The sequence below is a fragment of the Pelodiscus sinensis genome, chromosome 2, assembly GCF_052426305.1.
Source record: "Pelodiscus sinensis isolate ZL-2025 chromosome 2, ASM5242630v1, whole genome shotgun sequence".
NCBI lineage: Eukaryota > Metazoa > Chordata > Testudines > Trionychidae > Pelodiscus > Pelodiscus sinensis.
Window position 1 is genome coordinate 236,773,230 of NC_143053.1, and position 72,089 is coordinate 236,845,318.

A 72,089-nucleotide genomic window follows, 5' to 3' on the forward strand; every position below is an offset into this window, starting at 1 on the left:
GTGCTCTGCCAGCGATTTAAAGGGCTCTGGGCTCTGGCTGCCACCCCCACTGCTACAGTAGCAGGGGTGGCAGCTGGGAACCCCAGGTCTCTTTGAATCATCAGTGGGCCTGTTACCAAATGACATGCATACTTTACTGGAACTCTACAGCTAATAACAAGACTGGCACCTACCAATACTGCCAAGATTCCTTCAGTTCTGAGCATTTCTTCTTTCTACTGTTGTTTCCACTAGTGTTGCCAATATTGTTTAGCCTTCATTTTCATCACATTTCCTTAAAGAGCTCTGAACAAGAGTCATTTCCCATATGACTTTTGTTATCGTTCTAGTTAAAACAACACTTATAGAGTAAACTTCAGCATAAATCTACAGAGAAAGAGGCTACCTCTGTCTCACAGCGGTAGTGAGACACATTTTTCGGCTCTGAGAACACCTCAGAGAACTTTGAACAAATCTACTAACTTCAAAGCAAGGTAATATCTTCTCAATGACATCATCTTCCCCTTCCTTGGAACTGAGAACTCACTGTTCTCTGAACTAGAGTCAGGAGGGTTTATGTGCCAAAGGTATTATACCACAGTTTCACTTAGGTGTGCTCAGATTTTTAAATCATCCATGGCTGACCTGCTGGATAGAGTATAATTTGCTAATGATAAAACTCTTCCCTTTCTACATGTCAGCATTCAAGGGTTACTCACGTCAAACTGGAAGGCTTATTTTAAGATGGTCCTAAGAGGCTGGTGTTTGCATTAACATTAAATACTGTCTTTAAAAAAATGATTTTTAATACTCAGTTGGAATATAAGGCTCAATTATATTATCAGATGTACTCAGGGGGGAATCAGAGAGAATAAAGAAAACTGCCCTTAGCAAAATGTTCAAGGTATGCCTCAGCATAACCTTGTAAGAAATGAATCTTTAGAAGGCAATGACAGCCTAAATGTTTGACATATATTCTGAAGACAGAGAGGATCTGAAGCAATTATAAAGCCATTCCATACATAGGCTGGAAAACTACCTATGCAAGTTACAGCCAACATTTGTTTGCATATAAGTAAACACCAGTAATTTTCCATTCCTGAAAGAATGGAATAATACATAACGGCTGCCATGCACTGTTGAATTCCTGACAGTGATCTCAACAGCTACTTACAAACCAACCTCAGCATTTACAACTTTTTAATTACAGAAACCCAGAGACTTGCAACACATCTTGCTTTCATGACCTAAACAGTATAATCAGTGACTTTACCCAGGACCACACAATAATGTTCCTGTTCACTGGAGCATAGAGCATAGCAATTTATACACAGCAGCACCTTCCTACACACTCCACAAATATCAGCCTAGGTCTTCTGCTTTTACCAATGCCAAATGGCAAAAAGAAAGGAAGGGAAAATAAATTTATTTAAAAATGCAGAAGGAAGAAAAATTTCAGTAGCATCTTATTCCCTAAGCAGTGCCATTAAAGTTGTTAGGGTTTCACACAAACAAAGAAACCAGGATATAGGAGATTGAGACCTCAGTTATGTGGCTGTGGGCTGCAATTAGCGAAGATGACTCTGAGAGAATGAGACTGAACACAGACAATAGATACAGCAAATGTAAAACGAAGGAAAGTGCTATTTTTGATTCCTCAGAAAATATATTTTCTACTATGTTGCCATTTACTAAAGGATCTCAATATGCTTAACAAGATATTATGTGCTTTTCCCCAAAGGAGTGATAAAGGCATAGAGTGCACCAGTATAGAGAGCGTCTATACTGCACCATTATTTTGAGATAATTAGCATTATTTTGAAATAACAATGCGAGTGTTTACACAGCAATTCTGTTATTTCAGAATAATATTAAAATAACGGACGTCTTATTCTGACTTCTGTAAGCCTCATTCCACGAGGAATAACGCCTATTCTGAAATAACTATTTCAAAATAAGGCGCGTGTAGACTTTTCCACTTAGCTCCAGTTCTGCTATTTCGAAATAGCCCTGCAACAGGGGCAGTGCCTCCCAGGGTTCTAAATGGAGATAGCAGGTCTACATTAGGGAAGCCTGCCTCGGACTAATTTTGAGGCTTCTCTGCAGTGTAGATGTGCTATTTTGAAATAAACTATTTCCGAATAACTATTCCAGAATAGCTTATTTCAAAATAGTGTGCAGTGTAGATGTACCCAGGGGCTGTGTCTACACTGGCCTCCCTTCCGGAAAAGGGATGCTAATGTAGCACTTTGGAATAGGCAAATCCGCGGGGGATTTAAATATCCCCCGTGGTATTTGCATTAACATGGCTGCCGCTTTTTTCCGGCTAGGAGATAAGCCGGAGAAAAGCACCAGTCTAGACGTGATTCTCCAGAAAATAAAGCCTTTTCCGGAGGATCTCTTATTCCTACTTTCAAGTTGCATCACTTTCAAGTAGGAATAAGAGATCCTCCGGAAAAGGCTTTATTTTCCGGAGAATCACGTCTAGACTGGCGCTTTTCTCTGGCTTATCTCCAAGCCGGAAAAAAGCGGCAGCCATGTTAACGCAAATACCGCGGGGGATATTTAAATCCCCCATGGATTTGTCTATTCCAAAGTGCTACATTAGCATCCCTTTTCTGAAAGGGAGGCCAGTGTAGACACAGCTATAGAGAATATATAGCCTGTTTTCAACTATCCACTTATTTGAAGAGCCTAATTTGAGACACTTGGGGCCTAATTTTCAGAGGTGTTGAACACTCACAATGCCAGCTAAAATCCATCCGAATTCTGGGCACTCATGCCTCTGCAGATCAGGACTTAGGTATCTGAAGATGAGCACCTACAAATTGATGCAGGAAAAATAAGTGGATACTTTTCAAAAGTACACTTTTCAAAAGTACCTCAGGTGACCCAGTTACAGGACAGAGGCACAGAACTGATGGATTGGAATAGATTATATATGGGACTGGACTAGATGACCTGTCAAGGTCCCTTTTGTTCCTACATTCCTATGATTCAATCTTGAATCCCAGTCCCATGATCCAACCACCCGACATGCTGCTCCCAAATGTTAGCACTGGAAGCTGGGGAAAACAATTGATGTTGTAATAGTAGCATCAAAGCTGCTAAGAACTGGATTGGCTCTTATCTGCCTTAAATTTGAGGTAATGGCTTTTGCAAAATTTACTTTTTTTCAAAGACAAAAACTCTAGTGCCTTATGTACATCTGAATTCATTCCTATTCTTTGTGGATTAACGTGGCGGTGTAACTAGGATACTGAATTGTTCAATTGTTCTCACCAGTCTATCTGTAGTTGCTTCTGCGGTGAGCTGAATGCAGTGCACAATGCCATCCTTAAGGAGGTTTGGGGCCTGGGATAGACTCCCCACCTACTGTGCCATCCTTTTCTGGTCCTTGCCCTGCTCTCAATCCATACTTTCCCACAACACCTGCCTCCACCTTCCTCTTAACCACTCCATAAAAGCCAGCTCCTGCCTGCCCCTGCCCCCACGCTGCTGCCTCTGTATAAGAGGCAGCAGTGCTGGGGGCAGGGGAGGGAAGTGCTGAATGTAACTATACAATTAACCAATGAGCCCACATTTACATTATCAGTCACATCCCTCTTACTCCTCGTACAATGAGGGCTTCAGGAATCGGAGTAAGAAGTCCTCCAGCTTGACAGTATTTCAACATTATTTTGAAATAACTGCCTGCAGGATAGAAGTGGACTAATAATGCTAGTTATTTCAAAATAATGTTGCTGTGTAGATGTACCCTTGCAGAATAATGTATTTAAGCTCCCAGGCTCAACTTTTTGAAAGTGTTGTTTAGGTTTCCTTTGGGTATGAGGACTCATAGGTCAGATACAGAGAAACAGGCATTTTCCATATCTTATTTCTGAGAATAAAATACAACTGAAAGTAAGGCTGAAAATTCCACATGGGAGAGCTGTGACAGTATCAGTCCATTCTGATGTGTCCAGAATTCTTTGAAGGAATTACAACGCTATTATTTGCACTTTGGGGTATAATTTTCTTTATATTAAAAAAAGTCATAGTATGTAAGGCGAGCAATAAAGACTTAAATTGACCACTAATGCCTTTTAAAACAGAGATGATGATTCCGAATTTAGTACTGTATATTTTTCAACATTAACATTCTAGCAACATGCACAAATAAAGCCATACACATACCAACAAACTGTATGCTAGCTAGAAAAGTTTAGCTGATGACAGTCTTGTTATTGTAACAGGAAATGACTCAGCCCTGGCAACTAGAGATCAGATATTTTATTCAGTAGCATTAGGTCACTTCTTTTTTTTTTTTTTCTCCTAATCAACCGTTTCAAAAAGGCAACTGGTTTTGTTTGAAAATAAATATCCATTTTAAAATCTATTTCAGGGAGGGAGAAGTTACACATTTACAGTTTTAAATAAACACTTGGTTTAATCCACAACATCTGGAAATCTCTTGTTCCTTTTAACTCTGTTCTCTGTACTTCAGCCTTGCAAAATTCCACTCCTTCAGGCAAGAATTCTCCCCCACTGGTAAGTAAAGTATCATCACTTTATTTCATTATCATTATCATGCTACTGAAGATGAGCGAGTAGATTTTGTTCCCGGAGGGGATAACTTTCCAAGACAATTCTGCAACGTTGATGTCATCAGTATAGCTAAACGAGAACTACTTCATAGACATTACAGTTGAATCAAATATGTGCTTCATCGTAACAGTACCTTAAATGATTTTGTACCAGTTATTTATATGACCTTTTACTGGTTCTCTTAAAACCCAGGCAAAATTCATTCTACTATTTGAAATTCAATCCTACATTGTGCATTATTTTTTATACATGCATGAACTTTTGCTTATTTTGTTCATCTCTCTCTATATATATAATAACTAAACACAGAGAATGAACAAGGTAACAAAAGAATCAGTATTACTCTTTGCTTCAAACAGCTATACAGAAAGGAACTTATTGCTCAAGTTAATTTAAAACTCTACTTCTAATGACAAACAGCAAAAAGATCCCCAGCAGCAGCACCTCTAAAAAGAACAGGATTTCATCGTTTTCTGAGCATGTTCCTGGTGCAGTTGTCAGAAGTTGTCAGTTTTGTAAATACCAAGGAAACATAACACTCCATATCATCACAATGACTCAGATATACCCTGCATATGTGTATATAAATAACAATGCTAACATTTTATCTAGTCTGGAGGGAGAGAAAGAAAGTTGCAGTGGGTATCTTTGAAAACTCTGTAGAAACTGAATTTATCAGTTGCTTCCATGCTGAGCAAAGCCTAAATTTAGGTATAAAAAATAATAATACTCTAGACAACATCCTACATTGGTCAGTGCAGGAAGACAGCCTCCAGCATTCTTCTTTGGCACCAAAACAAATTATTTTTGTAAATGTGTGAAAAGTGCTTCTTTGAAAACTCACTGCAGTGAAATGAATTTACAATTCAGCATTAAACGAAATATATCTTGAGAAGCCTCCATGCCCTACATTGTTTAGTTGTCATCTTTGTGACACAAGCAGTATTTTATAATTCTAGCTCACTAAAACAGTAGATGACATAAATTTGCTGTTAAAGCAGTGTGGTTTTTTGTGCTCTATCATATAGCAATTTACCCTTAAGCAGGGGAAAAGATAGCAAGCTATCTTGTTCTTCCATCTGCCAAAAACTACTTAACTTGGGGTAGTGCTTCTGTGATTTCAAATTGCACAGACTTAAAGAACTCCAGTGTTATACCTATTAAATATATTGACAGTCTTACCTTCATATTTTCACAGTACAGTGCCATGTTATTTTAGAAATGCATTTCTGTTATAATATTCGAGTTTAATTGCTAACAAGGAGTATATTTTAGCAAGTTAACTGTGTAAAATATTAGAGCGGTAGCTGTGTTAGGTTATGTCTAGACTGCAGGCTTCTTTTGGAAGAAGCTTTTCCGAAAGAGATCTTTTGGAAAAACTTCTTCTGAAAGAGAGCGTCCACACTGCAAAAGCACATTGAAAAAGCAATCTGCTTTTTTCTAAAGGTAGCTATCTACATTGAATGGATGCTCTCTCGCATGTAAGCTGTGATTATGATGGACAGAGTGGGCAGCAGGGCACCTATCCTTTTTCCTCTTCTTTCAAAAGAACTCCTTCTTCCCCATCCACATACGCCTTTTTCTGAAATATCTCTTTTGGAAAAAGGCTTCTTCCTCGTAGAATGAGGATTACCAATTTCAGAAAAAAAACTCTGTTCTTTTGATTTTCTTCAGGAGAACGCAAGTGCGGTGTGGACATAATTTAATTTTTTTTAGAAAAATGACTGTTTTTCCGAAAAAATTCAGTAGTGTAGACATACCCTTAGCCTGTACCCTCTTTCTTTTGTTGTCCTTATATATACCCATGTCTCTGTAAACTCCACTCCAGGCTTATACCCTAATAAATCTGTTAGTCTCTAAGGTGCCACAGGAATCCTCATTATTTTCATGTATTTACTTGTAACATTATTTTAACCAAGAAATAGCCTTTCAACGCTGGGCAGAGGCTTACTATTTATTCACACTCTAACATTACACCTTAAAATCATTCTTGCACCTTTGCTTTGCTGTATGTAGCGATTAACCACAATATCCTTACCGTGTCTTCATCAATGCTGCCAACTCTTGCAATTTTATTGCAGGGCTCACAATGTTTCATGCTCTTGCTTGAATCAGGTTACCGTGTGAGAAACTAAGCTTTCTTTTTTTTTAAGTTCTAAGTTCTCATATCTGCAGATAAAAGTGTGACAATGTGAACATTAAATATTCCAGAACCAAAGGGCAAATAAAAAGAACCCAAAGTTTATTATTTTCTAACCCTCAGGATATTAATCCATTTTCATTAGTTGCTAGAGCTTGACTCACAGGTTTTGAATGCATTTTGCAATGATGCCTCATACAAAGCACACTCTAACATATACACACTAACTGTAGTGGACAGTTTGTCATTACAAATCTCCCAATCACACATGTGCTTTCAAAGGTGAGTGCAAATTTTAGTGGGCTTCTCTGATATCTGAAACTCCAAACTTAGAATGTGTTATATTACATTTCAACGCTGATGTATTTGTTTCCCTATTGAGGCAGAGAGCAGAGGGCACATTTAAATGACTTTAATCAGAAGTAGCAATTGGCAAAACAGATAAAGCTTAGCTGCCCGAGTGCTCTGCACAATCCTCAGCCTCACCTGAGGGGCAGACTGACTCAGGGATATAGAAAACCTCTTGGTTTGTCAGGAATTGCCAGCGGTGAAAGTAACTTAAAATTTTTACTGCAACCCAGGTCCCTGCCATCTTTTTAAATAGTTCCCTGCTACTTTCTGCAGCAGCTCAGCCAGCTCTTGACAGAACTGTGCACTAGAGTGCACCCACTTACATTCACTTCTGAGTATTGGCTTAATTTTTATGCCTTGAGGGATCGGGGATCACTGTGCATTATAGCAGCACGAGACCACAAAACATAGTACAAGTTGGACTTCCCTGATCCGGCACCCTCAGGACCTGACTGGTACCAGATGAGGGACTGTGCTGGAGCAGGGGAGGTCATTTCTGATTCCTCTGTTGCCAGTCCCACCGGCTGCCCTGCTGCCCCCCCAGCAGCCCAGCTAAGCCACGTGCTGGGCATCCTAGTTCCCCCAGCAGCCCAGCTAAGCCATGCACCGGGCTTCCTGGCTTCCCTCTCCCCCACCTCCCAGCCTAGCTGAGCCACACACTGGGCTTCCCAGCTCCCATCCCCCACTCCGCAGACCAGCTGAATCACAAACTGGGCTCCCCGGCTCCCCCGGGCAGCCCAGTTGGGTTGTGCGCACCGGGCTTCAACCCCTTTCCACCCCGCACAGCCCAACTGGTCAGCATGCGGGGTTCCCAGTTCCTCCTTCCCCAGCCCAGCTGGGGAGAGTGTGTTGGACTGAGATTATACCCTAACTGGATGTAGACAAACAATGCTATCCCAAAAAGTATTCATTACATCTAGAAGCATTGACTTAAATTGCATGTTTACAGAGCCAGCAAAGATGCAATACCAGATATTTTTCCAAGAAGGCATGTTCTTTATCTAATCATTTGCACAATCAAGTAATAATGATGTCTTTTGTTTTCTCTCATACTTTAACATTTGTGTACATAAAACTTACCTTACTGCCCAGGGCTATTCAAAGTCCCTCCACAGCACTTAAGTACCTCATAGACCCTGCAGGCACTTTGCACAGGGGTGACTTTCATCTTTTTTTAAACACCAGGTTGTTCTCTGACTTTATCAGTGTAGAGCACAGTTGGGAGGGAAGGGGAATCTGTTTTTCATCTCATGAGAATTTCCAAGAAGAGAAAATATTTCACAGCCTGAACAGGTACAAAAAGTTGAAATTTCAAAAATTTACACAAACTGAAAAATAAAACAAAATAACAAAAAACAACCTAATTCCCTCTCCCGCCAAAAAACAGATCAGGTCACCTGCCATTTTGTTTCAATAATTTAAAAATATTTTGTTCTGATTTGATTTTTTTTTTACTATTTTTAATGTGAATTAGCTTAAATTTCAAAACAAAAAATTTTGACCCAAGAAAAGGAACATTTTAAATTAGAAAGTTTCCAAACAGAACATATCAACAACTTCAAAACTTTTTAAATCAAAATAGGAAATTTGTTGAAACTGACCCTTTCCTGTGAATAGATTTGGTTTATAAAATCAACATTTCCCAGGGAAAATGTTACATTGAAAAATTTCCAACCAGCACTGGTCCTGAGCTCCAGTCAACCACCATCTTGCATTCACAACAGAAACTTCCATGGCCAAATATGGCCTGATTCAATGGCCGTTGAAGCAAACAGGCAGTTTTCTCTTAACTTTGATGGGAATTTGATCAGAGCCTTAAGGATTAGTGAGTCATCTCTGCAGCACCCCCAATGCAAGACGCTGTTCGAGTTGTATGATAAATCCCAGAATGGCTAAATTTAAAAGAAAGACACACATACACAGACACACACACATACACTACAAGTAGCCTTGAAAGGGTTTTCGTTCAAGGGATACATTTAGTAACTCTTTGAATTTATGCATGGTGCTTAATCCAGGTTCATGGGAGAGGCCAGAGGAGAGTGATGCAGAGCAGCTCTTTTTTGGGGGTAGGGGCCATAGCTGGACAGATTCTGACAAAAAGGGTATGTGGGATTCTTACAGAATCCAATGGGGATGGGGTAAGATTTTGGCTGAACTCAGAAGGGGCCTGAAAAACACAGACAAAAAGGGGTCTGAGACCACAGAGCTGACTGAGAGTCTCAGGCCTGTATGTTTAAGAGGCTCAGGTTGTGCATTAGCTGTGGGAGTGGATCTGAGGGGCACAGTTAGTATGTCTATACTGCAATTGAGACCATGCCTCCCAGCCTGCCTAGTCGGACATGTGCTAGCTCTAAAAATAGCAGTGGTCACTGTAGCACTGGTGGCAGCTTTGGCTTGGCTGTCCCAGATAGGGTTGCCAACCCTCCAGGATTGGCTTGGAGTCTCCTGGAATGGGCATCCATCTCTCAGTGACTATTGAAAGCAACTCTGGATATTCTAAGAAAAGGACATTGCGTCATGTAGGAAAAGAAAATCTCCCGGAGTATTTCAGTCAGAGTTGGCAACCCTAGTGCTGGTAAACACTTGCCTGACCCTCTGGGTCAGGAACTGTCATACTGCTATTTTTAGTGTGATAGTTCTCCTTGAAGTAGCACTTGTCTGCCTACCTAAGCTAAGAGGCACAAACCTAGCTACATTGTAGACATACCCATGCTGACTGACTCCAGGCAGCTCAAAGGGAGGCTCAGGCCTGTGTATTTAGGAGGGTCCTGTTACGGGTTTGCTACTCAAATTAACTTAGATGATTTTAGGTTTTGTTCATGAACTACATGCAACTTTTACTTTAAAAAAACGTATTTCAGTCTGACCTACTAATCCGTCTCTTTTCTTGATTATTGATGTGAATTCATTTTAATTTGTGGCTAAGTGCTGCACACCCAGGAAGAGGTAACTACCAGCTCTTCCAAATATAGCTGAGAGCAGAACAAACTGCAACTATTTATCAAGGGGAGCAGAGCTTAGGAAGGGGAGTCCCACAGGTCTAAAGCCTATGGTGGTATATCAGGTAAGTAACCTTCCTTGTGTTCTGAGAAAGAAATACTGAGGCCAAAATGTTCAAACATGGTACATTAAGTGGAAATCAGTGGGACATGTGGGAATTCAAAATCTATGAAAATCAGGCCTACAGTATGGGCAACAGCAGTTCAATGTGCCTTATACTGTAGCACCAATATGCTTCAATTCTGACCACCTCTGTAGAAAGATGTTAGTTTATTGCTCATGTTCTTTTAACCTTTGCAATGTCCTGAGATTCCCAAGGTGGATTTCAGATAGAGTGGAAGTTCTGCAACATGGACTCCTAGCCAGTATAAACTGGACTGAGATCACCAATTCATTCCATGCAGGCCAACAAAAGACATCAGAAATTAGCAACTTTCATTTACTGCCAAACAGGGCTGGATTATAGAACATGCACTTGGAGCTTCTCTTTTGAACCACTCATTCATTAGTCTGCACTTTATACACATTTTCTATCAGAGCAATATTTATGGTGAAAGGGCAATATCCTGTACAGCTTTTAATGACAATATGCGTTCACTATTGAAAAGCGAAAGAGAGAAGTCCACATTTTATCACTTTAGGAACAGTGAAATTTACATTATGATTCAGTAATAAATACTGTTGCTGTCAATGGCATTGCAACCGAGGATCCTAGGCTATTTGCAAGAGTGAAACTGAACAACTTTTCAGGCCATTTATCAGTATATTTATGGAAAGTGAAACAGCAGTACAAAGAAGGTGAAGCTGCATTCAGAAAATGTAACTAAATGAAATGATGAATGAAAAGGAAACCAATCCAGACTGCTGAATCTTGGGGAGGTTCTTAAGATACATTTCACTTGGACTAAATGCAGTAAGAGCCAGATTAATGTTCCAATAATAGGAGATTCATAGGTGGAAATCCTGAAATTTACCACATGACATAGGGTGCCAGGAGATATAGGACAGGTGCTGTCATAATGCCATTGAGGATTCAGAATAGTGTCTTCTGAAATACCAGAGCATCCTGATGTAACAGTGATTCCTGCCAAAGAGACCTCTGCTATGCCATTTGGAAAGAGTATGCATCCACTCCCACAATGTAACCTTCCAGATACTTCATGGTGTGTGGGAGGGGGGACTAATGCTAGCCACATCCCCACTCAGGTGCTCAGCATTGCCAAGAAGCCTTGCTCTCTGCATGTAGCTATTGTGTGTAGCCAAGTTATGGCTGCCATTGGTAAAGTGGAACTGGAATGAGGATGTGCTCCCTGTCTTCTCTGACATATACTGGAGAAGTGTGATGGAAGTCATAACTAGGTCCTAAATCTTTCAGAGTGCTGAGATAAAGAACTGTGCTAACAACTCTAGTCAAGTGGTCATTTTCAAGAGGCACGAATCAACTGAATATAATATACCCTATTGCAAGTCTAAACTACATCTGCTTTGTCACTTAGAAAGTGAACATAGATAGATTAGTTTTTCCCTTTTCCTTTGACCCATTTACATTTTAAAAAGCAATGGTTTAAAAGACCTTACAGAACTAGAAAATTAGTTTATTTGATACCTAAACTTAACACCATGTTATCAACAAGGAGGATATATCCTAAAGTTAAAATAGACATCTGGTACTGGGTTTTCATTACCTCACCACATCATTTCAGCATGGGCAGACCTTTGCATCTGCTTAGAGCCACAATGACTTCAACAGGCCCCTGATATGTACTGGGTGCCGACTGCAGAATGGGGCCTTATGCTGTTTGGGTTTGATCTGAAAAAGACACCCATTGTCTTCAGTGTATGTAGAATGGAGTCCCATGGCATTATTATTTTTTAAATTGATAAATACAACAAACTTTCTATTGCCCTTTGATTGCTGCCATGGAGCTGGAGCTGCCCCAGAGCATGTCCTGGCCCCACATGGCCATGCTTGATTATGTGCTGCACATAATATATGGTGCCATGCTGTTACTCCAGGAGCGTGACCATGACAATACTGCAGAGTCCCTCTCTCGGGGTGCTGCAGCTTCACAGCTGGACCTGCAGCCCACCATGGAGAGGCAATTCTGGAGGCTGGACACCAGTTCCAACTGGTGGGACCAGCAGGTAATGGAGCTCTGAGATGACCAGCAGTGGCTCTACAACTTCAGAATGAGGAAGGACACCTTTTTGGAGCTGTGTGCCTGGCTCACCCCCACCCTCTGGAGACAAGACACCCACCTGCAGCCAAGCATCCCCCTGCAGAAGAGGGTCGCTATTGCCCTCTGGAAGCTTGCCACCCCGGACAGTTACCGGTCGATGGGCAACCTCTGTTGGGGCTGTCCTCATGCATGTAGGGCCCTCTGGGGCTGCAGTCCCTGCACGGGGTGGGAGGAGGGGGTCAGTCCTGGCTGTGGGGGCGGAGCGGGGGTGGGGGAAGACCCATCCCCCGGGGGATTGTGCCACCCCACCCTCACACAGCCCTGCTGCTGGGGGGAGAGCAGACTGGGGTGGAGGGGGCTCCTGGGAGGTTTGAGGTAGAGAGTACGGGAGGAGGCAGGAATCTCACAAGGGCTCATGCTCCCCCTCCTTCTTAACCTCTGTTTTCTGTATTTCTCCGTGTCCTTCTGCAGGTGGTGAGAGCCATCAACTCCCTCCTGCTGAAGAGGGTCATCCAGATGGGAGACCTGGATGCCACCATGGCCAGATTCACTGTCCTGGGGTTCCCCAACTGTGGGGGAGCCATCGATGGGACACACATCCCCGTGTAAGCACCTGACCATCGAGCGGCCCACTTCATCAACAGAAAGGGCTACTTTTCCATGGTGCTACAGGCCCTGGTCGACCACCATAGACATTTTATAGACGTGTTTGTAGGGTGGTCAGGCAGGGCACACGACACCCACATCTTTAGAAACTCCAGCCTGTCCCACAAGCTAGAAGCGGGCACATTCTTCCCCCACTGGGAATTCACCATCAGGAATGTGCAGATGCCACTGTGCATCATGGGGGACGTGGCCTACCCCATCATGCCATGGCTTATGAAGCCATACACCAGACACAGGGACCCCCGCAGGGAACAATTTAATGCCCACCTGAACCAGACCAGGAACCAGGTGGAGTGTGCCTTTGGCGGTTTCGTTGTCTTTTACCCCTTCCCTCAATTCCCAATAAAGAAGCCTATGCTGAAATGAAACAAAGCATCTTGGTCTCCTTGCTGGCCTGCATGTAGGTGAGACGGAGTTCTTTCACCGTACTCCGGACATGCTCAGAGGACCGGAGTGGGTGGCCATGGTCGGCCAAGGCCTCCGCCATTCGGCCGAAGATCTCAGTGTTTCTCTGCCTGGCCCAGGGATCCTGCAGGGCCTCCTCTTGTCCCCACAGCTCCGAAAGGGCCTCGATCTCATGATCAGATCAGGCGGGTGCATGCCTCTTGGTGCCCCTGGATGGGTCCTTTGACTCCTGGGGCTGCTCCCCATGAGGACCAGAAGAGTCGCGGGGGGCAGACATGCTTTGTGCTGGCTGTAGCAGGGAGAGCCGCATGGAGATAGCTGCTGCTTCGGAAAAAGCTTTCTACCATGGGGCTTCTGCAGGGGGCCTGCACCTTTAAGAGGGGCCAGCAGACAGAAACTATAGAGCTGTGATGAGTTTTTAGGAGCGTCCAGCAGAGCACGTGTGCTTTTCCCCAGAGTCTAGTTCTTGCGTAACCACCCCCTGCGGAGCCTCCACACTATTCTTTTTGCACAAGAGCTCTTGTGCAAAAAGGCTTATTCCTCATGGGAAGAAGAATAACTCTTGTGCAAAAAGCCCTCTCTTCTGACAATCTACTGTAAACTTTCTTGCGCAAGAATGGGCTTGTACTATGGACGCTCTGCAAAAACAGCTGTTCTTGCGCAAGAAGCCGGCAGCGTAGACATAGCCTAAGTGTGTGAGTTACACCAGCTGAGGCTTTTGTTTGCCAATTATTTGTATTTAGGAATTTTCTATTTTTGTCTCATTTTAAGCCACGTGTATAAATCTCACAAAAGACATAAACAAAGGAGGCAGGAAAATCACTTACACAAACACCATGGCTACGTCTACACTGGCCACAATTTCCGGAAAAGGGATGCAAATCAGGTAAGTCAGGATAGGGAAATCCGCGGGGGATTTAAATATCCCCCGCGGATTTAAATAAACACGTCCGCCGCTTTTTTTCTGGCTTGGGGAAAAGCCGGAAAAAAAGCATCTAGACTGGCTGTACCAGGTAGGAATAAGAGATCCTCTGGAAAAGGGCTTTATTCCGGAGGATCGCGCCAGTCTAGACGCTTTTTTTTCCGGCTTTTCTCCAAGCCGGAAAAAAAGCGGCGGACATGTTTATTTAAATCCGCGGGGGATATTTAAATCCCCGCGCGGATTTCCCTATCCTGACTTACCTGATTTGCATCCCTTTTCTGGAAATTGTGGCCAGGGTAGACGTAGCCCATTAGTTTATTGATCTCTGTAATCATTAACTCTCCTATTGCTTGTTCTAATTTTATCCTTTAAGTATATATTGTAGATGATGTTAAGATCCTCTTATGAAAAATACTTATATCCTCCATGTTTCTTAGGTACATGTATTTCTGGGGTATATCTTTTGGTTAAAATACTGGACTGGGGACTTAAGAGTTCTGGATTCAGTTCCAAGCTTGGCCATTGATCACCTAGGAGATGTCCTTGAGAAAGTAACTCAATTTCTTGGTATTTGAGATCCCCATCTATAACATGAGCGTAACAGTATTTCCTTTCCCCTGCTTTTTGTCTGCTTTGTTGAGTTAAAATACAAGACTTGTCAGTGAAGGGACTGTCCTCTAGTAACATATGTTTATAGTGCCTAACACAATAGCCTTCCCTGTCAATTGAGAACTCTTGGTCTAGATTCGCCTGTAATAAAAACTAAATAGTATAAACTAGCTGCTGTATATACTTTAAGGAAACATTTATAAAACTAAGACATACATAAGTTAATATTTTGGACCTTTAAATGTTTAATAGCAGCAATATATCCTACAAAACCAACTTAGCCCTAACTAATGCAAAGTGTAACATAAGCCTTTTGGGTTAGGGACTGTTGATTATTATATGTTCATACAGCGCCCAACACAATGGGCGCCAACATAATGTGGCCTATTGATGCTAACATAATATAAACTTTAAGCAAACACTTAGCTCCTCTGGAAGTACTCACAAATCAAGTTACTTGCATGTGTAATGAGCGTTTTCAGGACTTCTCTTTAGTCTTATTTTATATGTGAAATGTTTGCGATCAGATAACTTCTTCTGTAATTTTGATGGAGTCTTGGCTCAGGTGGTGATTACACAAGATAAAATCTTCAAACAAAAACACTGTTTTTCTGAAAATATTTCTAATAGTAAAAATGTACCAAAATGCAGATGGAGCTACAGCATATAGGCAAAATTATTTCCAAATAGCATGTTTTTCCAATAGCCATCAGCAGCCTTTCAGAACAGAAGTGTGATTTAGCTACTGTATATTAAATCAGATGACACTAGAAAAACATCAGCTGGTTAAAGATTTTTTTTCTGAATCTAAAGCAACAAGGCAATGTATTTATGCTTCAAAGAATCTCATTTTCTATTTCCATCGTGCTTCTTAAATCCATGATTTCTAAATTAAGGCCAAGTGACATTAAAACATACTTCCACATGAATCATTTTCATAAGGCCAGAGAGAAAAAGATAGATTTAGGCTTTTATATATGAATATTAAATTAATTGTTTGCCTCTTGAAAATAATCACTTGCCTGGTATATTTCCTCCAGTGTTTACTCTCAACAAATGCTTAAAATGCAGTGACTTTCCACCTGTCAAAAACCATCTAGAAATTGTTTCTTCTAACAAAGAAGGGGAAGGCGGGAAGCATATACCCAGTGGAGGATGGTGACAGCTGAAAGTGGGCAGGCAAAATTGACATGTAAAGTTACTGTACGCTCACAGCCAATTTACAGCAGCAGGTGAAGATCACATAGCATCTGACTCAAAGGAAGGAAGGCAATGCTTTCCCTGAGGATCCTCTAATGAACCCTTGCTCTTCTCAGAAATTATATACAGGGGAAAGGACACAATTTTATGAAGGTTCATGAAATTGCCAGCTAGGAAATGAAAAAGATTGCCATAAATAAAGGCTCTATGAGGCTGTAGATTCAAATGAACAAGGTTAGTAGTCTGATTGCATTCTAAAGCCAGTTAAGGTGGTTTTATGATTAAGACACTCGACTAGGAGTCAGGAGATCTGATTCATTTATTGCCTATGCCTTAGACTTCGGTGTGAACTTGAGTCAGTTGCTTAATATCTCTTTGCCTCATTTCCCCATTTATACAATTAGGATAATAATCATTCCTTTCTCCATCCTCCCCTTTAAATAATGAATCATAAACTCTCTCACACACATGCACACACCCCTGCAGAAGGTAAACTCTTTAGAGAAGAAACCGTCTCTTAGGCTTTCTCTGCACTTAACAGTTTAAAGTGCAACTGCGGCAGCGCTGCTATGGCAGCACTTTAAACTAAATGTGTGGTCATGGCACAAGCACTGACAGAGAGAGATCTCAATGCTGTATGTAAACCTTCTCTGCAAGGGAAGTAGCTTCCTGCGCTGGAAGCGTGGGTTCCAGACCTGTAGCCTCTTTCACACTAGGGATGTAAAAGGTTCACCAGCAAACTGGTAAGCCTCACCCTGAATGTGGCTGGAGTGGCTCCCCACCTGCTCTAGCTAGGGATGTTAGCTATCAGGTACTTGAATAGTCATGTAACTGCATGAAATCTTTGCAGTTACACAGCTATTCAATACTCCCCGAGAGAAGGGCTGGCAGCCAGTGTGCTCCCGGCCCCACTCCCAGGAAACCCCCTGCCACTGCACGCTGCTGCCACTGAGCAGCCTCTGTTTGCAGCGAGCCATGGTACAAAGGCTCTCCCCATGCCCTCGCCCCATGCCCTCCCTCCCCCCTCCGCGGACAGGGACTGCTGCCAGGGACCAAGAGGAGGGAGGCAGCACTGCGGAGCCAGCACTAGGGGGGAAATGTGAGTAGTCAACAAGATTAACCAATAAGCCTAGGCTTACCTGTTAATTGGATAGTTAACTACTCATCGACATCCCTAGCCCTAGCATTGCAGGGCCCACTGCAGGCAGGGGCTGCTCTGGCCGGCCGGCTGGAACAAACCATACCCATGGCAGACCTGGCCTGTCCCCCACCACAGGTTATAGGCTGACTCCTGGAGAGCTACAAGCAAAGCCTGCAGTGAAGCCTACTGGGAGTTGGGCCAGCTGCTCCCAGGGAAGCAACTCCCCAGGATCCAGCAGCTGATGTATCCCATGTATCCATTAAGATTTTCATCGGTTACAGGGTTACATTTTTAACCCACTTTTACATCTCTAGTTCACACTGGCGCTTTACAAAACTGTAACTTGCTGTGCTTGGGAGGAGTGTTTTTTTCAAACCCCTGGGCCAGAAAGTTCCAGCACTTTAAAGTGCCACTGTAGATTTGGCACATCAAGTATCTGTTGGTATATCATCTAACACAATGGGGCCTCAAAATCAGATGAGGACTCTAAGTGCTATTTTAATCATATACATTATATTATTATATTTTATATATATGCACATATACACACATTCATACATACTTCATTCGAATCATTGTTCTGGGGTGGGGCTGGGGACGAGAGGTTCAGTATGCAGGCTGCCCCAGCGAGAGAGGACTACTTCCACCTTCTCTCATCACAGCAGATTGGGGTCAGGGGGAAACACCTTTCCACGGCTGCTGCAGCTCCAGTGAGCACAGTTCAGGGAGGGGTGCATGTCTCCTGGCTGGAGCAGGTCCAAGTTCATCTGCCCTTGTGCTCCCCAGCCAAAGTGAAGAATGCAGCAAACTGTGCACTTTCCCCATGCTCCCAGGCAAGGGAGAAAAGACAGCAATGTTCCTGTATTATTTAGAAGGAGAAGCTTCAGTCCTGTCCTCCCAGTGCCTTTCAAAGGTTTCTAGGAGGTGGGAGGCTTGGGGCTGGGGCAGTCCTGGATCAAGGGGAGATGCACCCCCTGCCAGCCCCTTTCACCTGCCTGGCAATTCTCTTTTCTATATGGTTTTATGAGAAGCAATCTCATTCCAGGCACATCCCATTTTCCTGGCATAACCAAAACATAACCAAACCCTTACCTTGATAAGAGGAATTGGCATACCCAATTAGGTGGGCCTCGCTCTTACCATTTCAAAGGTGTTCTTGAAGAGATAGACAGACACAGGCAAAGTCTCTCAAATTATATACAGAGAGAGAGAGAGATCTCAGGTATTTGTGAAGCATAGAAGCACATCATAATAGCATTAATTAATACAACAATTGAGATTTTAATATCAATTGGGGCATCTAGGCATTACCATACATACAATTCTTTACTCAGAGTAACCATTACCTGAAATTCCAAATAATTCTACCAAGTCACTCCCTTTCCATGACTTTTTCCCCCTCAAGCTTTTGAAGCCAATGGAGTTGCTCTGCATTTAAACCAGTGTACATGAGATCAAAAGCATGAGATCAATTATTTAATGACAACTATGTTCTTTATAGCCCACAGAATGGAATGTAACTAAAAGGAGACATTTTATTGTGCATATAACCTAGAATTTGTATCTAATTGTACATCCTTTGTTGAGAAGGGAAAAGCCAAAGCTGCTGCACACTTTGCATAATGAGGGAGACACAGCTCAAATGTCGAAACGCCCTGTGCTGCACTGTCATGCAAAAGCCACAAGTAAAATTGTGAGGGAAGAGGAGGACATCTCATGCCTCATAAATGTGAAGCCTCCCTATTGCTACAGTAGCAGTTTTTCAGCATTATGAAAAGATGTATTGTGTCATAAGGAATGCACGCAAAATTACAGTCCTCATCCTGTGGGGTCATAGTCATAGATACAGAATTGTAAAAGATCTCTTGGGTCACTTAGTTCATGCCCTGTGTAGAACTAAGTGACTCTAATCAGAGATGTCCAAAGAGTCTTCAAGTCTCACAAGAACAGCTGTGTTAGTTTGTAACTTTAAAATGAGTAGTCCTTTAGCACCTTAGGATGTGTCTAGACTACGTGGCTCTGTTGCCAGAGCCATGTAGATTAGTTTACTAGACATACCCAAATGAAGCGGTGATTTAAATAATCGCCGCTTCATTTAAATTAAAATGGCTGCCATGCTGAGCCGATCAGCTGTTTGTTGGCTCAGCGCACTAGTCTGGACACTCTGTGGTCGACATCAGAGGCATTTGTCGACTACCCCATTATGCCTCATGGGATGAGGTTTACTGGGGTAGTTGACAAATGCCTTTGATGTTGACCGCAGAGCGTCCAGACTAGCGCACTGAGCCGACAAACTGCTGATCGGCTCAGCACGGCAGCCATTTTAATGTAAATGAAGCGGCGATTATTTAAATCGCCGCTTCATTTGGATATGTCTAGTAAAATAATCTACATGGCTCTGGCAACAGAGCCATGTAGTCTAGACATACCCCCAGAGACTAACAAAAATAGAAAGAGTCTTCATTACTCCCCTGTCTAGTCTTGCACCTTACCTCCTTTCCTGTAATGGCAATTTCACAATCACCCTGAGCAAGTAATTCCATTTGTCTAATTGGCACCACTGGCATGAAATATTTCTTTATATTCTTCTTTTGGTGATCAAGGCTATAGTCTGACTCAATGGGCTTTAACTGGGCTACCCTAGCACAACAAACTAGTGAGATCGTCCAGGTGTCCTTAGCTCCCAGTAGCCTTCCAGTTTCATACAGCCTAGCAAAACAATCAACCTGACTTCTGGCTCCCTCACTCACTGTGCGCAGAATTTTCATGAATTTTCATTCTAGTTTAGCTGTTTTAAGTAGGGGGCATTAATAACTAATTATTAGAGATATCATTAATATCTCTAGCTTTCAAGGGCATAAAGGGAAAAGCAGCTGCACTAAAATTCAATAAATACTCCATATGGGTGAGGAGCCCATGCAAATACAGGGTCTCTATTCCTCTGTGTGAGGCCAATCTTTTCAACCCTCATTTTGCAGTGGTTCCAAGTGCTCCTGAAAGCATGTGAGAGGACTTTATTAACATCTGTGACTTGGCATCAGGATGGTTCTAGCAGCATTCATTCTATATTTCTTTAAGGGATGTTCACCAATCTTGAGGCTAAGGTCACTTTTAGAGGAGATAAGCAAAGAAAGTTTCTTTTCTTTTCTCTTTTTAATTCATTGCTGTATTCAGAAATCTGAAAGTCTCCTGTGACCCATTGCCACTGAAAACTATTTTTACATTAGAAATGTAGGTCTTGTCTACACTGAAATACTCTAGGGATAACTGGAGAATTAATGGGGTTATGAAATCGCAAATACCAAGGAATTAGAAGTTTATCAATTTAAAGAGGATATTATTTTTAGTGATGTTGTTTAAATCTTTAAAATAATTTGTGAGCCAACCACTGAAGCTCATTGTTCTGTTTTAGAAGTGGGCAGTAACCAGCCAGAGCAGCAGCTATATATATGCAGTTACACTTCACATATTTGTATTTATTTAGGGATATTGGTATTTATGTAGTGTTATTTGAGATCCAACCATGCCCATGTGGTTTCCTCATATTAACCATGTTGTGTAAAAGGAAAAAGACACAACAGGTTTGTTTTTGTTAACGTCTATTTCATTCCACACTTAGATGAAATTCTCTCATTGTTAAGTAATCAACACCCTAACCTTTCAATTAACCTCCTATACCACATTTCTGAGTCATTTAAAAGAGACCTACAGAAAAACAACTAAGATGTGATTTGACATACCTGAGATTTCAAAGAAAAATACACAGAACCCTCATCTCCATGTAAATAAAATACTGGACTTTTCAGGTCATCTTTAGCCATAATAAAGTACTAAAACAGCACATCCTCTTTTTTTCCTTTTCCCTTTCATGTCATGTCACTTTCAAAGCAAAACTGCATTTTTTTCTCTGTTCTGACTAACCCAAATCCTCCTACCAACCACACAGACAGACCACACGTATGAATACTTCAATTCTGGCCCGGTGCTGCTTTCATTCAGACTGGAACCTGCCCACTTTGCATGCAAAAATCACTTGTGCTAGTAGTCCTCTCATGACCTTCCAGCAATCCCGGCAGAAGGACTGACAAATTCTCACACAACTGATGGAGAAAGAATCCTAGAGAATCTCAGTACCAAGAATCATATGAGAGGCTCCTGGGCATACACAGGCAAGAGTGAAAAGGGACACAATAAAAGGGTATGGCTTTGTCATGGGAACACTTGGATCTTGACTAGCAGAGCTGAATTAAGTTTTCGAGCCAGAGCAATTGGGGGGAGCATTTCCCCACCTCTTCCACCTGTGACCCCATTCCCATTCTACCCCATTCATGTGCAGCTGCGCCCAAAGCTCCATCCCCATTTACACCTTCCACAGAGTCCCTTACTTCCCACACTTCCTTGTGCTCTTTCCACTTCCCGTCCCTTCGCCCCCCCCCCCCCCAACTGCAGCCTCAAGACCAGAGCTCTGGGTCAAGCATGGCACATGGGGCTTCCTATACTGCACCATGGCTTATGCCAGGGAAGAGATGGGGTCAGGACTGCTGAAGAGGCTCCCCCCATCTCACAGCTCTTGCCAGGGACAGACACCAACTGGGGGAAGAGGAGCGGTTTCTGTAGTCTCATGACTCCTTCCAAGGATGGAGTCAGAGGCCTGGGTGGGGACTTCCTCAGTTCTGCAACTTCTGCCAGGAATGGGGACAGAGGCCTTTGGGGAAGAAGGATGGGCTTGCCCAGTCTCATGACTCCAGCAGGGAATGGGGCTGAGGTCTGCTGTTGAGGGGCTATCCCCATCCTGCGGCTGGGTCCAGAGGCTGCTTGGGGGGGGACGTTCCTCAAGCAGTGCTGTTGCAGCAGAGTTCAGCCTGAGCAGGAGGGCTTTGCCGGCCCACTCACTCAGTGGCCAGAGATCCTGACTTTTTCCATTGGTAGCAGATTTTTTCCAGTGGGGTCCCTCCCCGCACTGGCCAGGACCCCTGAACATGGGGCCTTTAGTTAATTCAGCTCTGCTGTCTAGGATAATTGGGGGCCAGTCACCCGAGTTGGCTGTGCAATGAAGACATTCCTATCATTATGGGTTTCTCATTTCAACCAGACAAGGTTTGCTCAGCTGTGTGTCATGAATTTGGCAGAATGGTCAGTTAATACTAGCTGCAGATTGCTGCTTGAGCTGCCCAATAATGATGACCCTCATCTGCATATACTAAGATCTGATACCTGTGTCATGGAAAATCCATGTAACAGATCTCAATTTTTCTGACTGATGACTATTTCTTATTTGAATCCATCAAGGAGTCCAACACCCCAAAGAGGTGTTGCCTCAGTCTGAGTTCAAGGATATACGTAGAAATGTTGAGCTAGCTATTAGATCATTGTTAAAACAAACGGATCTAAATGTATTTCAGAATTTAATGTACGTGACAAGGATCACACTGACTAACTTCATCCTGGAATACAAACTCGCTAGCATAGCTTTATGCATGAGCTGTCCCATTGAACTTTGCAGAAGATCGGTCCCTCTAAGTATTTTTCATTTTAATCCTATAACTGGGATGCTAATCAGTTTCAAGAACACCTGGACTGTCTCCACAAAATGCTTGCCTTCTCACTGGTTATTTGTGCATGTCCATCCGCAGCAAAATAAGAATCTGACTAATTGTATGTGTAAATGAGAGCAGAATTCACAAACTCAAGTTTTTGGGCTCAATACAGGGTAATAGTGAAATTCTCTAGCTTATGTTATGCAAGGTCAGACTAGCTGATCTAATGGTGTCTTCTGACCTTAATGTCTATGAATTTGGACCATACTTTAAGGAAAAATAAACATTTTTAAAAGTTATAGGTTACTACTTCCCATTCTAATCACAATGGCTAATGAAAAAATTCTTTCCTTCGCTTTGGTTAATCCTTCTAGGTATTTATAGCTTGTCATGTCACATCCTTAGTCATCTTTTCTGTAAGCTCTCAAAGTCGGGTCAGATTCACCAAACCGCTTCCTTAATCTCTTTTTTGCAGAGATTGCAAATAATTAAACTCTGTCTTGGTATTTGTCTAAAATAGCAAGAGATTCTCTAGCTGTGATCTCTCTTATGTGGCATTGCAAGAATAAACCCATCTCTGGCCACCTGTAACACTTCTATTTATGTATTCTAATTGACCATTCACACTATCCATGGTAGAATCACATTGCAGTTTAGAAAATTACCACCCCTGCAATAGGTCATGTATTTGCAACCAAATCATGTTTACCTCTACATTTATCCTGATTACATTACAATATATTCATTCCTGCCCATTGCATCTAAGCTCTCTGCATCCAGTAGTATGCCAAGTGTTCTCAGACATGCCATCACCCCTAATGTTACACAGTGTACAAAGCAAATAATATGGACATACTGAGGACAGAACAGGTGCTCTTCCTGTACCAGGCACAATGGATTTGCTGGCTACAGAACAAGTTTGCATAAAGTAATGCACACTCCCAAATAAAAAAAAATTTCCAGGTACAAAACTTTGCCATTCCTATATTTGATGGAGCAATACCACTCCCAACATTTAATTGAAAACTAAAGACAAAGACATATTAAGTCATGAGACTAAAATGATATCAAAATGCACAGAACATTCCTCTGCAAGTACTTAAAAATCCCTTTAAGATGACCTGTCAATATCGGTAGACCTATGAATTTTGTTGATTCATAACTTTATCAGCGGACACACCTATTGTGTGTCATTTTGAGCAAGGAGCTAAATTTTGAAATAGCTCTCTACCTTTTAATAGTCTGATTACTGTTAGGAATGGGGCAGGCAATAGTGGAGCAATGTGATATGTATGCTTGCATCACATCAATACTTCTCACCAGAACTATATGTAAATACTCATATATGAACTTTACACACTGCAGTAGTCACAGACTGGAAAGTTATACACTTGCCTCAGTCTATGAGTTCAAGGATATACTTAGGAATGTTGAGCTAGCTGTTTTAGATAATTGGCCCAGCTAAAAACAATCCTGCAGTTTTGGACAAGTGATCAATTTTTGTAGTGAGAATGGTTTTTTTTCAAGTTTTTAAGATAGGTTCAAGTTTTGGACTCTGTGTTTGTATTATGTTCTTGTGATTTAAAAAACAAAACTCAAATCCAAGCCTTTTCTCTGGCAATTATCAGCATGAAGAATGTCTTTTGGACCAAGTTGTAATAAAACTAAGTGGCTTAACATTCTTACAACATTCCCACCTTCAAACACCTTCAGTAGCTCCACATTCATGTCCAAAATATGACATGATTTGAGAAGTGCCCTCATTTTAATTTCTTTTGGACTTCCTCCACCTATTATCATGGACTTTGCCTCTCAGCTCCCATCCTTGCTATCCCAACACTTGTGTCTGTTCTTTGACTACACCCAATTTAGCCCTGTTGGCGCAAGAGCTTTCTCATCTTCAACTTTTGGTATTTGGAACTGCCTTAGCATAACTCTCCACCTCACTGACTCATCATCTCACTACAATTCTCATTTAAAAACGTATTCAGCCAAATTTCTGACTCCTACTGATGTCAGCGGAGCCAAGGATTTCTCCCACTCTTTCTATCCGTTAACCATAATGCTTAAGCTGTGTCTCCCTCTACTATTTGTGATTAAACTGTATTAATAAAGTTTTGAGACCAAAATATATAATGATAAACATGCCAATTTTTACAGATATCTAATTTTTATAATGGCACAGTAAAAGCCATTTCATTTTATTAAGGTGTAATTTAAGACCATTTTTCTTCAACATAGTTTTGTCTGGGCTGTACCATTTTTTTTCACTTTATGGAAGTGAACATGTTACAACCTGCATGAACCAGAGGTTTGCAGATGAAATGCAAGAACATGGAACCTTTACTGATCAATTAAACATATTTTTAAACAGATTTTCTTTCCCATATTTTAAAAAATACCAGTCTAAAAATTTACCATTGTTCTCCACTTGCTGTGCTACATTTCGGGTAGTTTCTATGAAAAGAGCCAAATAAAATAAGGGCCTGATTCTGCGGTGATCAAATTCCATTGATTTGAATGAGGTTCTATTAGAGCACAGGTCTCTGACAGTCAATGACCAGAAATTTAGCAAAATACAGAGAGAGATTGGATGTTCATATGGTTAACAAGAAAATCTAGATTTATAATAGCTAATGCTAACAAATTTTGGAAGAGATACTAACCCTCAGGCGTTAGGTCTTAAGCTCTTCAAATTTATGGAGATTATCCAACATCCATTTAATTGAAGATTTCTTGTTTTTTCTTATGAAGCATCTTGTCATACCTAGTAGTGGTCACAGAGACAGGAATGCATGAAACCCAGATCTGATCCAATACTACATACTGGCTATACATTCATCTGAAGCACACAGGAGGCTCCGGGCTTAATGGTTCACAATCATAGCTCCCCTCACTTAGATGATCTGCTTCTTTTGTATTCACTAAACTTCTCTGATCAGGTAACATCATCTTAGTTCATCAGTTCTCAAACCCTGGGTTAGGATCCAAAAGTGGTACCATCCTGCTGTAATTACAATCATCCAAGGCATTGGTGCTCCTACTCAGGGTTGCCAACCCTCCAGCATTGTCCTGGAGTTGCCAGGAATTAAAGATTAATCTAATTAAAGATTATATTGTGTGATAAAGCCTCCAGGAAAAGGTCCAACAAAAATTGGCATCCCTACTTACTGTGTATGCTGGCATCACACTTGCTTAGGACAAAGCTAAAGCTTGAGCTCCACTGCCCAGGACTGAAAACAAAGCTTAAGGGCTTTCACCCAGGGTGGTGGGACTCAGGTTAGAGACCCTCCTCCCTGCCCCTTTTCTTCGGACTGATGCTTTGGTCCCTCTGCCTGCGGTGGTGTGGTAATTTTTGTTGCCAGAAGGGGAGTGTGGTGCAATGCAGTTTGAGAAATCCTGCTTTAGTTCACTCTAAGCATTCTTCATTTCCCCCAAGGAAAACATATGTGATTATTTCAAGATCGAGGCTTGGCAGTTTTTTTTTCCTGGGATCAACACACTGCTGGCTTATGAAGGGCTTTGATGTTGTGAGGTTTTCTGAATTGTGGTACGTTTGTTCCTGAAGATAATGTGATCACTAGAAAAGGAAACCCCAGAGACTTTAGTGAACATCTACAGGTAATGATCATGGTCACTAGCTACAGCAAAATTGGTGGAGAAATGCCTGTTTCTATCAACTATGGTTTTTGTCTATTGTATTATAATAGGAACACATGTGCGAAATAAGCCATCTCATTTCAGGAGGTGGGGGGGAGATTCTGGAAGTGTTCCTCCCAAGCTTTGAACACCCCTCCAAAGTTTAATATTTATATTTTTAAAAACACACACATTAAGTCATTTAAAATAACTGCCACTGTACTCCCAATCATACTAAAATCTGGGGTTAAAAACAGCTGTTCTATGCCAGTATCTATCACGATGACTCCCAAATATTACAGAAAAGAGATGGGTTTAGCACCCTATAAGGAAGGTTAACATATCCAGGGTGAGGCATAGCAAAATGAAAGATTGTCCCATGACCCTTTCTGCAGAAAGGCCTGCCAGTAGCTCCTTCACTTATACACAGAAGGCAGGCTTGCCAATTTTTGTTGGACCTATTCCTGGAGGCTTCATCACACAACATAGTCTTTAATTAGATTAGTCTTTAATTCCTGGCAACTCCAGGACAATGCTGGAGGGTTGGCAACCCTGAGTAAGAACACCAATGCTTTGGATGATTGCATTTACAGCAAGATGGCACCATGAGGGCAGGGGACTGGACTCGATGACCTCTCGAGGTCCCTTCCAGTCCTAGTATTCTATGATTAGGCAGAGAGAGATTCTTCACCAATGCTGGTGATTGTTGAGACTTTTTTTCCAGTCTCAGCTTCTGGCACCAAGTGACAGCCTGAAGCTGATCTGTTACTTTTATGGGGGGAGAGGAGGTGGGAGGGGCAAAACAGGGTCAAGTCTTCAAGAGAAGGTTGAATTAGGGATGTTAACCAATAAAAAGCTTATGGCTGTGTCTAGACTGCATCCCTTTTCCGTAAAAGGGATGCAAATTAGACACATCGCAATTGCAAAGGAAGCGGGGATTTAAATCCCCCCGCTTCATTTGCATAAACATGGCTGCCGCTTTTTTCCGGCTCGGAGCTTTGCCGGAAAAAAGCGCCAGTCTAGACGCGAATCTTTCGGAAAATAAACCCTTGTCCAAAAGATCCCTTATTCCTCTTAAGGGATCTTTCAGAAAAGGGTTTATTTTCCAAAAGATTCGCGTCTAGACTGGCGCTTTTTTCCTGCAAAGCTCTGAGCCGGAAAAAAGTGGCAGCCATGTTTATGCAAATGAAGCAGGGGGGATTTAAATCCCCACTTCATTTGCAATTGCGATGTGCCTAATTTGCATCCCTTTTACAGAAAAGGGATGCAGTCTAGACACAGCCATAGGTTAATGCTATAGATTACACACATTCTCCCTTCTCCCCCCACTTGCCAGTACATGTTTTAGCAGGCTGGCCAGCAGCCTAGCCCAGTCCTGGCTTGTGATAGGTCTAGGACCTACCGCCGTTGCAGCTCTGCATTTAAAGCATATTAGGAGCTGGATGGGCAGGCAGCCCAGCTCAGTGTCAGCTCATGTTGGATCCAGGAGCTCAGACCACCCTCTAGATAGTAGCATCCGACACCCTGTGCTGCTGCCTCTTTATCAGAGGCAGCTGGTCCACAATGGGAGGTAGGTTTTAAACTGGCTTCCCTCATGGACCAGCTCCCACTTAGCATCCCATGCTGCTGTCTGATACAATGGCAGCAGCATGGAGTGGTTGGGGTTTTCTCAGGAGTGAGGCTGGAGCTACTGGGTGCCAGCTCAGCCCCCAGTGACTACCAAATAGTTGACTGATAAGAATTCATGCGGTTACTTGACTATTCAATTAACTGATATTTAAAATCCCTAGATTGAATATATTACCCTGGTGCAGCCTAAAGGCTCAGAAGCCAGAGACAAAAGGAAAAATAAGATTTGCTTTAAAGCCTCAGGATTGTGGAGCCCTACCTCAGCATTCGGTGTAGCAACCCCAAGAGGCCTTTCAGACCACCTGCCCCCTTCCAACAGCAAGGACCAGCACCTTGAACTACAGCTACACCCACAAGCGGGAGCGGGGTCTGCAGCAGGGGCATTAAGGGCTCCAAGCCAGACAGCCGCTAGGCTGGGCAGAGGAGAGAGACGCAGGAGAGTTGTCACAGGCGCTGCGGGCAGGTACCCAGCGAGCGGGAGATGCTGGGAAGCGCCCGTTAGAGGGAAATGCAGCGAACCTGGACCCTGTTGGTGGGAAGGAAACGCCAGCGGGCAGCTGCTCCCCACGGGCTGCAACACCGCGCGCAGGGCTGCCGCCGGCGAGAGGACCAGCGAGCCAGCCCGGCGACTAGGGCAAGGGGAGCAGGCGCATCGGGTCTGTTCTGCAGCCTGGGGACACTGGCTCCTCTCCACCCTCCATCAGCCCACATTGCGGGGCTCGTACACCACGGCGCTTCGCCGCGCCCCCTGCAGCGCGCCAGTCCGGAGACTAGGGCAGGCGGAGCAGGAGAGTCCCCAGCGCTGGGGGCTCAGCGCGCACACGGGCAGCCATCGCACAGACATCGCTAAGCTGCAGCTTTCCACCAGCAACTCTCCCTGCGCAGCCCAGCAGCGCCCCTAGCGCCTGCCTACCCACGGCACGAGCCCTTCCTCCCCACCCCCTTCCCTTCCCTTCCAGCAACACAAGCAACAAACTCAAGCCTCATTTTCTCTCCTCAGCTCGGCACCTTCTGCTTTATATACCCTGCTAAAAATAGCCTGCCGTGTAGCCAACCAATCAGGATTGGGCGAATTTCGAATCTCGCCAATAGCATCAGCCGTCACGGAGAGGCTTGGTCACGCCAGGAGGGGCCGAGATGACTCCCGCAAGGCGATTGGGCTGCTCTGACATCATTGGAACGCGGTGTAACGAGTTGGTGGAAGAGATTGGGCAGCGCTCCGAGCTAGCGTAATAGGATCACGAGGGGAAGGAGGAGGGAATAGAGGAGAAGGTGGGGGGAAAGGAGCGAGGAGGCGGAGGCTGTGGTTGTGACTGTGGCCAAGGAGAGCTTAGAACAGGGAAGTTTTGCAGGGGGTTACATTTGCAGTCAGCTCAGTGTTTGCAAATATTGTGTAGGCTCCTGAGCAAGTGTCTTCTGCGAGCTACAGGGGAGTAGAGCAGCGGCAGCATTTGGAGACTTCGTTAATTGCTGTGCAATTAAACTTTGCATGAAACTTTGCTTTTTTTCTTCCTAATCTCCGAAAGGAATTAATCTATTTTTATATTTTTTTCTTCTCTGGAGTAAAGGGGTGTGTGTGGAAACAGACAATATATTGACACCCCCTTCGCTTCACTCACCTCCTCTAGCCATAGAGGAGGCATCTGTATTTTTGTAACCAGAATTGACTTTGTTGTTGCAATTTAGACATGGATGTTCTCCCAATGTGCAGCATCTTCCAGGAACTCCAGATTGTGCATGACACTGGTTACTTCTCAGCTTTACCATCTCTGGAGGAATATTGGCAACAGGTAAACACGGCTGTTTTTGTTGTTGGTCGTTAAGCCACATTAAACGATGAGTGGATAAAAATGCCAAAGTATCATCCGGGCTTTTGGGGAGAATGAAAAGGAGACATTAGCAAGTTTTGAAGCAGGTGTTTTGGTTTTTTTTTTAATTTTGAGGGATTTTTTTAAAAGATAAATATATTTCTCAGTGCAATTGAATTTCTTTTTTAATGCATTCCCCATTATGAAAGGGACTGTCAGTTGAGAAAACAGAGGCCAATGTGTTTGAATGCGTTTTCTGTTTTTTTCGGGGGAGGGGGTGTTTTTTTGGCTCATCAAAAACAACGAACAGCGTGAAATCCAAACTTCTGAGCTTTGCTTTCGCTTGATCCAGTGCAGTTCCTGGCGAAAGTTTTATCCTATATGAAGTCCAAATTCTACAGCTGGATCTTGTCATCTGAAATCCCCCCATGTTTGCCAAGAATTGTTTTCCCCCATTGGTGTGTTTTTGGGGGGATGTCTTGTTTTGGTATGCTGGCAAACTACCAGTTTGAAGAGGTTGCTGATGTAAAGGATTCACAAAGCTTTCAGTCCCGCTTTACCTGCTGTCCTCGTTGTTGACTAGCAAAACAAAAAAATGTATTTGCACAACCCAGTGAGTTGTCAGTCATATGACAGCGATCCTGTTTGTTAATTGCCTCGAGTCTTAGTTTGGGAGGAGGAAGAACTGGGGCTTTTGCCTTTAATGGACATGTATTTTTTCCCCTCTGTCCCAGTAATTGGATTGCCTGAGACGAGATTGCCTTTGACATTTTTGCATTGTCTTGCTTTTTATTGGAGGGGGGAGGTTGTTTACTATACTCCCTGCAGTGATGTTTGCTTTTAACAAATAGAATTACCAGATCCAATACTGCTTGTTTGTATGAAAGACAAGAAACGCTTCTGGAAGGTTGAAATCCAAAGTGTTACAAGCATCACATGCTACTAATTGTATGCAATTTCTTCCCCCTCCCCCCGCAGCTCCAATAGTACGTGATTGAAATTGATCTAAGTAGCTTCTTTCAAGCATTTGGGATTTTGGCAAAGAGCCAAAACTGGTTCCCAATAGCCTTCAGAGGCATTTAAACCCAGAGAGCTTTTCTGTCCCCACTGCTAATCTACATAATGAGGAATTTAAATTAGCCAAAATATTAGTTTAACAAGATTTTAAGACATGCACTTTCTTTGGAGGATCAATATTTTGTTATGCTGTATCTTAATACCTTTTAAAAATGTGCACTGCAAAAATGTTGCCTAATGATAGGTATATACATAAATATTGAGTGTGGGGGTGGTTTTTTCCCCTTCCTCTTTCCTTCTTCCATTTTTAACCATGCTATCAGCTTGATCATGACATTCAACCCAGTTCAGCTGAGTGGTGTTGAGGACAGACGTCCATATCATAACAGAAACTGTCCTGAGTTGGAGGAGTAAACATACAACATTTTGGATTGGCTGTGCTTGCAAAATTGTTTTGAGAGGGATAATCTTGATAAAATAAGTGCAGTGTTGAACGGAAAGCTAGTATGTAGGAACTGTCAATAAGGGTAGATCCACCATATAATACTTCCACACAGATAAACTAAGTTATAGTGGTAAACAAACCCCCATAGTCTCAATTTTCTAGCACTTTTTCTTTTTGCCCACACACATGCCCCTAGAAAGTTTGAAATTTTAAAGGGAATGCTGATAGCCAGTTTTAACCACTTGAAAGATTCTCTCCATTTCCCCCCCCCCCCTTGTGTGTGTGTGTGTGTGTGTGTGTGTGTGTGTGTGTGTGTCAGTCAGACAGAGAGAGAGAGAGAGAGAGAGAAAGAGAGATAATTACATGTCCCATTGTATGTATATTTGAACACAATACTTTCTTGGCTGATGGTCAGAATTTTAAAAGGAAGTCTCTTTTGGCATTACGTGAAAGAACTAGAGATGACTCATACAGTTGCACTCTTGGCCAGTAGATAAAGTTCTTGTTCATTGTGGGACTCCCAGCAGGCCCTTAGAGTAATTTCCCTTTCTCCTTTACAATAGCACATTACTATTCTGGAACTCTTTTTCCTCCTCTTGTTGAAGTTCCTTGTGTTATTGGGACGACTAATGTAAGCAGCTAAAGCTATGTGGTGCATGCCAGTGCACATGGAATTGACGTTCTTTGAAAGTCTAGGTCGAGTTCTCACACACAGGAAATGGGTGGTTATCTGAGGTTCCATTGATTTTTTTCCCCTTAAATACAGATTGTCAACTACTTGTAGCCATACTAAAATGTGGCTTTGTTTTGTGACATAGCAATTGGGTTTTAACTGAATGTCAGAGCACACTGTTGTATGCAGTGTCGTGGTAGTAGCAGTATTTGATCCTAGGATATGAAAGAGACAATTTTGATCACGTTAGCCTTGTTTTTGTGTGTGAGCAATACAAAATGACTTCCAAATATTAATAAAAGCCCATTAGAAATTGTAAAAACAACCTGATTTAAAATGCACAATGTTTTTAAAGTGTGTTCAGTACTAGCCTTCTAGAATTTTGTGATGGAGATTACAATTTTACTCATTAAAATAATATTTGGAAAATTTTGACTGACTTTCACTTTTAGCTTAGTGTTTGAGCTCTTGCCCAGATCAGTTTCTTTTCTTGCAACAATCACCCGGTTATGACTGGAATAGCCTCTAATATCTAAGGCATCTAGCAATTTTAAATAGTCCCACTTTCTTGCATGCCGTTTGAAATTTAAAGCTCGTCTCTTCTTTTAAAAAACATTTTGTAAATTTTGTTTGTTTTTGTTTTGTAGACCTGTTTAGAGCTGGAACGGTATCTTCAAAGTGAACCCTGCTATGTATCAGCATCTGAAATTAAATTTGATAGCCAAGAGGATCTGTGGACCAAAATTATTCTGGCACGTGAGAAAAAGGAGGAATCTGAACTGAAAAGTACATGTATTCCGAAAGAGGACAATTCTAGTAGCCAGAACTTAGAAACCAATAGTTTGAATTCTGATGTAAGCAGTGAATCTTCAGACAGCTCTGAGGAACTTTCACCTACTACTAAATTTACCTCTGATCCTATAAGTGATGTTCTAGCCAATTCAGGAAATTTGAGTTCATCAGTAACTTCTACTCCCCCTTCTTCTCCCGAGTTGAGCAAAGAAGCTTCCTCTCAGCTATGGAATTGTATGTCAGGTGAATTACATTCACCAGGTAAAATTCGTACTGGTACCATTGGAAAGACTGCAGAAAAAGGTACCCCAGTCAATGGAGACTCTTCACCAGATGGTCGGAGACGTATACACAGGTGTCAATTCAATGGTTGCAGGAAAGTTTACACTAAAAGTTCACATCTGAAAGCACATCAGCGCACTCATACAGGTTAGTAACCTTGTGTCAGCTAGGAATTGAAGACTACTGTAGGGAATATCCCAATGGCAGAGTTGTCATAACATTGCATAATCATTGGGCGAAAGCCCAAGAATGGGAAGATGATTCAATTATGCCAGAGGTTTACAAGAATGAAAAACATCACTTCCTTGTTCTCTTCATAAGCAGGATTCAAGATTGTCTTGAGAATAAAGATATGTTGGTGTAGACTGGACTTCTGTCACAGATTAATGGTTTCCATTTCTGTTTAGTGCTGAAGAAGTTTCAGAATTATGCAGTCTTTTTAAAATGCTTCAAGTAAATTAGACAACAGTTTTATTTTTGTTAACCTTTTTAGAAGACAAAAGGAAATTGAGACTTTCTCACAAAAGCAGGGATTTCACTTAAAAGAACTATAACTGAGGGTAGATGCTTTCAGAGGAAGTGTTATTGTACTCTTACCCACCAAGGACTATTAAGTTAAACAGCCACAGGCCTTGACTGTATTGTGTAGAACTGCAGTGTGCACTGGTTGCATAATATTAAAAATACTCTTATGTACACTAGTTTTAGCAAAAATCAGAAGACCACACAATGTACCAATCCTCCTGACATAAAACTAGACTGGACATAGAAGTTTATATTACTTTATGTAATGGTTTCACTGAAAAAAAAAAACTGTAGCATTTTATTACTCTGAAATATTGATTAAAAAATCAATATATGAGGCTGTCATGACAGAGTAAAGTGAACAGGCTTTCATGGGCCTGCATAATTCCTTATGGTGAGATTAGCTGACACAGGATTTTTTGTTTTTTGGTTTTTTTTAATGTTAATATACCACAATTCTTAAAATCTGGGGGTGCATCTACACTGCACTATTTCAAGATAACTAGCGTTATTTCAAAATAACAGTGCGAGCATCTACACAGCCATTCTGTTATTTTGAAATAATTTAGAAATAATGGACGGCTTATTCCAAAATTTGTAAACCTCATTCTTTAAGGAATAATGCCTATTTCAAAATAGGGTGTGTGTGTGTGGATGCTCCACTGCTGCTATTTTGAAATAGCCCTTTACTAGGGCCATCTCAGTTATTCCTCCCCAGTGCCTTTTGGGGCTTTAAATGGAGATAGCACGTCTACATTAGGGAAGTCTGCCTGCAGCTATTTTGAGTTATTCCGGAATAGCTTATTGTGAAGTAAGTGTGCAGTGTAGACAGACCCTGGAGCTAGAGATGTTGTGCAGCTGGTTGACTCACCAGTCACTGCTCCAGGAGAGGAGCATATTTAGATTGCCAGTCAAGGGTTTTTTTTCTCCAGAAATGTCGAATGTGTTTCATGTAGTGAGGGAGAAGAGAGAAATGCAAAAGGAAATACCTTACTCTGATCTATCAGCTCAGCATTCCTATTTTTCTTTTTTTTTTTTAACATTCGTGGAAGTCATTTTGCTGACTTATGCTTTCATCCTGGTGTGGAAGTGAAATAAAATGAGGCACTTCCAAAAAAGAGGAAGGAGCAATTTCCATTGAAGTTCTGGCTCTTGATCAGATTGTAAATAGCTGCTAGCTGCTTAACTGTTGCAGAACTATTGTTTTGGTTGATTTGTAGCTATACCTGTTTCTGTGAATTGCTGGTAGTATTTCCATCAGATGTTAACTGAAAGCAACAGAGTTCAAAGTGGCAATTGTAATTTTTGTGTACTCTTCATCTAGTATATCTAGGTCTACCATTTTGTGTAGATAATCTGTGAAACAGTGTACTTAATTATATCAGTGAATCAAAACATTTCTGGGCCCAATTCTGCCATGTTAACATGAAATTAATGGGACTACTCATGGAGTAAGGTATTACTCAAAATGAACAAGGATGATAGTAACTGGTCCTTAACTAGCATTCTTTTTGGTTCCTTTTCAATTGGTGCTTATTAACTTCTTTCAGTTAGGGTGCCTTTGGTTTTAAACATGCTGATGTTACAGTTAAGTATGAATCTTAATGATTCTTCAAGCTTCTGCCCCCACATTCTCAAAAACACTAAATGGTTATGATTGGAAAATGGCTATCTTTATATTTAAAACTTAACGAGACAATGTTGTTTGAGTGAAGTCATGGTTAATCTGTAATATGCTTTATTTACAGGAGAAAAGCCTTACAGATGTTCATGGGAAGGATGTGAGTGGCGTTTTGCAAGAAGTGATGAGTTAACCAGACACTTCAGAAAGCACACTGGTGCTAAGCCTTTTAAATGTAGTCACTGTGACAGGTACGTGAATTAAATTTCACTTTTTTAAAAAACAAAGTGATCTATAATGGCGGGAAGCAGGCGTAGGTTCTCTAAATAAATAAATAAGATCTATTTTTAGTAAAGATAAAAAGATTCAGATAAACAGATTCCTTCAGTGGAAATTAATTCTAGTCTCTCTTTTGAGACACTATTTCATGCAACAGGATGAATGACTTCGAATGTAGCTTGAGTACTACATTTTCAGTGATGTGCATAATGTGAAATACAACTTTCCTTCTTTTGCAGGTGTTTTTCCAGGTCTGACCACCTGGCCCTTCACATGAAGCGACACCTCTGAATGGATCAAGAGGTGAATCCTGTGGGCTAAGCAGCTTCAAGGCTGAACAGCCTTGAAAGGAGGGATGCGTGTTCCAGCCAAAGCATGCCATTTTGCACCCTACCCAGTTGCCTCCAGGACCTCTCTTTCTTGAAGGTCTTTTGAGGGCTAATAAGTCACGTAAGAAACGGCATGGCAACCGTGGTGCGTGATGTTTGGGGTTTCCTGGACTCATACACTGGTACCTAACCTTCTGAGTGGCTCCTAAGCCTTTGCCGTGAGCATGTGCACTGAGAATGTTAATGATTGGGTGACTGTTACTGAGGATCTATTGATGACTGTATGCGGAGGCACATTTTTTTTCTTGTGGTTGTTTTATAACTGTAAGAGAAAAAAGTCTGAATGTTTTGTATGTAAGGAATATACTGTAAGATGGGACGACCACCAATCATTTCCAAGGGGTGGGGGGAGGGTGTCTGCACCTTTAGAGGGAAATCTGGAGAGAAGGAAAAGATGGGGGGAAAAAGTCAGAACGCCAGAGTGGCGATGGGGGAGCCCCTATTTCCTGTATGAGAGGAGCTTTAGGTGTCTGATGCAGCTATTAAACGTGCAATGTGTCAAGTAGCTTGTTTTACTTGCTACAGAGCTCATTTGTAATCCATTGTATAAGCTGTGTATTTACAAATATAACACAACTATAACTTTTCATTATAATACAAAGGTTATTGCATGGTTCTGGGGAACTATATGCTTTTCCATTCTCTAATCAGGACTGCAATTTTGATTCCAGTTAAGAGCAGCTAAAATACAATTGGTCTAATGTTACATAATATATGGAACCTGAATAACTTTTTTCGGTTGGGTGGATAAAACCACTATAGGTTAGAAACTGATTTTTCTCATGCAGCTAATTTTTCTCTTATTTATGCCTTGAGGACTAATTTCTGGTTTTCTAGCTGTTTAATGCACTGTTGACCTTAATAATGGTGCCTTATGCAAGTGACCTTCTCTTGCAGGGGGTCTTATACAGGGGTATGGGTGATGCATGCTTTATTAAGGCTCCTTTTTCACCTGGCATTGTACTGTATCAAATGTATAATGGGGGGTGGGGGGAAGGCTACTTCCAGGGTCCTCCTTCACAAAGACAAATACAGAGAAAAGTCCTTCATGTCAGTACAGTATTTGTTTCTTAGACAATTTGACTGTGTTACAGTATAATGCATACAGCAATTTAATACCTGACCAGTCCTGCCACCTGGAGACTTTTTTATATTGACCTTGCACAACAATTGTGTATATTCACACCCCAGCTGTACTTAATATGTGATGTTTCCATACATATTAAAGATACAGAAGTATTAAAAGATGTATTTGCTTAAAAGGCACAAGTTTCACATCTATATATCTAGCTATCTGTTGGTAATACAGAAGGAAACTATAATACTTTTTTTAAAGTGGGCAGAAAAATTCTTGTGTATGTATATTTGTGTGTACAGTCAGTGTATGTGTGTATATATAGATAATATATAAATATTTTTAAAGGAAAAAATTAGAACGTGTAGTTAGAAAATACAACAGCCTGTGAAGATTTTCCACCCCCCAAAATATGGTCATAAAGGAGGCAAAAGAAATGAAAGATACAGCTATTAAAAATTAGCATTTTAGAGGCTTTACCTTTAGCATAACCGTTTACTAAAGGTCTTGTTGGCATTCAGTCCTCAGACTGCTGACTGTTTTGTAGATGTTGGCTTGTCTGGAATAGCATATCTGTGGCCATTAAAATGAAATGAACTGACTATTAGCACACTAAAAGAATACTAGCTAGGTTCAGATGACATACACTCAGATTTTGGCCTTCAGGTTTATTGCAGGATCTGAAAATGAACTGCTTGCTGTAGAGGTTGAATTCTAATTTTAAATAGTTCAGCTAAAATGAAAACACAAAGCTATCTTCTCCTAGATTATAAATAGTTTGTCCAAAAGTAGTAAGCCTTTTTTCAAAACCAGCTCACCATCACACTGATGCAGTTAACCATACCATTTTTTTTTTTTTGGTTTTGCTTACTATGTTAATATTTTGGCAGAGCTTCCTGGAAATGAGTATGTAGACAAGTGGTTTAAAAATGAAAAGTATATGCAAATTACCTAGTTCTAAGGAACACACAGGCCTAAATTCTTATTTCATTTTTGTATCAAAATGCCTGAAAATGCACTTTTTTTTTCGAAAACAAAACAAATTCCAGAAAATGAATTTACTGTTGTTGGTTTTTTTTAAAGATCCTAGTTTGCAATGCTCTATGCTTAGCCATAATAAGTCTGGTAAACAAGTTTAAAAAAAACAAAACAACTTGCACTGGCTTGTCTCAATTATGAAATACCATCAGACTTGTTTGGATGGGGTGGGGCTTTGTGCCATATGTCAAATGCCTGTATTTTTTCCAAATAAGCAAGTACATTCTGTTCAGGTGATAACTGAGCCTCAATCAAGCTATAAAAATAAAAAAAATTGCTTGACATTTAAGAAAACGTTTCTATTAGTGAAATTTCTTTTTTTGTTTCTGAAGCACCCTGTTATCTAAAGAATCTTTGTAAAATTTTTGTAAAAATGTTTTGTTTTACAAGATTTTATTTGAAATTGTTTTTTGCAAGATTGTTATATTTCTGTATGAATGTATTTTTTATTGGAATAACATAAAAAAAGAATTCTTATCAGCAGCACTTGTCTGGTTCTCTTTCTCTGATCTACAGGTAATCTTACCTTATTTTATTGAATTGCATTAACCTTTGTATAGCTTCCCTTGGGCCAGCTATTCTTGAGTACCTATGCCTTACAGTCAATCATTAGAAAGCAGGCAGAAGAGCCTTGTTCAGCCTTCAAGCAAATTACTAATATCTTTTTATAATCAAGTCTACCAAAATACATATTCTTTGACCATACTTTGAATAATCTACATTTGATCAATCCTCTTCCCTCTGAATAGGAGGACTGAAGAAACTTGTGTAGGGAGCAGAACAATGTTTCTTGTAATTGTTTCCATACATATGCAGAATACATTTTATGTGCACCAAGGCATGCGCAGATGCGCACCACCTGTAGAAGAACATGTTGTCCTCTGCGGGTGCTCTGATCATCTGCTGGATGACATTTGATCTCTCTTGGGTAGCCACTCAAGCACTCATTTTACAGAGAATCCCATTGATGCAGAACTTCTATGCATTTTACCCTTGTACTGTTGATAGAACTCTTGTATTCTATTACCTTCATTCTTGTTAAGTGAACACACAAAGTACTTATTCTGCTGTGTAAACTGGGATAGAGCAGTGGTGACTGATCATATGGATCTGTCTGAGGGATGAACTCTGTGAAGGGTAGTGAACAAGTTTTCCTTTCTCCTAGCCCTTTCCCATAGGTTTATTTCTTTTAGGCGAGATTTGGTCCATGTATAAATGACCTTCTATCCATAAAACTTTCCTATGAGCTACAATCTTTCATTCAATTGGCTCTTTAGAGCATGTCAGACATGTACACTTGCTTGGATACATACACAGTTCATTTTCTATGTGTGTGACCTCCACCATTTTTTTGTCAGTTGCTTAAACATAGAATAAACCAAAGTCAGAAAGATTACAAGGTTATGTGGGAAGGAATTGACTCTGAGCACAGCCCAAACTGGGCTGAACGTTTCTTACTTTTAAATAAGATGTGGATTAAAACTCAAGAACTAGTAATATCATAATCAGGGTAAAACAAGCCAAGGATGAGATGAGAGTAGGGTGTCCAGGAACACACAGACAGGCCCCTTGCCAAACAGGCTGATGTGTAGCAATGGGTTCAGATGTAAGAGGTGAGAGATTAATGGCAACTAGGTTGATTTATGGTCTGAAATAGTGAGTACGTAGGGGCTGGTAGCATTGGATTAATGAATTCCATCCCTATTCCACCTGTTTAGTGCCTTAAATCATGGTTGCGTGGCTTTATGCAGGCTGGATTCATTTTACTATACATTTTGTGAATTCTCCTATAGATTTGAGAGATGGCTGCAGGACCTAGATTTATCCCATACTTTCAGTATTCCCTTTTTTAACAACTTCCTTTCTCTCACCCTTGATCTTGTCTATTTAGATAATAAGATCTTCAGATCTGGGGTTGTCTCTCTGAGGTTATGTCTACACTACAGATTTTTTTCGGAAAAACAGCTGTTTTTCTGAAAATACTTAACTTACATCCACACTGCAATTACATTCTTTAAAAAAAAAAAAAAATTGAAAGAACAGAGGGATTTTTCCAACATTGGTAAACCTCTTTCTATGAGGAAGAAGCCTTTTTTCCAAAAGAGCTCTTTTGGAAAAAGGTGGGTGTGGATGGCGAAGAGGGAGTTCTCTCGAAAGAAAAAGGAAAAAGCACAGGTGCCCTGGTGGCCACTCTGTCCATAGTAATCACAGATTAAATGCGAGATAACATCCACACTGACTGGATGCTATCTTTCGAAAAAGCAGGCTTTTTTGATGCGCTTTGGCAGCATGGATGCTCTCTTTCGGAAGTTTTTTCAGAAGATCTCTTCCAGAAAAGCTTCTTCCGAAAGAAGCCTGCAGTCTAGATGTAGCCTGACTGTACAACATCTAGCAGTTAGGGTCTCTCCATCACAAGGCATAAAACTAGGTTTTTTTATAAACTTTTTTTATAGATCATCTGATCCTGAAGATTCTTTATGCTTGTACTTCAATGGGAATTTAGCATGGGTTTCAGGCTTGGCAGATTTTTGCTCTTTTCTTCATTGTTGTATTTGGTTTCTAAGCTGTGTCTTACTGTGATTAAGAATGGAATTGCTTTAACAGCACATTCTAAATAAAGGCTTTGATACAGGTTTTCAAGATTCCACCTCCTTATTTCATACACAATGTGCTAAAGAAATAAGTTTTGTTCAAACAAGCAGGCTAGTGGAAGACGGGTTGTGCAACAAGGAAGCAGCGAAACGAGAGCAATATTCATTTGAGGGTTAGTGCATTTCAGCATGTAGAGCTACTGTAAACTTGCTTAACTCCAGATTTTGAAATACTGAGCAGGGAGAAAGGGGAAGAGACTTTGGAAGAAATATTCTCAAGTGTTTTAAACAAAAAAGTTTTGATCTTGGTTAGTATCCTCAGCAACTTCCAGCAGGGCACCCCGGTGATGCTTATGACAGAATGTGGGCCAATATGAGGCCTTCTAAACAGCGATGTTTATAGTTGTGCGCTTGCATAAAATTGCTTTAGATTTAAAATGAAACAGCATTGCTTTTTTTAGAAGCATCTGTTAGCATGTGATTTCCCCCCCCCCCCCCTTCGAGGGCCTGGTTTCATTGAATATTTTTATTAGTAACATGTATATGACTATGTTGCATACTCTGTGCTTGTCAGAGTGTGTTGAGGGCAAACTATATTTTATTGCTTGTTTGTAGTGTTGCTATCTTTAGCCTTGTTTTGACCTGCTCTGCTCCTTGAACTAATTTAGGGTTTGAGGTTTGTTTGGTATTTTTAATGGCATGAAAAGCTGGGAGGAAACAAATCTACTCCAAGAGCTCATTTATAAACCTTACAACACTCAAGATTATGAACTGGGAAGAGGAGAACACAGTATAACAATCCTTACTAATTCATTTATACAGCACATACGAGTCCATTGTTCTATGTCAATAGTCTCTATCCTTTTAAGAATAAGATCACTCTTTCAGTTTAAGTCAATCCAGGATCTACTTGAAACCTAAATACCGTTGGCCCACCCCAACCCTTCTCCAAGTCTCCGCCTGGCTCACTCCATGGAGATGAGGTATAGGGAGGAGGATACCCTAACATAAGTACTCCCCCACCCTGCACAGCAAGCAGGAGGTCCTGGAGGGCAGCCCCAAGGTAGAGGACTGTGGGGGGAGAGGCATCTGAAGTGCTAGAACTTGATAATCTCCCAGACAAGATCACCTGTCAGAAGCTCCAAGATCTACCTACCAATAGAACCCGGTCTACTGGTTGATGATCATTGTTCTATGCAGATGCACAAAAAGAGAGGGAAAGGAACCAGTCTCCCTTACTACCAAGTGTCATTAGTCCTGTTGGAGGTCCAATTACCCTTTCCACAGAGAAGTGGATAAGGTAGATTAGAACAGAAAGGGGAAGCTTTCACAGCCAAAGAAGAGCTGGGAGGATCTCTGTCTACTCAAGCAAGGAGGGGAGTGGTATTTTCCCTCTGCTTTAAGACAAGGGGGATATGCTGTGCTTTCTGGTAACCCCTTTCATGGGGGCTAGGAGGAGGAAACCTCCACAAGGTTTTCCGTGTCAATGTTTCTCTATCAGGGAGAGACAGAGTTGCCTCCCTCATCCTGTGGAACAGGCCATGGGGCCAGATCCAGAACTCCTGGGTTCTGGAACTCAGTGGGAGATCATCTCAGGGATCTAGTTGCTCCTCCACAGTCTCCTTTGGGAGATCAGGGTCAGAATTCCCTAGCTAAGTGCCACCCACAGAACACTTCTGAAAATGAAGTCCACACCATAGAAAGAGAGACAAATTTTACAGCCTAGACTTCTAATATTTTGGGGGGGAATCTGTACAAGATTGAATTTGAACAAGATGTATTCCCTATTGCTCCTCAGCATCCTACTCTTCCTTTGCCTTGCCCGTTACCAGCTCTCTCCCAGCAACATGCCTAGTCACTCATTGGATAGCAATGGTGCTTCTAATGCAGCAGAACCGTGTGATATGAAAGTGAAAAAAGGTGTGGAGGAGGGTTCTTCATACATACGGATGAGGTTTAATCAGCCCAGGATTCAATGGGAATTAAGTTTTGTCATGATCAGGCTTTGAGATTATACATTTGATCTGAAACCAAAGCCTATTGAAGTCAGTGGAAAGGCTTTCATCAAAGTGAATTAGCTTTGGATCAGTCCTTTACTGTTGGAGCCAAGCAAGTAGGGTGTGTGAGGGGGGAGGGGATGATTTTGCAAATATTCAAATTCAAAAGTAAGTTTTAATTCAGTGACATTCACAGTCCTATTGCGTCCACATTCCACAAGCATTTGTGCACTTAAGTTTTACTACTACAGGTTGAAACTCTCTTAACTGGGCCTCTCTGGTTCAGCATGTTCCAGGGCCAGAGTCCCCCTGGAGGGCTAGTGCCCAGGAGCCCCACGTGTGGCAGTGGGAGCCCGGCGAGCAGAGGTGGCGGGGATATCTGGCAGGGCAGCAGGGGCTGATAGGGCAGCGGAACCAGCAAGAGAGGGAAGCCAGCTGGGAGGGCAGCAGTCAGGACAGGGCAAGTGGGGGTTGGTGTTGGAGGGGAGGGGACCAAAAATGATCTCCCCTGGTCTAGCAAAATCCCTCATCTGGGACCAGTCAGGTCCCGAGGTTGCAAGACCAGGGAGGTCAAACCTGTATAAGCCCTTTTGAAAATGAAGTTTTCAGTGAAATGTACCATTTTTTGTTGAAAACAAATTTTGGATTGTGAATTTGGTTCGGAAACTTGAGATTCACACTGTTGTTTCAGTTACACAAGGCAGCTATATAAATTATAGCAAGAATTGCAATATGCAATTCAATTGTAATATTCTCAGTTTGATTGCTGTACAAGTGATTAGCTGAGAAATTATTAACTGAAGAAATTAGCTAGATGTGCAGGGTACCATAGCAACCAGGGTGGCCTATAGTTTTAAAAAAGCCACAGCAGATAACAGTTAATTTTTTTTTAAAGAAAGCTGTTCAGAATTTGGAATTAAGACTTTAGACTGGTCGTGTTCCTTCAACAGTTTTATAGCATGTCACATGAAAAATAACTGTATACCGCAACACCAATTAGGTGCTTTAAGATGATCTATTATGCCAAGGTGACTAGTGCAGCCATTCTGAATTGCCATCATGATACGAAACAGATGGCATGTGTTTATGTTTAATGTTTGAGGGGAGTATAGGAAAGCAACTGAGAGGTGATGTATTTTGCTAATGGGTAAGCAAAGGTTCATATATACAGTTAAAATGGGAAGTAAAAAAAAGCAACATTTTTTCTGCACAAATTAGGCAATGCAACAACACATTCAAGTAAATTTATTTGTTTCACTTTAAATATATTTTTAATGAGACATTCTCTAAATGTTTTTGATTGGAGATAATCTGGTAACCACATGTCTTCTTGTAAACCAAGCTGCCCTTTAACAGCAGGTTCTTTCAATGCAGTACGAATTTAGCTGGAATTAGCATTGCTGAATACTAGTCCCTCAGCTCTCAGCTTGCTAAACCTCCATCTTTTCTTTATCACCCCTGTGCTATTGAGAAGCACAATGCGCGGTCAACACTAGATAAAAACAAACTGTCTATTCGCACTGGGCATACCAAACTTCCCAAGAATAATTAAGATGTCCCTGGAGTCATGGAGGAACCACTGCTGTATTCCTTCCACATGATGCTTTGGAGATCATGCTCAATGAAGGTACTGAAAACCTGGCCCTCTCACAGGCAAATTGTTATGTTTTACATTATGTTGTATTGAGTTGTGTAAGATTTGACTCTGAAGCTAGATAACAGATAAAGAATATAGTTAATTATAGATATTTATCAGATAACAATCATCCAATCTTCTGGCTCTCCTCCCCATTGTGTTTTTTGCAAGGGGTGGAGAAGACACTAAAGATAAATGGTGGCTTGAAATACCTGTCTACGATTATTCATTCTTATTATTATTTATTACAATAATAGTAATAGTAACAACAATTTTCAGTAGTAGATAGAAGTCCCAGCTGAGATGGGACTTGTGAAGCTAGGAGCTTGTGACGAAGTATATACCATATCCTGGCTCTGAAAGGATTAAAGGGGTCCTGAGAGACTGCAGGACTCTCTGGGTATGTCTGCACAGCAGGGCAAAAGTCATATGAAGCTACGCAACTTCAGCTACACCAATTGCGTAGCTGAAGTCGAAATGGCTTAATTCGGCTTTTGGCGCTGTCTACCCAGCAGTAAGTTGAAGGAAGAACATTCTTCCTTCGACCTCCCTTACTCCGCGTGAAATGAGGGTTACAGGAGTCAGAGTAAGAAGTTCTCCAGCTCAACCTTATTTCAAAATAAAGGCTTGTCATGTAAGCACGCACTATGCTATTTTGGAATAATGTCATTTATTCCAAAATAACGCTGATGTGTAGACAGGCCTAGTTAAAGAAGAAGCTCAGATATGGAGGGGATAGATGTTTGCTATTTACGGTGTGTCTAGACTACAGAGTTTTGTCGACAAAAGTGGACTTTTGTCGACAAAACTATACCTGCATCTACACTACCGCTGAGTTCTGTCGACATAATGTCGACAGAACTCAGCAGTTTTGTCGACGCTGGTAAACCTCATTTTACGAGGAATAACGCCTTTTGTCAACAGAGTTCTGTTGACAGAAGGTGTTATTGCATCTAGGGTTGTGTCTAGACTACAGGGTTTTGTTGACAGAACTGAATGTAGTCTAGACGCTCTTTGTCGACAAAACTTCTGTCGACAAAAGCCTGTAGTCTAGACGTACCCTTAGGGTGTGTCTAGACTACCTAGTTTTGTCGACAAAAGTGGACTTTTGTCGACAAAACTATACCAGCATCTACACTACCGCTGAGTTCTGTCGACATAACATCGACAGAACTCAGCAGTTTTGTCGACACTGGTATACCTCATTTTACGAGGCATAACACCTTCTGTCAACAGAACTCTGTCGACAGAAGGTGTTATTGCCTGTAACATTGCGTCCAGACTACGGAGTTCTGTCGACAAAGCAGCTTGCTTTGTCGACAGAACTCAATATGTCTGGACGCTCTTTGTCGACGGAAGTTTTGTTGACAGTATCTGTCGACAAAACTTCCGTCGACAAAACGCAGTAGTCTAGATGTACCCTTAGAGAGGAAGCCCAGAGTAGAATGGGGGTGTTGGGGGAGGGGTGGTGAAGCAATGCAATTCCTCTCTGAGTAATAGAAAGTGTAGGCTGGAGAGATACAAAGAAGCCATGCATGAAGCTCATATGAGCCCTGACAAAATGGCATGACTTTGACTGTGAGGAAAGAATGCCAGGAAGGCATTCACATCCTTTCTCCAAGCAATGTGGTTGGAGGAGCAGAGCGATCTGTGGCCATATTGCTCCAACTTGCCCTGCCATTTCCGTTCAGTGCAGGGGAGACTGGACCCCCGCTACAGGCACCAGACTCCCTACCCTGCTAGTCCCCCCACTGGCTGCTGGTTGGCCCCTTGCCCCTCCCACCCATGGTATTTGGGTATGTGCCCCCTCATGTTACCTGTGCCTGGGAACCATGGTAAATGCCACTGAACCCTGCATCCTACACCCCCCTTTTCCCCTGAAGTCCCTTCCTGCCTCTTGAATTACTCATCCCCAACCCAACCCCCCAGCCAGACCCCACGCCCCCTGAACTCTAATCCTCTGTCCAGCCCAGAGCCCTCACCATCACCCTAAAATCCTCATCCCTGGCTCTGCCCCAGAGTTTGCTCCCCCAGCCAACACCCCCAGCCAACACACCAACCCTCTGCCTCAGGCCAATGAGGATAGGGAAGAGCTAGCAACAGAGGAAAAGGAGTGGAGTTAGGAGGGATGCCGGACCTTGGAATAGGGACAGTGCAGGGGTGTTTGGTTTTGTACAATTAGAAAGTTGGCAACCCCAACTGGCTCCCACCCTGGGCTCTGTGGATAGCTACACTAGCACACTACCCTGCAGTAAGTCCAAGTTTTCTTCCATCAGCTACTTCCTAACAATACTTCCCTTCAGTTGGGTCTCTCAACATCAGTCAGTCTCTCAACATCAAAAAACTGATTCCAAAGGAGCAGGGCCCTGCAGGTTCTCAAAAGGGGTGGTGGATAAAAAAGGCTCACCCATGAGCCTTACTCATTCTGTGGTCCCCTTTTAAGCTCAGTATTCTGTCAGGCTTCTGGAAAAGGATTCCTATCTCCTGCAGCCTACCCACCATCTGTTGCCTGGACTTCTGAACTTCTTTTAACCTATTCCTCCAGTTCAGATGGAGGGTGGGGCTACCAGCGCCCAGGATGGAGATTGTATACCCCAACACAGGGCAAAAGAAAGGGAGAGTCTGCTGTGCCACATTTAGTCCAGAAGTGAGACACTTCCTACTGGGACTGTAGGGCATGAGACAGTTCCTGCTTCAAAGAACATGCAGTCGGATGTTAATGAGACTCATTAACAGTAGCAGCATTGGTTCAGAAAAAAAGAACTAATCAAGGACTACAGTTTTCTGGTATTTATTACCTATAATTAGGTTTCATTTTCAAATGACCTCATGTACCTTTCCTGCACCTAAGTAATGACTGGACTTTAAAAAGTGTTCATTCAGCACCTGATCTTGGAGTGCTTTGGAAATTCTCACCTCAATTGTTGGGGCTGTGCTTTAGTGAAAATCTGACCCTAAGTGACATTCTCAAGGATACATGTGCAACCAACATCAGAGTCAAGAATTTAACCCAGACCTTGAGTGCCATTCCTTCTTCATCTGCTATAATTGAGATTTTGAATAATCATTTACCTATATGTTTATGGATCATATTTTACCCTGTCCAAGGTTCATGGTGACATTCCCTCTCCATTCAGAACACTAGAATAAGCACAGACTCTATGCACCACTTAACTGGTCTTGTGCTTACTTTCTACACGAGTGCATTTCAATCACAGAACACAAATCCAAGAACTTTGTAAAGACATAATAATGATGTGACAGAATTAGGTGGCTCAAAGTAGTGAGGGAGAGAAAAAATGTTCCAAAAACACTGAAGATTATAAAACTGGCTCTGAGCATAGTTTTCCATAGAGCCAGGGTCTCCATGGAACTAGGCTCATGCTCAGAGGGGCCCCACCTTGCTCTACCTGCATTGTGCCTTGAGAACCCACTTTCTCCCCCTGCCCACAACTTGCTCCACTCAGCTTGCTCATCAGTTGATCGAAGGCTCTTCTCTGCCCTCTCTCCCTGGGCCCAGGCCCCAGTTCATCTCGGGATCCAGGCAATTTTTGCTTCCTATACCCTGTGGGCCCTGCCTGTCTCCCCTGCAGCTGAACTTCCTGGGGCTGGTGCAGAAACCTGGCCAGTCTCAGCCAGGCAGTGATGACTGGTACCTGCTGATAGTGAGGGTGCCCAAGTAAAAGGTCATGGTGATATGCAGCAGGGTTCAAGGCAGGTTTCTAGGGCTGCTTTTGATGTCACGTTTTATGATCCTACATAACAGCACACAGAGACGGTTATAAAAGAGAGCAACACATGAAGAAAACTGATTGTGATTTTCAACAACTGAGGATCTGTCCTGTGATTTGAGATTTACAGTGTTCCTTTAACATCTGATTTTTTTTTCAAGGGAGAATAAAATGCGTAAAGCTGTGAAAAAAAAAAAACAGCAGAGCATGCTTCTTCCTAGCTTCAAATCCAATAAAGTGGTTGTTCATCTGCCTTAAAAATACCATTGTCTATTTCAGTGCAAAAAGCCTAGATAAGCATAGCTGTGTCAACTGACTTTGGTGTTCAGGTTCCCCACCCCCATAACATTTCTATCACTTAATTCTTAGCTGTGGTAAGTAAGTATGACAGAAAGACAGAGCGGAAAATTAAGGCTTGTTAAGGCTATTATGCTCCAAAAGGATCATGTCATAAATGGGATTTTAGACTGGCCAGTTCAGGATTTAATTAAGTAATTATGTTCTAGGTGGATGAGTATGAGACAATAAAAGGCCATTGCATATGATTGAACACCAGAGGCAATTTTTCCCTGCTCATATGTCGTATTTATAGCTTTTCAAGAGGTGCAGCATGCAGGATGCATCCTTCATCCAGCCCATTGAGTGCCCATGACTCCTTCTGCATCCTTATGGCTGCATTTACCTCTTGAGCGGCTGCAGCTCCCACTACGTAGGATGTTAGGTTGATGGATTCATCTTTCTCCCAGGATGAGTTTCCCTCCCAAACCTCTCCCTGCACTAACTTAGCTCGAGCCCTGGGGAGCATGGCAGCAGCCTGGCTCAGACATGGAGATGATTTCCTCCATGGTCCCATACAGAAAGGCAGGATTTTCTTCCTAGTCCAGTTATTGGCCTCATGAAACAGCATGAAGCTTGCCTTGCTGCTATCCATGCTACAGCATATCTAGCTATTTTATGTGTGCTTTTCCTTTAACAACAATGAGAAGATGGATAGAGGATTTCCATCTCTGGGGAGCTTATTCTCAGTCCATTTCACAAAGACTAAATTCACTTTAAGGAAATAGAAATTCCAATGTGAAGCTGACGTATTTCAAAACAAAATGCTGATGTTGTGCAAATACATTCTAATACTAAGGACACATCAAGGAAGTGTCAACAAAACCATAACAAAAAACCGAATTGTGATGCTTTTCCTTGTCCTTGGGAGAATATGATGTTTCTGTTGCTGCTGTTTTATCATACTTTCCTTTGGCATGAGCATGAAAAGCTGGGCAGGGCTTAGCTGAATCACTGTTAGGAAGCCCATCCAAACTGTGAATGCTTAAGAGGATGGGGAATAAAGTGATGTGATTGTTCACATTTAGTTTCAGTAAGGATCTCAGTACAATAATTTAGGAGATAATGGGTGATTTTTGCTAGACTGTGGGTAGCCACGATCCTTGTCTTATTATATCAATCGTTTAAGGCAATGATCAAGACATTTAAAACTATCCTATTATAGTGCTGCATTACAGATTTTTTTCTTGAGAACATCTACTGAGAGGCTCTGCTTCACATATAGATGTAGACAGCACACTTAACTTTCATATCTATCTTTTGTGTGTGTGTGTGTATATATATATATATATGTCAATATATAGTGCATGTCAAAATTTTGAAAAGGAAGGAGACAGGAAGTGGGAGATGGGTGAAAAATTTGAAAAGATGATAGTTTTAATTTTATTTGCAATTTGTCATTTCCCCATTTTAACAAATTCAAAATGCATGATTTTTATTTGATGTTTTTGTATTTTTAATACTTTTCTATCACATATTCTTACCTTTTTTCTAATAAAAACATGGTGGGGAATCTTTTTTTATTCAGTCTCCCTCTCCACCTTTAAGTTTTAAAATATTTTTCATACTTTTTTTTTCACCTTCTTCTTCTGACCCGGAAAAAGCAGAGAAGTAAAAAAAACGTTTCAGAAAGTAAGAAAAAAATCACTTCTGCTTAATTTTTAACCACTAATTTTTCTAACTATTTTACTTCTTCACTACTTTTTCCAAGGCAAAAGAGGAAAGTTTAAAAAGAGAGAGAGAGAGAGACTTTGATTGTTTAAAAGATGGTAATTTAATCATTTTCTAAAACCAAAAATAATCAAAAAATGTTTTTTCAAAAATTTTTCAATAAAATATTTTTTTTAAAAATAAAAGATTATTGTCACATTAAACTTCAGCCAACACTGCATCTAATGGGGAAATGTCATCCTGTATCCCTGGCATTGTGTGGAAACCCCTCCATAATGAGTCTGTGATGTCTAAGATCAGAGTCAGAGACTAGCTGCATTCTATGGACCATTCACTGCAAGCATGCTTAACTTCCACATAGAAATTAAGCTGGATGTTAATGTGTCTTAGAGCTGTGTTAAATTCTAGCCAGTCTTCTCTGTGCTAGTTGTTGAGTACCCAGCCAGTTATAGCACAGAATATGCAGAAGCGAGGATAGGTGGCAGTGAGGGTGAAAGTCACTTTGAGCAGGTGCCAAGCCATTCATTTATTTGTGAATGTCCCTTTATCACAGCCTCACCTTTGGTCTCTCCCAATATATTGGGTGATTTACTGGAACATCTGTATTCCCCTGTAGGATACCATCTACAGGAGGGGATAACTTGCCCCAGTGTTTGCTTTCCTAGTTACACTCATCTAGTCAGAGTTAAGTATTTGCATTTCCATTATAAAGCTGTTACATTATAATGGAATTCAAGTGCAATGATCATTTACGCTCATCAGTATTGCATCAGACCTTCCTGATTATGAGTGCTACTAACTACTTTCTACCACAGATTCCTAAAGACTTGCCACCACTCTAGAATGTGCTACAAAAATAAAGTTTTTTACTTTCAAATATTTGAAAGCAAAGGATGTCAAACATAATCAAACCTGCTCAGGATGTAGAATTAGCCCGCCAGGGTCCCACTGTGCTGAACGGGATGCCATTCTCAAAAAATGCTGGCTCAGCGAAGAACAGAGGAGAAAGGCTCAGACCTTAACAGCAGGATCTGCTAACTTTCAAAGTTCAACCTGTCAGGAACCCTTTTCTTCAACACACTGAGTTTTAAACTGTTGGTAAATGCATTAAACACATTTCTTCCCTAATGTTCCTTTTTCAATACTCTGGATAAAGATGGCTGTTAAAGGACACATGGTTTGGGCTTTGACTTTACATTTGAATACTGAACTCGGCATTAGATTACAAATGGCTTTTGTCTACTACAGATATGGCCAGAAACTAAAACCAAGCATCTGAAAACACTTTGGCATGTTATATCAGGTAGGGGCACACCACCATACTTTCTAATGTCTTCCAGCGCTATAGAAATTGTATGGGCCAGATCCCCTCCCTCGTTACATCAATGTAAAACTAGAGTAGCTCTATCAACATCAGTGGAGTACATCAGTATACTACCTGTCTGACCAGAGGATCAGATCCAACATATCTGCAGATCAGATGACATCTGACATTAGGATTTGGGGAGATTCCAAAGCTAAAAGCATGAGTCTCCATAGCTTAAGCTAGAATCAAGCTCTCTAGCTAAAAGCAGTGAACAGGCTCCTAGACTCTGTGAACTGGGCACAAAGGTGATCACAACATACCAAAAAAATGGGTTATACCTAAACTACATATAGAAATTGGGCACCTAATTTTTTTAGGCTCCTTAAAAAAAATTCCAACCTTGGATTATAAAATGCTATGGGAAATCCAGAGTTTGGAAGCCTTATATGTATGCTGTAAATTTTTTCCGGAGCTTCTTTACATAGGGTCTTCTTCTGAGATCAATGATAGTTCTTCCAGTGAATTAGGCCTGTAAGGAAGAAGAATGGAAGTACTGGATTTACATTCAAAGTAAACCAAAAATCTTCCTTCATGGAGAAGAAGGTTGCTCAAGATACTGCATGAATAATCATGTGTTGTCCAGGTATCTTGGCTCTAAACAATATCTTCATTCTTTTGATAGATCATGTGAGTCAGTTAACTATAAACAAAATTTCAGACAGTGAATGGCTAATGGGGTGGTGAGTCAAGATGTGTATTACATTAGTTTTTGTCTAAAGGAATTACTTTTTCTTTTTCTTTCTGATGGCAGACTCATTTGATGAAAATGATTCAGCTTATGCTATGGCAGCCAGTCATCAACAAACTCAGCTCTGGGAAATTATATTTTCTTCGTTGATGTACCTGGAAGTGTAATTGTAATAGATCAGGGTTGGGAACCTCCGGCCTGTGGGCCGAATCCAGCCCGCCAAACAGTTTCATACAGCCCAGGGGGAGGAGGAGTGTCCAGTGAAACACCTCAGGAGGATCCTAGGGGCCACTTTAAAAACTTCCCCCAGAATCTCCTGCAGTGTGGCCAGATACTTCCGGTTCTTCTCCTGCATGTGGGAGAGATGCACACAGGAGATCTGGCAGGAGGGAGAAGCTCCACGTGGTGGAGCCCTGTAGTGTTTCAGGAGGCGGCAACAAAAAAGAGGCTGTAGCTTCTTTCCAGCCTCCAGCAGCTGCAGAAGTTGCCAGCAAAACTCCTTTTGCTGATAAGGAGGCATGCGGGACCAGAGGAGAGAAGGTGTGTGTCTGGGGGGGAATTCATTCAGAGTGGAAGGGAAGGGAAGTCCCCAAGCCCCTTACCTGCAATGGGGTACTTTTTGGGAGGAAGGAAAGGCCATAGTAGGCCAGCTTCTCTCTGACTCCCTCCTCCCCCTGCTTCCCCGAATAGGCTGGCTTCAGCAGGTAACAGCATCTGGCAGACTGGAGCCATACGCTGCCAGCAATGCCTCCCTAACAATTATCCTTTGCAGGTGTAGGAGGGCAAGGAAGCCCCGCCTCCACCCCGGCCCTTCCCTGAAAAAAGCAAATTCAGCCATCACATTACAATTCTAAATTTAAAAAAAAGAAAAGAAAAGAACATCATAACACAACAGTTGTGTTGAGTGTGGAGTGAAGTAGGGTTTTTTTTAAAAAACAATTTTTTTTGCTTCTCACTTTTGTGCAACCCCTCGACTGATATCTTTGTGGGTTAGCAGCCCCTGACCCAGAAAATGTTCCTCACCCCTGCTTCTGCTGCTTTTGCAGCTTCTTCTATTAATTATTTCAAATTAAGAGGCTTCCTGTGTAGGCACTCCCTGTGTTTTTTCAAAATAACATGTGCAGTGTAGACCTAGCCTGAGAGGTGGAATTGGGAGAAGCAAAGGTAGTCATATAGCTTGGGCCACTTCTTCAACTTGTTTAAATCGGTGCAGCTCCATGGAAACCAGCTGAGAATCCAACCTATTTTTTAAGGAAAATCCATTTCACAATATTTTGAATGAATTATTCCCTGAATATTTTTAAACAATGTGGTAAAACACAGATTGAGCATATGATTCTGAGATACCTGATTCTGGCCTATGAGAGATACCTCCAGCCAGTGTAGATTGGCACAAGTCTAGTGGCTCCAGCAGACTGATGCTGATTTATACCACTGTTGAATCTGGCTCTTTAGTGTTGCTGTAAGATGGTTTGAAAAGAAGAAAAATGATAAACACTTTTTTATAATAATATCTAAGTCCTGAGTAATCTTGGAAATTATAAAGAAGCTATAAATATTAGGAATGAAAGTGAATCCTTGCATAGGAAAAGCCATTAAAGTGCCCACTGACTACAGTCTTCTGGAAGAGGACAGAAATGGTGCAAAACACGAATGCCTTAGTTGGTGAATTTTGTAGCAGGGAACAAAAAGTTCTGACATTTTCTTTTTGCCTTAAACCCTAGGTAGATGTAGGAAATGAGTGAAATTATATGTCTTGTGTTATGCAGGAGGTTAGACTAGCTACACAAGATGGATGAGGTAATATGAGCAAATATGATTCTAGGTTGTATCAACAGGTGTGTTGTAAGCAAAACTCGTGAAGTCATTCTGCCGCTCTACTCTGCACTAGTTAGGCCTCAGCTGGAGTACTGTGTCCAGTTCTGGGCGCCACATTTCAAGAAAGATGTGGAGAAATTGGAAAGGGTACAGAGAAGAGTGACAAGAATGATTAAAGGTCTAGAGAACATGACCTATGAAGCCAGGCTTCATGAACTGGGCTTGTTTAGTTTGGAAAAAAGAAGATTAAGGGGGGACATGATAGCGGTTTTCAAATATCTAAAAGGGTGTCACAAGGAGGAAGGAGAAAATTTGTTCCTCTTGGTTTCTGAGGACAGGACAAGGAGTAATGGGCTTAAAGTGCAGCAGGGGAGGTTTAGATTGGACATTAGGAAAAAATTCCTAACTGTCAGGGCGGTCAAATATTGGAATAAATTGCCAAGGGAGGTGGTGGAATCTCCCTCTCTGGAGATATTTAAGAACAGGTTAGATAGACATCTGTCAGGGATGGTGTAGATGGAGCTTGGTCCTGCCTTGAGGGCGGGGGGCTGGACTCGATGACCTCTTGAGGTCCCTTCCAGTCCTATGATTCTATGATTCTATGAATGCCATTTATTGTTCCAACATGTACATGGCAGACTGACTGGAAATTAGTATAAATGAAAGTTTGATGATTGAATTCGTAGGGCCTGATCCATCTGTAGACAGGGGAATTTTTATTTACTTCAGTATACCTGGGATTGTGCCCATAGAGTATATCAGAATCTTAAAAATGCTCATTACGTTGATATCTAATTTGTTGCTTTCCGTTGCCCTCTTCGTCACACCAACCCTATAATCTACAATATGTTTATTACATTCTACATTAAATAAAAGTTGGGTATGTCTGTCTGAGCATCTAGTATGATTTTGTGTCTTTTCATGACTGCTGATGTCTTAAACTGAATAAGAGAAATGTTTGAATTTAATTCTTGAGTGCTCTATTCCTTGACTCTAGTGCTAAAAAGCTTGAGTGGAAAATATTCAACTACCACCTGCTGCATGGGAGCAAGGGCAAATGTTCTTGAGGTTCTTCTCTGCCCTCTATTCTTCTAAGTAATTTTCTGATAATCCCAGTACTTTTCCTTTTTTGTCCCTCTGTGAGTGCTTGAGATCAGTGGCATCCAATTTATAGTGTTGGTAGGCACTGACGTGTTACAAGATTCCTCCTTTCACCCCCAGTTCTTAGTGAGATGCCCCATCAAAGATCTATTTCTGGTCATCAGTTGGCTGACCTTTTGCTCTAGGATTTTAAGTCTCTTTCAGACTAAAATTAGATTTTTCTCCTCTTGGAAAGAAATAGGCCAGAGTATGATGTTTAAACTGTCAGTCATTTGTGGATGAAGCAGGTAACTGAATTCTTTTGAAGCAGCAGAACTAAAAGCTCCATCAAAAATAATAATTAATCATATAATTTTACTTGCTTATAATTTAGTCTTTAGTATGATAGATGACACATCAAGAAATGGCAGACAGATAAGTAATGACCAATTATTAAAGTGCTTATACACAAATGCTAGAAGTCTAAATAGTAAAATGGGTGAACTAGACTGCCTAGTTTTAAAGGAGGCTATTGATATAATAGGTATCATAGAAACTTGTGGAATGAGGACAATCAATGGGACACAGTCATAACAGGGTACAAAATATATCGGAAAGACAGAACAGGTCATTCTGGAGGGGGAGTGGCACTATACGTGAAAGAAAATGTAGAATCAAATGAAGTAAAAATCTTAAATGAGCCAAAATGTTCCACAGAATCTCATTTCACGAGGTATACTGGAGCGGTTGACAAAAGCTTCCTTTGTCAACCACGCCGCATCTAAACTGCCGCGCTGTGCCGAATCAGCTGATCGTCGGCACAGCGTGGTGGCCATTTTTATTTTAATGAAGCAGGGATTATTTAAATCTCCGCTTCTTTGACTATGCCAAATAAACTATTTTACATGGCTCCGTCAATGGAGCCATGTAGTCTAGACGTAGCCAAAAATGGGAAATTGCAGAACTATTAACTGTGGTTTGTAACCTATCCTTTAAATTGGCTTCCATACCTAATGACTGTAAAATAGCCAATATTTAAAAAGGGCTCTAGAGGAGATCCTGGGAATTACAGACCAGAAAGTCTAACGTCAGTACAGGGCAAATTAGTTGAAACTATAGTGAAGAATAAAATTATCAGACACGTGGATGAATATAATTAGTTGGGGGAAAGTCAACATGATTTATGTAAAGGGAAATCATGCCTTCCTAATCTGCTAGAGTTCTTTGGGAGGGGAGGGGTTAACAAACATGTGGACAAGGGGGATCTAGTGGTTATAGTGTACTTAGATTTCCAGAAAGCTTTTGACAAGGTTCCTCACCAAAGGCTCTTAAGTAAAGTAAGTTGTCATGGGATAAGAGGGAAGATCCTTTCGAGGATTGATAACTGGTTAAAAGACAAGAAACAAAGGGTAAGAATAAATGGTAACTTTTCCGAGTGGAGAGAGGGAACTAGTGGGGTCTCCCAAGGGTCTGCCCTGGGACTTATCCTATTCAACTTATTTATAAATGATCTAGAGAAAGGGGTAACAGTAAAGTGGCAAAATTTACAGATGATACCAAATTGCTCAAGATATTTAAGACCAAATATCTTGTGAAGAGCTTCAAAAAAGTCTCACTAAACTAAGTGTTTGGGCAACAAAATGGCAAATGAAATGTAATGTTGATAAATGTAAAGTCAGGAACACTGGAAAAAATAATCCCAACTATATATACAAAATGATGGGGACTAATTTAGCTACAATTACTCAAGAAAAAGATCTTGAAGTCATTGTGGATAATTCTCTGAAAACATCCACTCAGAATGCAGTGGCAGTCAAAAAAGCAAATAGAATGTTAGGAGTCATTAGAAAAGGGAGAGAGAATAAGACAGAAAATATCTTATTGCCTCTATATAAAATCATGCTATGCCCACATCTTGAATACTGCATACAGATGTGGTTGCCTCATCTCAAAAAATATATATTGGCATTGGAAAAGGTTCAGAAAAGGGCAACAATAATAATTAGGGGTTTGGAATAGGGATGTAAAAGACTAGTTGTCTAGTCGACTATCCGATAAGCATAGTTGGATAGTCTTTTGACTAATCGACTCATCAAGATAGAGGCAGCAAAGCGGGCAGTGTAAGGGGTACTTCAAAGGCGGCATTTCAAAGGTGCAGCCGCTGCACAGCTGATCTGTGGATCTGCTGTGCTCCGGCTGTCCCTTTAAAACATCATTTCTGTGCCTTTCAAAGGGGCAGCTATGGAGCCCGGGGTCAGCTGGGAACTCCCCAGTTGATGCCGGGCTCCCCGTGGCATTTCCCTGGAATCCGGGATCAGCTGGGGAGTCATCTTTGATATGGATAGTTCTCTGAAGACGTCCACATAGTGTGCAGCAAACAGGATGTTAGGAATCATTAAAAAAGGGATAGAGAATAAGATGGAAAATATCTTATTGCCCTTATATATATATCCATCATATGCCCACATTTTAAACACTGTGTACAAATGTGGTCTCCTCATCTCAAAAAATATACTGGCATTAGAAAAGGTTCAGAGAAGGACAACTAAAATGATTAGGGTTTTGGAATGGGTTTCATATGAACAGAGATTAAAAAGATTTGGACTTTTTATCTTAGATTAAAAAGATTTGGACTTTTTACCTTAGAAGAGAGGAGACTAAGGGGGGATATGATACAGGACTATAAAATCATGACTGGTATGGAAAAAGTGAATAAGGAAAAGGCATTTACTTATTCCCACAATATAAGAACTAGGGGTCACCAAATGAAATTAAGAAGGAGCAGGTTTAAAACAAATAAAAGGAAGTTTTTCTTCACTCAGCCCACAATCAACCTGTGGAACTCCTTGCCAGAGGATGTAGTAAGGGCTAGAACTTTACACAGGGTTCAAAAAAGAGCTAGATAGATTCATGGAGGTTAGATCCATCAATGACTATTAGCTAGGATGGGTAGGAATGGTGTCCCTAGCCTCTGTTTCTCTGGAAGTGGGTGATGGGAGGGATCATGTGAGGATCCCTCCCTCTGGGGCATGTGGTATTCGCCACTGTCAGCAGACAGGATACTGGGCTAGATGGACCTTTGATGTGACCCAATATGGCCATTCCTATGTTCTCTTTCTACTGCTATTTAGAGGTAATTTGGTTTTATGGATATGTATTTTGATTTGCTTTACTTCATGAAAATCTGATTCAAAATTAGCACTATACAAGAACTGGTTAAGTTACATATCTTAAAGTATTCATCCATGGGGAATCATCATTGAATGGGGGTGTTTCTAGCAGGATTCTTCAGTGATCATTACTAAGTCTGATGTTATTCAACATTTTATCCATGATTTGGATATATAAATATCACTGCTGATAAAATTTGTGGATGGCACAAATAGTGGCAGAATGATAAATATTAATGAGGACTGGGTAGTCATACAAAATGATCTGGACCACTTGATTATCTGGGCCCATTCAAACAAACACATTTTAATGTAATCAAATGCAAAATTGTACATATGAAAACAAGAATGGGGCACTGTCTCCTGGAAAACAGTGACTCTGAAAAGGATTAGTCTAAGGATAGACAAACAACTCACCATTAACTCTGTATTTGATAAAGTCTCAGAGGGATAGTCATATTAGTCTATAAATTTTAAAACAATGTGTAGTTCTGTGGAACCTCAGGGTACACCTACACAGAGGAGCTATTTCAGGAAGATATCCCAAAATAGCTATTCTGTGTCTTTTACACACACCTGTTATTTCAAAATCTATTTCAAAATAACAGGTGTGCTATTCCAGCATCCCTGTAATCCTTGTTCCATGAGGGTTAAGGGATGTCTCGAAATATCACATTATTTTGAAATTTGACACAGTGTAGACAGTGCCAAATTTCGAAATAAGCTATTTCAAATTACATTCGAAATAAGCTATTCAATTTGCTAGATGCACCCTTAGGGTATGTCTTCACTAGCCTCCTAGTTTGAACTAGGGAGGTTAATGTAGACATTTGAACTTGCAAATGAAGCCTGGGATTTAAACATCCCGGGCTTTATTTGCATGTTCCCGTCCGGTCGCCATTTTTAAATACCACTAGTCCGGACTAACTGCCCGCAACTATACGCAGCAGTTAAATGGTAATTCTAACTAAGTCCTTAGTTTGAATTACCTGCTACACCTCATTCCAGGAGGAGTAACAGGTAATTTGAACTAAGGACTTAGCTGGAATTACCATTTCACTGCCACGTGTAGCCGCGGGCAGTTAGTCCGGACTAGTGGAATTTAAAAATGGCGACCAGACGGGAACTTGCAAATAAAGCCCGGGATGTTTAAATCCCAGGCTTCATTTGCAAGTTCAAATGTCTACATTAGCCTCCCTAGTTTGAACTAGGGAGCTAGTGTAGACATACCCTTAGAAACTAACAAAAATAGTGTCATGAGCTTTAATGGGCAAAACCCACATCTGTGATGTGATGCCATGACAGAAAGGGCTAATATGATCATTGAATGTATATATAGGGAAATAGCTAGTAGGAAGGTGATTTTTATCTTTTATTTTTGAATGAGATTGAGGATAGATTTCTGAGTACAGTTCTGGTGTCAACATTTTAAAAAAGGATGCTGAAAATTGGAGAAACTGTAAAAAAGGAGCTAAAAGTAATTTTGCAGGCTTGTGCAGGTGTTTTATAGTGAGAAATTCAAAGAGCTTAATCTATTCAGCTTATCAAAAAGAAGATCAAGAGGTGATCTGATAATAGTGTATAAGTACCTTCACAAGAAAAAAAATACTGGGTACAAAAGGTCTAAACTAGATGAGAAAACCACAACAAGAACCAGTGTCTGGAAGCTGAAATTTTCAAGTAGAAAATAAGGTATTATATTTTTAGGCATGATAAACCATCGGAATAAACTATTCCAAAGTGATTGTCTGACCTTAGAGAAGTTGCTGTCAGTGCTTTACTTTCCTTATCTCTAAAACTGGGTAAATAATACTTATATTTATACAGCTTTTAAGGTCTTGAGATGAAAGATAGGTGCCCTGTTTTTCATCTGTCCTTCATTCTACCCATCTGTAAAATGGGTATAGTAATACCACCTACTTGGAGTGTTGTAAGGAAGAAGTAATTGCATTTTGTAAAGCTCTTTGAGATCCTTTCTCTACAAGAGGCAAAATGTTGTAATTTATTATGTTTTATTACTTTTATTGTGCCCAATGGTGGGAACAGCTTTGCTAGGTCCCTAAGCAAGCATGTGGGGGGCCTGCTCTGTGCCCCTGGAACATCAGGGGGAAGGGCTGGAGCTGGGGCTAGGCAGCCCTCAGTGCCATCTGAAAAGTGGCGTGCCTTCCCCCGGCAGCCCTCAGTGCTGCTTGGAGCACACTGCACTGCGCTCCAGCAGTGATTTAAAGGGTTTGGGACTCTAGCTTCCACCACTGCCACTACATTAGCAGTAGCAGGAGCTAGAAGCTCTGGGCCCTTTTGTATCAGCAGGCCCCAGGGCAGTTGTCCCCTTTTCCCCCTCTCTCCAAATTGGATAATTGTGAGCCTAAGTAACCAGTCAATAAGCTTCTGCTCTAGTTCTGTATGTAAATCCATGCTTTACTAGCCCAGTTGGGTCTCCCAGCACAAATTCAAAAGCCACACCAAAGATGTGGCACACCAGTTTTACATAGCAAGGCAGAAATGGTTTTAGTAGCAATGGGTAAACTCTATATGCCTCCCTTCAGACCTACTGAAGATTGTGCATTATGAAGATTCTGCCCTGAATGTTATCACATCCACATTCCATTTGGGAGAGACAATGTACAGAAGAGAAATACCACTGGGTCCCCCATTCCCTGGAGGCCTTGCATGAAGCAGCTGCACATGTGGCAGCAGGAGCTCCTCTTCTATGCACACCTGCTGCATGAGGGACCCTGCATTGGTCTCTTCTATGCTAAGCTGCAATACACTGGAACCCCAGTGCTGTTCCTTCACTGCTCTACGGTGTTACCAGGGCAACGCCTAAGTGCTAGAAGTAGGGCTTCAGGAGGGTCTGCAGCATCTCCAAGCTTTGCCCAGCAGGACCCCATGCCAGGGCCTCACCTGCCAGCCTGTGCCCAGGAGTCCTGTTACCATTTGGGGTCCAGGCCACAAGCTCCTGCACAGAGTTCTGGCCGCTGCCACCTTTTGGGGTCCTGACTACTGGTCTCTGGTTCTGAACATGGGCTGGAGCTCTGGAGCCTATCTGTGGCTCCTATGGTGGTGAGGAGTATGGACAGAGATAAGGGGGGCATGAAGCTCTGCCCCACCACCCTAAACATTATTCTAGCACCACCAAGGGGAACCCTTGAAGCACTTCCTCTTTATAAAGTTCAGAACAGAAAGGGTTGTCAGTTCAAACTTAAAATGACTTTCAAGAGGTTTGTTCCATCCACACTCTACTGAGTTCACCAATTCTTTAGTTACTATAGAAGTTCATGAAGGTAGCTGGGGAGGGGGCATAATGTACCATCTCTACATCCTTGGAGTCTCACCTGAAATAGACTGCCACAACTCTGACTTCAGTGCCAGCTGAGAATATGGCCCAATATTTTTAACTCTTCTAAATTCCATAGCTAGTTTAGTGTTGCTAATGAGCCAAAAAAGTCAAACAATTCTGGACTAATGCAGACCACTGAGGAGTAAAGGCAGGGAAATACTGGTAAATCCTATGAGCATGATGGATTGACAATCTCTGTATATTCCATCCCATTTTTTAAAATAAAAAAAATACTGAAAACATACTTTAGATTTTATTTGATAACTTACCAAATATTTTATGCTACTGGCATATTAGATTGAACAAGTGCATTAGTAGAGTGCTTTCTTACTTTGTAATTGCACTCACATTTCAAGTTAGACTATTTAATACTATTCTCTCAGCATACACCAATTTGTGATAATGTTCTTGAAACAACAGGATGTGATGATAATAAAAAAATCTAATTTGTTTTTCCATTCCCACTATAGGAACACAAAAAGTACTATGTGTTAAAATCCATGGTCCTTCGTTTGAACAGTGCTATAGATTGAGAGTATTATTACTGATCTAAGAGGAATCTAAGATCTACTTGGCCAAACATGAACCTGAGGAATGTAGTCTCACTTATCCAGAACAAAGTGCAGCTTATGCTGATTCCTTTGCCACTTGAACTTTACAGTACTGTAAGTGCAATACATTCCTAGAGCATGTGACTTTTGCACGGTGAAGAAAGCTTATGACTCAGTGCTGACTGTGAACATGTGGTCACGCTCTGTATAAACACTAATTTCCTATGTCTATGTGTATTGTCTATATTTATTTGCATTCTTCTGGAGTCTTGGCAAACAATGGGGCTGTGCAATTTTATTTATAATTAATTCAATAGGATAGCCACATGCAAAGGATTTACAAGACTGGAATTTTAGCAAACAAATGACAAATCCTGCTCCTAATGAAGTAAGTGGGAATTCTGCCTGTGAATGGCTTGAATGATTGGGACCAAATTAATAAATTAACAAATAATGGTGTTGTGAAAATCAGTAGGAATTCTGAACGTGGATGGTTTGTAAGACTGAATTCGAAATAAAAGATCAAATTTTGATCCCTCTGAAGTCAATAGGAGTTCTGCATGCAACATGGTCCTTTAGGGCACATCTACACAGCAGGGCTAAATTCAAAATAAGCTACAATTTGAGCTATGCTACTTTGAGTAGCTTAAGTTGAAATAGCTTATTTTGACTTTTGGTACTGTCTACACAGCACTTATTTCAAAATAGAGCACTCCTCCCCCCGACTTCCCTTACTCCTCATACAATGAGGGTTACAGGAGTCGAAGTAAGAAGCCTGTTACTTTGAATTTATTTTGAAATAACAGTCTTGCTGTATGGATACACAATTTCGTTATTCCAAAATAACACTGCTGTGTAGACATAGTCTTAATCATACAAAGCTTGACTGTGTCTTATAGTTATGGACCTCCACTGAGAGTGGATTCTGATCCTCACTGCCTCTTGGAGAGGACAGTGTGCCTTACAGAGCTCCTGGGTGTGCAAAGGCAGCTCCATCCCTCTGAATGAGGCAGTTTAATTCCCCAGTTCTGTGAGTATCAAAACAACATGCAAAGAAATAGAGGGGTTAGATTTGTGGCTAATGATTTCAAAGCCTTTGACTACTTGACCTTTTATATTCAATTTAAGGCCAATGAAAGTCTGCCAGCCATCTGCCAATTAGATACCCAACAGATTTATTAAAACTCCTTTAATTATATTTGTGGGGAAAATTGGTTGTGCTCCCTTGTGATTATCCATTAGAGCTTGGAATTCTTTGAATCCTTTTCCCATCTTAGTGTTGCATTTCAATGTGAACATCATAGGATTTGTGAAAGTTATGGTAACTGAGACAGGAGGCAATGAAGTCTGAACTTGACAGCAACTATGTGATTTTCCCTCCCCTTCGCCAGTGACCTCATCCCTGACCCCATTTAGGTGCTCTCATAGAACTGAGCTCTGAGGGCAGCTGGCTGGTCTAAGTGGGCCATTTTCTTAAATTGTTTTCTCTGTTGTTGCTAAACTGCTGCTAAAGAGGTGATTTAATAGAATTTTATCTCCCTCTGAAACTCAAGGATTGTATCCAGCTCACCCTCCTTTTATTTCCATCCCAGCAATGTCTTTACAAATCTAATTAATAGGAAATCCACTGTCAAATTCATCTTTTTAAAATCAAATCTGGGGTGGCTGTATCTAATTGTGTTCTGTCTTTCATGTTTACTGTCTTGTTCACTGTAGCTCCCACAGGTTTCAAAACAAGTTCTCACTGAACACTGTCCAAATGTTTGCTTTACATTCCGACTTAGAACTTAGGTGATTGATGGAGGAGGGGAGGGTACTACTGCACCCCATAGTTTGAAGTGGTTTTCATCAGATGGAGGGGTTAGAGTTTGGTTTAATGTCTTTCAGCACCCCCACCAGACAAATAATTCCAGTACCACTAATTTAGAATGTGAAGAGAAAAAGGTAGTGTTCTGATGGCGTATGAAGGGGTAACAAATGTAACCCAAGAGATTTCCCCGCAGTGTCATCACATTTGCTCTGGTAGATTGATTTAAGTGTAATACTTTGTTCTAGACTCTTGCATGAAAAATAACGTGGGATTTGTCACATACACATACTCATACATAGAGCACAGTAATTATTTTTCCTCTGGTTTGTTGTTCAGAATAAGTAATGTACAGCAAATGGAATCACTTTTCAATGTGCTTTGTTTGAATTTAGCTGAATACTTTAAATCTCAAGGGACTGAGGTAAATCTATTGTTTTAATGGCACTACACTGATTTACACCAGCTGAGGATCTGACCTTTAGATTTTATTGTATTCCATAAAAATTGTATCTTGTTTAATTTATCAACTTCAATGAAATTCATTCTTTTCTGATCAAAGATCTCACCTCTGCTTGCTTCATTTCTAATTTCCATATTCTTACAGTAGCAAAGAGTGACTCCTACTATTATGATTCTCCTCTGCTTGCAAAACTCATAGGCCATTATGCAATGTGCTTTTCTATTGGGTACTTCTGCCTTTGAACTTGATCACTACTTTAATTAGAACAATTATTCCTGGCCAAGTCTCCTATTATTACCCATTCCAATACAGAGAGTGGAGACCTAGGCCTATCACTCATTCCAGTTCTTGGTCACATTCTTGGCTGAGGCTCGGCATTTAACATTCACCAAGGTCATTTAAGGGAAGGAAATACCTCTTGTTTCTCAAAGCTGTCAATTCAAGGTCCGATTCTGCAATTCCTACTCATATTGAGCAATTCCACAGAGTGCCATGAGATTATTTGTGTTAGTTCATGCTTCTCATCATACAAGCATGCTGAACTGGGGCCAAATAATTTGCTTTCTAGTGTGCTGCATTTGTCCAGAGGAAACTATCTTTCGTGCAGAATTAGCAAAGGAAGATGTTCTTGTAACTGCACATACAAATAGCCACCATCATATTGTTTGTTCAGCTTTGAGCAAGTTAGAGGTCAGCTCCCAGTTGTTGACAACAGAAATGTAGTGAACAATGTATCATTATCATTGCATAATATCTAGCAAAAATATTTACTACAATGTAAATGTAAAACAGTGCTAGTAAAGTTGTCCTTTTGTTTGCTGAACTCCATATCACCCCCAGAAAAGCATTCACTCTACAATATTTATATGCTTGGCGGTATTTTTATTTATATGATTTTGATGGATAATATCAATATTTATTTCAATCTTTAAATTTTCATTGCTTCAGGGATTAAGAGGCATATCAGACTGTGGGGATCAGATAATAATTATTTAATGACAACAGACATTGAGGTTCAAGAAGGCAAAGATTTATAACCATTAAAACACAAATTAGCAATATCACATAACAAAATAGGTGAAGTAAATATTCATAAATTAAACTTAGTACATTCTCAAGTAGCATTTCTCTTACTTTACCTGTTCATAAATTGTGGTTGTTATTGACTTTTTGGGGGTCATTTTGTGCATGTATGGTGAAATCAACATTTACTTGCATTTACTAATAAAAATCAAATCCTTCCAAGCCAAACTATAAAGCAGTGTGGTAACAGCCTGGGATTAGATAGTGTCATTATACTGTACTCCTGTTTTTGTGTATTCTGAGCTTTGCCTTGAGTATCTTATCAGTATATAAGTTACCAGGCTACCAAAGCCTTTTTTTAAAAAAATCCTTTGGGTTTCTAGTGGGGAGAATCATGCCTGGATCCCTACAGAAGATGTGCTGATGGAAGATCTCTGGAGGATGTCCTGATATTGCACATGCTTGTGCATCAATCCTCATTGTCCCTCCTGGGACAGCACCACCCTCTCTTGTGCTGCTTAACTGTGTTCTCTTGGACTGGAGAAAGGTGGGAGTTGCCTCTTCAGCCTTACCTGGGATGGAGCTTTCACCTCTGGGCATTGTATGCTGGATTGCAAATGAAGCCCTATAGTTTTACTTTTTGAATTTCATTAGGTGTTTCTACTGACTGAACCAAGCTCTGTTTCTCCTCTAGAAATTCCTGGAGTTTGTTATTGTTATCTTCTGCATCAAATTCTCACTTGGCGGAAGCTGGCTTAGCTCTTTTTATTTCACTGGAGTTGTGCCAGTTTACACCAGCAGAAACTTTGTCTCTCCCTGATGTTTCATTGCAAATAAGGTTTTCAAATAGCCATGGAGCACTGGTAAAGAAACCAAGACTACTATGCTGGGATTCAATTTCCAGTGACTCCAGAGAGCTTTAGGGTTATAGTGTCCATCAACTGTATTATGGGCAGTCAGACAATGCCAGATATTGTCCACAGTAGGGGAAAACTCCACTAATGAAGCTTTCCTCATGAAGCTGTCCTTTTCATATGTGTTCATTTTTTTAAATTGTATCCTTTGGTATATATGGTTGTGACTATTTTCTTCCACTATTTGATCTGAGGAAGTGGGTCTGGCCCACGAAAGCTCATCATCTAATAAACCATCTTGTTAGTCTTTAAAGTGCTACATAGTCCTGCATTTTGCTTCCTCATGAAAGTTTCCTCAAATCATTCTGCCAGAGCATGGAGAGCCTTCCCATGGAACATGCACACTTCCTGGGATCCTTGACATCCACCTCTAGCACTGGGCCAGACATGCAGACACACTGTGCCTCGATATTAGCTCTCCCCCCCTCCCAAACTACTCCCATCCTTTCCTCAGTTCCCTGGAAGTGCATGTCCACTGAAATCTTGTTCCCAGACTGTTCCCTGACTGTGGCTCCTTGTTTGGTTCTATTTGAGAGATGGTTGAACCGTTCAGAAATGTCAACAAACCAGGTAATACAGCCTTGGCCTTTATTATCGTCTCCAGTCAAAGGTTATGGGATAGTATGAGGGATGACGTGTGTCCCGTCAGTTGCCCCCTCCTCCCATAATTCTAACTGATCCACATCCTCTTACTATAAGAGCACTATGCAAAATCTTGGCATATAAGGGATAGTGCTGTGGAGGAGCTAATTTTCCCTTCCACAGAAGGAGTTATTTGTAGCAGTGCCTAGGACCCTCAGTTATGGATGAGCATCCGTTGTGCTACACACTGTACAAATGGCAGAGGGGAAGATGTTCCTTATACTACATAGCTTACAAATGTTGGGATGTGATATGAGCTTCAATGAGGCATGGTGCTTCCATTCTAGAACAGCTAATTTTTATGTTTCTGGGCTGATTTTCTGAGCTAGAGGATGTTGTATGAAAATTTTCTGAGCTAGAGGACCATGAGGATTTTCCAATGTTGTGTAATGTTTGGGGTGCTATTTCTTAAATTCCTTGTGTGTGAATCTGGGATCCCTTCAGTTGATGTGCAGTCACAAACCAACATGCTTTTCTTTCTAACTCCTTGGATTTTTGCCCTTTTTGTTTTCATTGTATGCACACCTGATGCTGGCAGTCAGAATGACGTTCTTGTCTGCTTTATGGTGATGGATTGGATGATTCAGGGAATTTCAGCTGGAGCAGACAAAGCCCGGGGAAGAAGAGTATCTTCACTCATCATTGCTGTTTACTTTATGGAAGCATAATGAGAATACATTTGATTGGTTTTGGGAGAGGCATTAGGGCAGCTAACCTTTCTTTCCTCCAAGATTTATAAAGAGATCTTCAAAATGCATCATCAAGGAGCCTGGAGATTCTTAAACAAATGGGTGAGGACAAGAGTCAGATATAATTTATATAATTTACAATGGAACTTGCAAAAAACATTTAACCCTTTTTCTCTTCAGATCTATAGGCACTTAGATATATGTGATGGATGTGTTGTCCAAACCTATGACTCATTTCATTTCATCTCTATCAAGTCAGTTCAAATCTAGATGGTACTTGGTCTCAACATGAGTGCAGTGGATTGGACTTGATGACTTCTTGAGGTTCCTTCCAATCCTATGATTCAATGAAATTGAGGGTACAGCACTACCCAATCTCACTAGTCAGAACTATAGCCAGCTTTCATATAGTGCTTTTCATCAGTAGATTTCAAAGTGCTTGACAAGTAGGTCAGAATCATTGCCTCCATTTTAGAGATGGGAAAACTGAGGTAAAAAAGTTATCTATTTACATCATTCAGGACTATGAAAAATATCACACCTTTGCAATGTAATTCAACCTAATCTCCATTACACACACCACCAGGTTGATGGAGCTCCTGTCTTTTGAGGTGTGGTTTTATGTCAAAGACAGAAAACCCCCTTCTGTTGCTGTAGCATGTGTCTACCATACAGTGGGATACCTCAGCACTGTAGCTGTGCCACTGTACCATAGATGTATTCTGAGGCACAGAGGGGAAGGAAGTGACTTGTCCCAGTCATCCAGCAAAGCAGGAATCAAACCCAAGACTCAAGAGAGCCCATTGTACTCTGCATAGGGATAAATAACTACAAAAGGTGCAGGGCTGTTGAGTATTAGGCCCAAAATGTTCAGAGGAGATTAGATGATCTATATTTAGATGAGTGTGTTAAAATACACATCTTTTTCACTTGTCTGCATGAGAGGACTGTGTGTTCTATTCATCTGTTTATTTGTCTTTCTGCTCCTGCACAATTGCATGTATTCTGTGATTACTCCAGTGCTAAGGTTGAACTTGTACCATTTGATGGGTGATGTTCTTTCTGACTGTCTTACCTATCATACTCTTTGTTCTGCTACCTAGAGCAGTGGGTGTGACTAGGAAAGCAATGATGGAGCTTGTGCTTCTTTCATTAGGGTGTCCAGCCTCTACACCCAGGCTATTTTCACTCTTAGCCCATGCTGTATTAATTGTGGTTTTACTCTGTTTCATAGTGCTGTTGCCTTTGCAACTGCACATCCCTAAGCATGCATCCTCCTCCCTTTTACTGACATCTCTTACACATGGATAGACAATTGCATGGCTGTGCTCCTTTTAGGCTTGGTTAGGGGTGAGGGGGAAGCAACCCTAGTAATGATAATTGTTTTGTTCCCCAGCATCGGCGAGGTATACACTACAAAGGAAAGTCAGAAAAAGATATGAAAATTGTGAACCACAATTTGCATATTTTTCCCCACTTTTCCTTTGAAAGAGGCTTTTCCAAAATTTGGCCTGTCTACGTGGGGCCAAATTTTGGAAAAACTTCCTTTTTCAACACATCCTCATACAATCAGGATAACAGGGATGGCAAAAGAATGCTTCCGCTTTTTCAGAAACTGTTCTGAAAAATAGGACATGTTTCTTGGATGTGGTATAGCTTTTCAGGGATGCCTTTGGTATCCTGAAAAAGCTCTGACGTCTAGACATAGCCTTAGGATTGGAAAAACAAGTGCCTATTGCTTTCCTTTCAATACTAGCTCAGTTTGCCAATTATTTTTCCCTCCTCTCTGAACTTTTCTTTCTGTCCTTTCCATTCCGACATTAGCCTCTGTTCCCACTGGAAATTTAAAGCATTCAACTGCATTTCTGGCTCTGTTTCCCCAAGCTCCAGTGTATATCTGCATCATCACCTCCCCACTCCTTCTGTTGATAGTTGCTGCTACTGGAGGAGGTTGTACAGGAAACCTCATGTATTAAATATTGTGCATGAAAATCTTTTCTCACTGCAGAGTATGCTAGATCCCTGTGACATCTGTTTCACACAGTGCCCTTGAAACTCACTTTTTTTTTCCAGTCATGCTAACTGAATTTACATTCTACAGCAGCATTTCCAGTACCATTACTGTCCTTCACTAGCACCAATGGCACTATTCAGAGCAGGAAGAAATGGAAATGTCAGAGCTGCCCTTGACTGCTGTTTCTGAAAGAGGCAATAGCATAGGTATTAATTATGCTTGTTTCCTGTCCTGCTTTATCTTTTTTTCTCTCCCTGTGTCCTTTTTAAATGTTAAGGGATTCTTTTCCTCTGTTTGCCCTCCATTCCCAGCCTCTCCCTGTACGGTGGATTAAAAAAAAATTCCAGTCTCCTCCATTTTCTGCCCAGCAGAAGACAAACAACATATTGGACCCTGCAATGGTCACTACAGTGGCATCAAGTATCTGTAAACATGACACAATAATACCTGAAGAAATATGCATAGTGCAGAAAGGGCATGGAAATAATGTGAGAGGTCCACCCTCAGCAGTGTTCCCTATAAGCTGGGCACTTGTGTGGTCGCCCAGGAGAAATTCAAATGCTGCCCAGCTGATTAGCAGAGCATTCACAGCTCAATTTCCTATTTCTATTGGTAGTGCACATTCACACATGCCTCGGTGCACATAAAATTTATTCTGCACATGGATGGAAAAAGTCTCCATGTGGATGGGTAAGATTAGAGGGAACACTGTGCTGCACTTTGTGATGAACAGAGCAAGCAATTATGACTGTTATTTATACTCTGGTAATGCCTAGAGGCCAAGTCCAAGTTGTCCCAAGTAGTGTACAAGCATAACAAAGCGATAGTCCCTTCACCAAAGAGCTTACAATTTAAATACAAGACAACATACAATGGACAGACAGGGCACGTACAGGCAATAATAAGATCCAAGTTAGCAAGTTATGGAGCTTTAGAGGGAACGAGATGTAATGTTAGCACTATGATGAAGAAAGATCACTTTGCCAATGCCAGACTGCTCCTGTCTTCTCCACCTGCACCTGTATCCAGACTGAGAACCTGACCCTGAATATCTTTACCATCTTCTCGGAGGGTACGTCTACACTACAACACTAATTCGAACTAACTTAGTTCGAATTAGTTAATTCGAATTAGCGCATCTAGACCTAAAAACTAGTTGGAATTAGCGTTTTGCTAATTCGAACGAGCATGTCCACACTGAGTGGACCCTGAACCGAGGTTAAGGATGGCCGGAAGCAGTGCCGGCAGGGCATCAGAGTAGGACTTAGAGCATGGAGATGCTGTCTCAGGCTAGCCGAGGGCTGTGCTTAAAGGGACCCAACTCCCACCCCAGACAGACAGTTCTCAGGGGTTCCCCTCTTGCAAAGCAGTCCTGGCTTGGAGTGCTCTGAGTGCCCACACTCGGCACATCACAGCACTCAGCCAGAAGAGCTTCCACCCCGAGGAGCCCGCAGAGCCACCCCAGTCCTCCCCACTGGGGGCTCATACCCCATTCTTCCCTCACCCCCTTCCACTTACCCCTCCCTAGCCCCCCTTCCTGATGTACAAAATAAAGGACACGTGTGTTCAAAAATAGAAACTCTCTTTATTGAACAAAACTCGGGGAGACTTGGAAAAGGAGGTGGGAGAGGGGAAGAGAGAGGGTGGGAGAGGGGAGGGCAACTAAAATGATCAGGGGTTTGCAACAGGTCCCATATGAAGAGAGGCTAAAGAGACTGGGACTTTTCAGCTTAGAAAAGAGGAGACTGAGGGGGGATATGATAGAGGTCTATAAAAGCGTGAGTGGTGTGGAGAGGGTGCATAAAGAAAAGTTCTTCATTAGTTCCCATAATAGAAGGACTCGGGGACACCAAATGAACTGAATGGGTAGCTGGCTTCAAATTAATAACAGAAAGTTATCCTTAACAAAGCATATAGTCAACCTGTGGAACTCCTTGCTGCAGGAGGCTGTGAAGGCTAGAACTATAATAGAGTTTAAAGAGACGTGAGATAAAGTCATGGAGGTTGGGTCCATGGAGTGGTATTAGCCAGGGGGTAGAAATGGTGTCCCTGGCCTCTGTTTGTGGAAGGCTGGAGATGGATGGCACGAGACAAATGGCTTGGTCATTGTCTTCGGTCCTTCTCCTCCAGGGTCCCTAGTGTTGGCCACTGTCGACATACAGGTTACTGGGCTAGATGGACCTTTGGTCTGACCCAGTACAGCCATCCTAAGCTCAGGGCTCAGGGTTGGGGTTCTCAGTGGACCACCTTGATTTTCATGCAAACCTGCTCCTGGGTGGCCAGGCTGGCAGCTCTCCTGCCCTAGACGGCCACTTTCCTGTGCCTAGTGCGGAGGTTGTGGATGAGGTCCACGATGTCTGCACTAGACCAGGTGGGCACCCACCTCTTGCAGCCCCGGGCAGGCTCCCAGGAGACGCCTGCCTGGTCCCGGGAAGAGGCGGAGGGCTGGGTGGCAGCGGGTTGCTGGCTCGAGTCATGCCAGGTGCAGGGTCTGCTGGCTGGGTGCTGGCAGGCTTGCACCTGGTATGGGCACTGTAGCCAGCCTGTTCCCCGTTAAGGGCTCCGGGGTCAGGTGGGGGGCAGAAGTGTTCCCCTGGTGGTGCCCAGAGTGGCCACCAGGGCAAGCTGGG

The 72,089-nt window shown here is 41.6% G+C and overlaps 1 protein-coding gene across 1 annotated transcript; it reads left to right on the forward strand.

Annotated features, from left to right (window-relative positions):
• Nucleotides 1–29,279: 29,279 nt before the first annotated feature.
• KLF6 (KLF transcription factor 6) lies at nucleotides 29,280–38,415 on the forward strand. The gene is made up of 4 exons (XM_006111884.5): nucleotides 29,280–29,778; nucleotides 32,579–33,152; nucleotides 35,279–35,402; nucleotides 35,670–38,415. Exons 1-4 carry the CDS (start codon nucleotides 29,677–29,679, stop codon nucleotides 35,719–35,721), a joined length of 852 nt encoding a protein of 283 aa, XP_006111946.1. The 5' UTR covers nucleotides 29,280–29,676; the 3' UTR covers nucleotides 35,722–38,415.
• Nucleotides 38,416–72,089: the final 33,674 nt, after the last annotated feature.

What these genes read in the sequence shown, in the direction of transcription:
- KLF6 (XM_006111884.5), top strand. Translation starts at nt 29,677, where the DNA reads ATGGATGTTCTCCCAATGTGCAGCATCTTCCAGGAACTCCAGATTGTG. An exon ending in ACATCAGCGCACTCATACAG is followed by an intron (nt 33,153 to 35,278) that starts GTTAGTAACCTT and finishes CTTTATTTACAG; the next exon opens with GAGAAAAGCCTTACAGATGT. An exon ending in AAATGTAGTCACTGTGACAG is followed by an intron (nt 35,403 to 35,669) that starts GTACGTGAATTA and finishes CTTCTTTTGCAG; the next exon opens with GTGTTTTTCCAGGTCTGACC.